General features: G+C 42.2%; 1 long non-coding RNA gene across 1 annotated transcript; it reads left to right on the forward strand.

Moving 5' to 3' along the window:
* Positions 1-8350: 8350 nt before the first annotated feature.
* LOC308065072 lies at positions 8351-42184 on the forward strand. The gene is made up of 2 exons (XR_013928651.1): positions 8351-24089; positions 24128-42184. It is a non-coding gene; the product is annotated as an uncharacterized lncRNA (long non-coding RNA).
* Positions 42185-72089: the final 29905 nt, after the last annotated feature.

Genomic DNA, 72089 nt, shown 5'->3' on the forward strand with positions numbered 1-72089 from the left:
TGCTCAATCCAATGAAGCTTCATCAAGGAGCCAGAAATCCCTCCTCCCAGCCAGTGCAGCCACTGGGCCCTTCTCCGCAGGGAGCACCCTTTCTGCAGGTGGAACAGCCATTGATGTCCCGCGGGTGGCTCCTCCGCTGGCACGTGGAGACCAAGCACTGAGGACTTTTCACTGAGGAACACAGACCAGAGGGAGTGATTTTCTTCAGCTTGTTTAAGGATTTGAAGACTTTTCCCCAGAGCCTAGTTACTGAGAAAAATAGCAAGAAACAAGAGATGCCACAAACACTTTGTCAACTTCAGATCTTTCTGGCTTAAAGATGTTAGGGAGAGCTGTTTCCAGCTATGTCAGGCAGGTGCAATGGTTTTACTGACAGACTGAAGAGGAACAACCTGTTCCAATTAAAATGCATTGTGTTCCACTGAAAGCTGAATTTTGCCCAGAAGAAATCCTACATGAGAACATTTTAACAGCATTAAATAGCACCTAGTAGGTCAGATTTACCAGCACGTGCTGTATTTCCACAGAAGTAGAGACATGTAACGGTTTGGTTTGTTGGTGTGGCTGGTTATTCAGAACAAACCAAAACCATTTCAAGGTGTGCTTAGAAAGCATAGGAAAATCTATCTGCAAACACAGCTTTCTAAAAAACAGAGCTACTGTGGTACAGACATGGGGTAAGTATCTCTGCGCTCTTTGTGGATGCTCTTTGAGATCATGGGCTTTGCGCATCGAAAGCCTCATGAATATTTGCTATAAACCCTAAACCCTTGCCCTGAATGTTGTTCATTGTTTGGGTTTGGTGGGCTTTTTTGTTGTTGGGGTTTTTTGTTGGTTTTGGTTTTGGTTTGGGTTTTTGGGGGTTTTTTTTGTTGTTGAGTGGTGGCTACATCTCTGTCGCAGAATAGATTGCTCAGTCAGGACTATCAGCACCAGCATCGATCTTGACTAGGAGGAACAAAATTATGAAGAAACATCTTTTTCCAAGGGCTTTGACAAACAAAGCAGGGTGAGGGAAAGCAGAAGATGAGGTAAATCTCAGACAGGAGATGGAGATCAGAAGCCCTTTGCTTTTAGTGCAGGGCACCCTTTTTCCTGCAGGAAAGCTAACAGAGCTGATCAGGTGGAACACTGGGCTGCAGATGTTAGGAAAAGAACAACTCCGTGCTTCTGGGATCTCAGCTCAGAAAGCAGTCCTCAAAAGACTCCATGCCACAAAAATGTTCCTAGAAACTCAGACTGGAGACAATCCCTGGACTCTGCCCAGATTAAGACAGCTTGAAGACACATGGCTCCAATTTGGGGGATATACCCAGAGTGTGCTGGTGCGTGTCCAGGAGGGAGAGGCTGAGCAGGCTGTGACAGGGCAGTATTAATGCTGTTGCCTTGTGGCACCTGGTGAGCGCTTTGAAGACACTGGAGACTGAACAGTTCAGAGAGTTTCCACAGTGAAGATCTGGTCCTTTTCCTTAGTATTTTACCCACCAAATAATCTAGTCTTTCCTAGGTAAACATCCCCCGTCTTTGTGATACATGTCAGAAAGCACCCAAGTAAGAAAAAGCAGCACCGTTGGAAAACTCTCACAAGAAAAAAAGATTAAAGCCTCTTGTATACTTTCTCATGCTTTCATAATGTGAATGAATGCTAGCCATGCACCAAACAGAAATTTGTCATAGTTATGCAGATATTTTCCCCCACATATATTTTTTGCCCATCTAACACAGACAGCTTGTCTCAATATTTCCATTACCTGTCAGTTAGGGTGGTTTGTGATCGCTTATTTTCTGTGGGTCAACAAACTTCTCATTGAAAGGCTAACAAAACCAAAACTCAGCCAACCTTATCTAATAAGAATGCATATGGATGGCTTTATGCCAGAGAACCTCAAATTTTGTTTTCTTGCCATTTTTGGCAAATCATTTGAAAGCAACATTTCTGCTTGCTAGTAACACGCCAGAGAACACTGAAGGGGTGGCTACAATGAAATTGGCTGGAAAGAAACAAAAAACTGTTTTTGATGTAGCATCCAAAGAGACAAAATGGCTAAAAATGGAAACAGGGACAGTCACCAGACTATAGATAAGTCTTTTCTCACAGGCTTCCCTGGAGTGGAAGCTGCATAGAATCCAACTGTCCCAGCCTCAGTGCAGCCTAGAGCTGGTCAGAAATAGCCTCCTCATGTCCAAAACCTTTCACTTACTGCTGAACTGGTTACAAGACTAATTTGAAGACCCTGATGATTTTTAAAGTGCTGCTCAATTTAGGCTTCCATATAACTAAATGAGGTTCTGGTTCCCTGTTGCCCAGGTCATGTTCTGTACTTGGTAGATATTGGGCTGCAGCTTATACAGAAACACCGTAGTGCTATAAATCATTAAGTGTCAGAGTCTTTTTCTTATTATGTCCAGCAGCCCTGGAACATACTGCTTGCAGAGATTCAGGAAACATCAATTCTGTATATACTGTCACATCAAGGTTAAAAGCATATTTCAACAATAATTTATTTTCTAATCATTGTAGTAGTAATTATTTTGGACTTCAATCATAATATGACCCATTATTTTCAACACAGAGAGCATAGTTTTAGACGTGTATGTGTTTGCAGTCAAAGTGAGGTTGCATAAAATAAAGGTAAAATTTCCCATAAAGCCTGTCATGTGGATTCCAAGGAGACTATTTCTGAACTGAAAAGATTTCCCTGCGTTTTCCGGATCTGGTTTGCATGGAACTCACAAGCAGCAACACTGACGGTGCTGCAAGTGCAGGAGCTAATATTCACACAGGCAAAAGAACGCTTTGTCACTGTTCATTGCAAATTCAAATACATTTCCTGAGAGATCACATGAGGGCATAAAACCCCACAGCTATTAACTTATAGACAATAATTACTGAAGCCGACCTGAACACAGCATACGAAGTCACAGGACTGCAGATAATTAAATCAGACTTTTCTGTGAATACAGCAGATATTTCCAAAACAAACCAAGGGTCAGGCCCAGAGCACGTGGAAATGATGCAAAACGAAATTAACGGGAACCAAGGAAAAAGGCAGACCACTCCCACTCTCCCTTTAGCGTGCAGATGGCTTTTCCAGACATGGGAGCAGCCTCAGAGCTACTCCAAGCTGTGCCCACTCGCTTCAGCCCCGGGAGCACAGAGGACAGGCTTTGGTCTGAGGGTGCAAGAGGAGCCTACTGTGAGGACTTCTCTGGGTTGGCTGTGGTGCCAACCATTTGAGCTGGCTCAGGCTTTACGCCAAATCCAGGTACCATGGAGCTCAGAGAAGTTTTGACATTTCTCAAACAGGATTTTGGAAGAAAATCTAGACTCCAAATTTTGAAACCCTGCAAACTGCTGCTAGAATGAAGTTTTTTCTCATTAACTGTGGAAAACCAGTGTGCTATATACTGGCCTTGGTCCAGTAATAACATATTGTGGGCCTCTCTTTGCTGGCCCTGGAGAAAACAGATATCAGTGCTGTAAACATATTTCCCACTGAAAACACTGAAGATTCTGCCACGACAAATTTAAAAACAAAATTTTCTTTAAAGAAATTTGCAAAGAGTAACACATATACATAGAAAATTAAGCAAAAAGGTGTAACACCCCTGCTGTATATAGGTTTTTCCAACTGAAACTGGGGAGAAAAAAACAGAAAAGAAACAAACCACCTCCCATTTCTTACCCACTTCTGAGAAATCATTTCCCTCCAATTCAGATTGACCTTCTGATTCATACCTGGATGTGATTATCCCCTCAAGGACTCAGAAGAAATAATATACCATGGGTGTCACACACAAATGACTAGCCTTTACCTGGCCTGTCCCACTCAGCTTTGCCTTTGCTATTGACAAAACATCATTACAAAAAAGGTCAAAATAACAAATTGCTAAAATATTAGAAGAAGATATTTTCTAGTCAAGAGATTCATTTCCCCTGCAACATAAACACTAACATATGCTACAACATATCCACAACAAGAAAGCTAAATGTTAGCTTCTACATAATAAAAATACAAATTTGCCAAAGGTCTGTGCATACTTACATAAACTAACAACACGTGAGCCAGGGAGTCTCACACAAGTAGTAGAGCATATGGTAAATTACAGTAGGAAGGTAGGCAGGCCATTAGACCTTCAGATTAATTGTGATTATTTACATACTTGCCTCCTATTATTTCTTTCTTTCTGCTCTCATGTTCTAGAGCACTGTCCCAGGCTTCTACAATTAAAGCAACACAGTATCAGTTCTCAGTGTTTTCTCAGTGGTGGAGGTGGGCTCTAAAGGGCTAGAAAGGACCCTGCAGACCCAGCTCTGTGAATCTGCACACCAAAGCCAAGCCAGGCCCTTTTCCCTCTGCAGAGATGACATGTCCGCTACAGGGCATTTTACAGGTGTCCCCGTTTATCCCCAGGAGGGAATACAAGCTTTGGTAGGGGGTCACTGCCTCCATTTGGTGTTGGTCTGTCACCTGAAACAGTGCAGAGAGCGCAGCCGGGCCGCAGGGGCAAGCGGCAGCAGCAGAAGGGAGCAGCCCAGTGCAGGTGCCGGCACACCAGCCCAGCCCCAGCTGCCACCAGCGCAGCTCCCGGCCTCTCTCCTCCCAACAAAGATGTTACCAGCATCGCCGTGGGTGGACTAAGAGAAGCAGGCAAATTGCAGCAGAGTCAACCAAGGGGAATTTTGCTGTTCAAAATACGCTGAGAGGATATCTGCAATGCAGCTCTAGCAGGCCAATGTATTTAATGAAGCAGCAGCACAGCTGTTTCCATGTCATTTGTGCTTTCTGTTAGCAAAGCTTTTCCCCCCTTTTAGCTTGTGGTTTTTTTTTTCATTTTAATCCCTCCAGAGGTCTCATGGGGGAGAGGAGACCCTGGCACTCGCAGCTAGCAGGGGCTCGTCAGCTGGCTGCTGCCAGGCAACATTGCGCTGTGGGCTGCTGCCCTGCCTTCTGCAGCAAGGGAAGGGCTCGCCATGGCCACAGGCTGGAAGCAGCATCCGGACTTGAGCAGCCCAAGCCTGACAGATATATTTGGCAGCCACCCCCCCGGCTGCCCTCCTGTATGAACGGGGGCAGCCAGAGCCTGCTCAGCAATGTGCCGGGCAGCTCAGCAGCCGAACTGATGGTCCTGCCACCCTGACAGAGCGGGCCCAGCCGTGCAAATGTGGGAAGCGCCTTTCCCACATCCTGCCAGTCTTCCAGAGCTAGCTCCGCAAGGCTGGCCCGTCGTGGCACCTGTCATCTGACATTAAAGCTGGGGGCATTTGAGTGATGGGGTGAAATCGAAGCTGCAACCTGAGCGGGGCTGAGCCATCCTCCTCGGGTGCTCTTGAACGGTGCCTCCTTTGCATGGGACAGCCTGGGCTGTAGGGAGCAGAACATTGCTTTTCCATGTGTGCATGCATCCTGCCTCCGCAGACCTGATGGCTGGAAAACACCAGCCTCATGGCCACCGCCAGCAGATTTCAGCTCTGGCTGCTTTCATGCTCCATTAAGAGAGTATCAGGTCCAATTTAATGTCAGCCAGCTCGCACATCCCCAGCTTTCCAACTTCTTTCTTCCTCTTTTCCTTCATCCATTTATACAGTGAGATACAGATCTAGATGTATATTTTAAAAGCCCACTGATTTAGATGAGTGCAGACATAAAATCGATTCCTGAGCCTATGGTCTAACCACACCTTTGTATGGCTTATAATGGAAAAGTCAGTAGTAAAATTAAAAGTGTTGTTAACTTCCAAACGGCTCTTTCTGTTGTTTTATGTTTGGCATAACTGACCAAATGGGACATGTTCGCTTTTAATGGTGGTTTTATTTATTTTTCCTACAGTATTTCTTTAGTACTTTTTCCTTTTATATGACATATTAATACATAATTCAGTGGTTTTATGTCTCCCTGCACAGTCTGCATGATTTCTTGTGCTATTGAACAGTACTATTTATGACCAAATGGCCAAAATGTCTTTTTTTATTAATCTTTTCTGGTCATGGGTTTGCTTCTTTGTTCTTTTGTTTTCTTGCCATTTTCTGAGCCTGCCAGAGTGCTCAACTCCCTAGTTTCCCTGTCTGGAAGAGCTCACCCTAAAGGGTCAGAATTTGCATGTTTACCAAGAAAAGTCAGTCATCCAACAGAGGTTGAAAATACAGCAGAGGCATCAATGTTCGCAGAACTGTTATCAGTAAAGGTCCTCTTGCGTTACTGTGACACATGGTGGGACACACATGAACATGTGAGCCAGATGCCCTCTTTAACTGTAAGACCAACAGCTCCATTGCCCATCCCCAAGCCGGCCACCCCCAGGCACCAGCCCCCCTCAGTCTTGTTGTGTCACCTTTCTGGGGCACTGAAACCAATGCAGCACCGTGGGGTGCAAGCCTAGCATGGCAGGCAGGTGGCCAGACTGCATGCAGTAGCCTCAGTGCAAAGCAACCAAGCACTACCTCCTTTGTAAACATTTGTTTCAAGCATGTCCCACTTGGTTATCAGCATCTAGTGTGCACTTTTTAATTGAGTAATTACTTTATCCATAGGTTAAGCACTCACTGAATCCATTTGTTATATCACCACAGAGTCAGTACATGGTGTATATCCTTAAATGCCATTTCTGGGATATTTTCCATCTGTACATCCTCCTCAGGCAATAGCAGAGGACACAGAGACCTTCATTAGCCCTTTGATGGACTACAGACATCCTGCTTGTTAGTCTATTATCTAACTGCTTATCAGTCACATTCTCAAGCTCTCATTATTTTACTTTCACACTGCTGTAATTAGCCTCTGCATTTTTCAGGCACTCATAGCCTTGCTTCAGCCTACACACACAGATTGTGCAGAAAGAAGGTTCAAATACTGATGCCATGAATGCAGACCTTTTAAAGGTGACCTCTAAAGGGCTGCTGATAAAAGAAGCTGGGAAGTTTCTTTTGTGCTTGTTTTCATTTCCTCTGGGTATAGGCTGCTTGTCCTCCAAGCCCTCTGAACACTGCTAGGGAACAAATCCTTCTCACCTACCTGGTGCAAATAATTTAATTGATATAAGGTAGCTGGTCACAGAAGGTGAGCAGGATTCAGCTGGACTGAGGTAAAGAGGATGCTTTCTTCCTTGTTCTTTGCAGATATCTTTTCTCTCTTTTTTTCCCATGTATTTAAGGGATGGACTCAAATGTTCTTCCGAACACACCTTCCAACCTTCCAACAAGGGAAATTATTTGGAAACAGTAAGGAGAAACCTATCCACTGCTTTGCCCGAGGTCTAAGGGACCTTCTCATAACCAAGCTTTTGTGATAATAAGATATGATGCTAGACAGTCCACTGCACCTTGAAAGGCCTGCAATGGTAACAGCAAATGTAAATGTATGAGTAGGACAGTAATTGTTGTCAATGCAGGAGGAGCTGCTGCCTTGCGATCTAACTCGCAATCTGTCCACCTGCCCTGCGATCTGTTCACCAGCAATCCCTCTCAGTTTTCTTGTGGAACAATGGAAAAACTAGCAAGTAAAATATGCTGCTGCTAAGGAACAGACTCATCATAAGCACCACGAACACACAGTAAACAAGAAACCCAGCACATCAAGAGCAGCCATTTCTTCACAGGTATTGCTCCTCTAAGGAGCCTGGATTCTTCTGAGTTCTTAGTGGTCCATTCCTGGTGTCTCGTGCCTTTCTTTTGGCTCTGCTGTCTCCTTTTGAAATAATTTCTGAGTTTTCCCAGAATCTCACCAGATCTCACCAGTTCCCAGGGATCAGTTCTCAATGTAGTCTTCCTCTCTCAGTCCAAACCACCTTCATCTTTCAGTGCATTGCACCTCCTGTTCTCCCCACACTGGAACTCACCCCAGTTTACACAATTCCATGAGCTGGTATTTCAAGTAATTATGTCCTTGTAAAATTGAAGCAACCTCTTGCTCATTTCATCAGCTATGTTTCACCTTACTCAGCAATAAGCATCTGCCAGCACAGAGAACAAGGTGTGGAATATAGATAAAACCATGAGATTAATTCAGTTTTACCTCTCTGTCTTTTGAGAAAACAGATCATATTTATTATGTCATTTATATAATGCATCCTCCCTACCATACTCGCCACTATCTTTCTATTGTTAATACTATCAAAGGTAGCGGCTTATGCTTGGGCATTCCAGCTCCATGTTGCTCAACTTTTAAATGCTTTTATGAAAGCCACTTACATAGCGATAATTGTGGTCTGCCAGGGAAGTCTCCATTAAAAAATACCACTTCCAGGGATTTCATCACTCTGCCATAAAAATTTGCCCCAGGCTGAAGACAGCTAAAAGGTACTCCTTCCCGCACCACCACACACACACACACACACACACCGCCCCAATACTATGCAGAAGCAGAGTACTGGCCTCAGTTTATCACCCTTTCACCTTCAGCATGCTGCCAGAGATCATTAAAAGCAGAGCAGGCAGCAAACCCTGCAGCAGGGTGCCCACTACCACCCAGTCTAAGATCATGCTTTTAGTGTCCCATAACTATGCCCAATTTTACTGTTGAGTTTTAGGACTTTGGAGGTGAGTTCCTGTGTCTTAGAAATTGAAAAGCCATGTGAAATTTTTTGCAAAGGTGATTTCATCTGTTGTCACAAATGACATTAAAAGAAACCAGTATTGTTTTGCTAGTAATGACAATGGTCCCCTCCTCTTGCGTCCCTCCTCCACAAGACGTGGAACTACTCCACTGACAGAGGCCTTAGCAGCACTCTGCTTTGCTGCATGGATCGGTTGGCTTGACAGAGAGAGAAAAGTATCACCCAGGAATAAGAGAGGTGCCTTTTGCTATTACCATGAAAATCCACACACATTTGGCCAATTTATAAACCACAGGTGGTCACTAACTGTGTGTTCCTCATTTTCTGGATGCCTGACTTGAAACCCTGGGGGCTGATTTGCAAAGTGCTGAGTGCTGGAAGCTGTAATTGAAGTCTCTGGGAGCTGTGCTTTGAACATATATTGAGCTATAAAAACACTAAGTACTCAGAAACATCAAACTGGAGCCCCAAAATCAGTGGGTCCTTTGACCTTAATCTCCCTGTGACTCAGCTCTCCATCTGTAAAATGGGAACACTGTCACCCTCTTGTCTCACAGGGGTGCTGTGAATTCAAATCCACCTGTGTCTGTAAAGTACTCCAATGCTCTGCTGAGAGCGCAGCTGAAACACCCAAGAACAAATCAATAATTTTGCATTCAGTACAGTTTGGATGGTGTGAGGTAAATAAGGCCTGGGCCACGCTTTGAATGATATGGCCAGATGTCTCTGAGCATCATGCAGCAGGAGAAAAAAATAAATATATAAGTTCATGTAATTAAAGACTGTCTTGTAATGTGTTTACACAGGGGACCAGAGTTGCGGTTATGTGGGCAACTTTAGCTCTGGCATTTCCAGAGCAAGAAAAATAACATTGCTACTGAGGGATAGTGTACAGTGAATTGCTGACACTCAACACTGTGCAGGAGGTAGGTGAAAAGTGCAATGATAAATATATCTCACAAACCGTGTAAGTTAAAGATCATTATTCAGATGGCAAAGCAGAGCTAGGACACGCTGGAATGAAGGATGCCCGCAGAGCCTTTACTCACTGCCTCCGCATTAGGATACCACTCTTAATTACATAATCGTGAATTTTGCCTTGGGAATCCTTGCCTCAGCACAGACCACATTTCTTCAATATTTTGTTTGTATTCCTCTTTGTACTCGCCTAGCTCTTACTCTGCTGCACATTATTCAGGCCCTGCTATGAAGACAGAACTATTAACTTCTGCACGAGTTCCTTATGGCTCTGGCACTAATTCACAGTTAATTTACTTCCACGGTACATAGAAGCAAGTCATGGGGATATTAAGCCAAAAGGAACCGCTAATTTGGGACTCTATTTGATTTTTCAGAGGGGGTGGAAGGGTTTGCCAATCAATGCAGTGGCTATTTGCTGGTAGCAGACAAATCCTGAAACTCAAGGACCTGAGATGCTATTCAAGGTACTCTGGAGCAGGGAGGGAGGCATTTGCTGCCATCAAAACAGATAACTCTGTATTTACTGACACAACACGTGAACTTCTTGCTTGTTTCTGCTCTAATCTGTCCAGCCTTTCCCTCACAGACCCCCTCTCTAAGGTGCTTCCCTCCTCTGTTCCTCAGGCACTTAAACAGACAATTAATTCTTGCCTGGCAAGAATTGCCCAGGTCCATCCTCCGCGTATTCCTCAAAACGTGACTGATCCCACACACGCGGCCCCAGCTTCCTCTCCAGCAGCACTTCAGCTCCTTCTTTTGAGCTCCTCTCTCAGCCTCCCTCTCCCCTCCAGCTTTATTTCTCCTGTTCTTAGACATCTTTCTGTCACCTAAGAATGTTTACTGGTGTTTAATGTTTACATATTTACATAAATAAATATGTTGCACATTTTTAAAAAGTAAATAATTTAGCTAAATTTGTCAAATCATCAGAGAGAGAGATGGAGAAGATATCCCTCTAAAAAAAACATACATGCTCCCACTCAAAATACTGTCTTTCAGTCCTGACTGGTGATGGTAGGACTCTGCAAAGAAAAGTCACCATAATGTAGCATGCACTTTTCCTTGAACCCTGCTAAATTTGCTTTTCCTGAGAATGATGAGCTTCACTCTGCAGCAAACACCCAGCAGAGAACATTTCAGCCCAAATCAAGGTTTGGGCAATAAAAATAAATATAAAAATAAAAAAAAAAAAAAAGAGAGAAAGAAAAAACCTTCTAACAAGGAGAGCTAGGCAGAGCTTGCTCACCAGTTATTTATGTGGTAGAACCTTTCAAGTCTCAACTGTGCTGTAAAAAGCAGATTTTGGAAGACACTTTTTTGGGGGTCATGTCATAGGCATGTTATCAGAAACATTGCATTGCACCTTATGAACAGATCCAGTTTCTTTACTGAGCTTTAGCACTTTACTACTGCACTGTGTGCCTGGAGCATCCTGAATATAATACATTAAAGGGTGAAAGAAGTTGTTGCCTTTTCCAGTAAGTAGCTGGGAAAAAGAAAAAAAGAAAAAAGTAGAAAAAAAGGAAGATTAAAAAAAAAAAATGATGGGAGGGAAAAGAAAAATGAAACAGAGTTTCATCAGTAACTTTGAAGTAGCCAGCCAGCAGGATTTAAAGCCACTGGAGGGCAACACCAATGTTTCGCCCATGCTAAACTGATCACATATGAAGCCTTTCTGAATGGATCTGTATGCTACAGATGCTGTAAGATACAGTCTGCCTTTCCTGTTAGCTTAATAAATAAATAAATAAATAAATAAATAAATAAATGAACCCCTCATTTGTTAACTTGATTTTTTTCCCCCAGAGGTCATTATGATCCAGCTTTTCTGACAGAGCACTACTACAACACTGGCAAAGTACTTGAGATTAATTGGCAGGGGGAGAAAGTCCAGGATGTTTTCTTTTCCACATGATGGGTAATAAGAGCAGCGTGAAACTCCAGGCTTAAACTTCTCACAAGTGCAAATAAAATTTTCTGTTCTGCTTTGGGTCCATAAGTCAGACATCATCTCATCTTTGTCTAAGTTTGTTTTTTAATTTCGTGTTTGATGTGGAAAAGATGACCTTCAGATCTCAAAGGGAAAACCCATCAAACGGCAGATCCCCAAGGCAGCCAGCCTTGCATGGCCTTTGCACATGGTCTTGGACCCAGCCCGTCTCCAGCCTCAGCCACAAACTGGCCATAAGCAAGTCTGTTTGGCACACCAAAGGGGTAGGAAATTCCACAGATGGGGTCAGGTCCTGACGTTTCCAGCCACACCAGAAATAGTTCATATGATGTCTGTGTAAATACCAATCAATTACACCAGGTCAGAAGCTAGCAGCCAAACAGCTGGGCCAGATGTCCATTAAAGTCCAGCCCTGGATTTCCCCTACCCAAGTTCTGTGATCACCAGTCATGGCCATTTCTGGGGGAAGATTTGGGCTCCTGGTAGTGCCCTGGCTGCCAGTGCATCACCTGCAATGGCTGCTCACAAGCCATAAACATTTCAGGTGTTCAGAGGGGAAATACAGCTCGGAGAAAGGAGGCAAAGAGGGAACAGCTTCACCCTTCTGCATGATGTAATGTGACAAAAAGAAATCATAGAACCATAGAATCATTTAGGTTGGAAAGATCATAAAATCCAACCATTAACTTTGCCCTGCCAAGTCCACCACTAAGCCACGTCACTAAGGGTCACATCTACATGCCTTTTAAACACCTCCAGGGATGGAGACTCAGTTGCTTCCCTGGGAAGCCTGTTCTGATGGTTGAGTGCTCAGTGAAGAAATTTTCCCCAATATCCAATCTAAACCTCCTCCATCACAACTTGAAGCTGTTTCCTCTTGCCCTATTGCTTGTTACTTGGGAGAAGAGACCAACACCTACCTGTCTACAGTCTCCTTTCAGATAGTTGTAGAGAGTGATAAGGTCTCCCTGCGCCTCCTCTTCTCTGACCTAAACAACCCCAGTTCCCTCAGCTGCTCCCCATCAGACTTGTGCTCCAGACCCTTCCCCAGCTCCGTTGCCCATCTCTGGACACGCATCAGCACCTCAGTGTCTGCCTTGCAGTGAGGGGCCCAACCTGAACACAGAATTCAAGGTGTGGCCTCACCAGTGCCCAGTACAGGGGGACAATCACTGCCCTTGTCCTGCTGGCCACACTGTTTCAGATACAATCCAGGATGCTATTGGCATTCTTGGCCACCTGGGCACACTGCTGGCTCATGCTCAGCTGGCTGTTGACCAGCACCCCCAGGCCCTTTCCCACCAGGCCGTTTCCAGCCACTCTTCTCCCAAGCCTGTAGTGCTGCATGGGGTTGGTGTGACCCAAGTGCAGGACCTGGCATTTGTCCTTCTTGAACCTCATACAATTGGCCTTGGCCCATCGGTCCAGCCTGTCCAGATCCCCCTGCAGAGCCCTCCTGCCCTCAGGCAGGTCAACACTCCCCCCCAGCTTGGTGTTGTCTGCAAACTTACTGAGGGTGCACTTGACCCCTCATCCAGATCACTGATACAGACATTAAACAGAACTGGGCCCTGGGGAACACCCCTTGAGACAGGCCCACCAGCCAGATGTAACTCCATTCACCACCACTCTTTGGGCTGGGCCTGTCCGGCCAGCTCTTTACCCAGCAAACAGTAGACCCGCCTAAGCCATGAGAGCCAGTTTCTCCAGGAGAATGCTGTGGGAAATGGTGTCAAAGGCTTTACTAAAGCCTAGGTAGACACCATCCACAGCCTTTCCCTCATCCACTAAGTGGGTCACCTTGCCGTAGAAGATCAGGTTAGTCAAGCAGGACCTGCCTTTCATGAACCCGTGCTGACTGGGCCTGATCACCTGGCTGTCCTGCATGTGTTGCATGATGGCACTCAAGATGATCTGCTGCATAGTTAACCTCACAATGGATCAGTAAATCAAATGTTCTGTCTTTCTGCTATCTCCTTGGTTTTTGCTTTTGTTGACTAGTTACCCCCGTTATTGCTGCTTGCACATTCCTATGGTTCAAAGCAAGTGATGTCTTATCAGCCTTCTGCTACTTATTCATGTCCCACAGCTCTGGGGCTTGATAGATAAGGACAGGAAGGGAAGGAGCCTAAAGACAAGTACAATGCAAAATGGGTGGGTGTTTTCAGTAATCAGTCCCTTGCCTTGCAGAAAACATTCACTCCTTTACCCTCCAACCCCATATCAAAATTTAACCTTGGAAATAAAGATTTCACAGAAGGAAAAGCACTTAAATAGCCAACTGTTTTGAAGCTTCACTTCTCTAGAAAGGAGCTGTTGTTTTTGATATACTTATTATACCACATCTGTCTTCTAAATCACAGAGCAATATTAACATCTAGCTTTTGCCATAAATTATGAACATCTAAGTAATTTTCCTGAATTTTACAAGTGAAAATGTCACCATGTCTTGATATCTGTCTCTAGTAGAGATGTATGCATTTTGTTTTTTTTTTCCTCCAGAAAAAGAAAAAAGAAAGAGCAAGCACTCAGAACCACTGGAACAAAGATGAGCTGCTATTAACATTACTTTCAGACTAAGCAGAAGTTTGTGATATTAGATGCCATTCCCCTTTCCCCATCCCCCGCTCATATGGTATAGAGGTGATATTTGTCTTGAAAAAAAAAAAGAAAAAAAAAAAAGAAGAAAAAAAAAAGGAGGGGAGGGGAGGGAAGAAAACACCGCATCTTTGAGACAGATTTTACAGCACTCTGAATGATATGTGCTCTTTTTATGTTTATGAAACCACCATCTAGCGAAAAATAGCAGCCTAATATTTTGACACGAAGGTCATTTGAAAGTTTTACTGCCTGCAAGCCCGATCCATTTTGTTGACAAAAGGCTCTCTCAGGGCTCTTTAAGGTGCCCCAGCCTGCTCGACTTTCTCTCTGTCTAGCATTTCTATTTCCACTCCTCACCCCCTCCCACCAGACTAATTACTAGCTCATTAAGGCTGTCCTAATGAATTATGTTACAGCATTAAGAAAGGGCTTGGAATAAATGCTCATTTAGGTACAGGAGGAGGGACAGAGAGATTACAACTTTTGTCAACCTTGCCAGTTGATGCTAACTTGATCTGACCACGCTCAACACCCAGACCTCCTGCCTCCCCCACCCAAAATCATAAATATTTCAGCCGAAATGAATTTTAGATTGATATAAACATGCTCTTGGGAGGAATTGGCTTCCTAATGCCACAGAAAGAGGAATGCTTGGGAAGATTATACAATGTGCACATCTGAGCCTGTGATCTGTGATCTGTGCTGCCTGTGCCTGCAAAGGGCTGAGGAGTAACTAGGGATGTTCTCTTGTTCAGGGCAGTCAGACAGCAAGGCAAACGGATGCAGCACTGGCCAGCATTTATTAATTAAAAGCACTTCTGTCATATTTTGGACGACTTACGAAGCTAGGCTGAACAGGCTCTGTTTAACATCGTTCCACAGGGCACAAAGAAATTGTTCCCGTTTCTCAAACAGAAGAGCAGCATTTGTTCCACAAAGAATTCTATGACCCAACCAAACCCAGAAGCTGTGGAGGGGAGTGAGGCTATCCAGTTCACAGGTCAGGGCTGGACTCTTAACATGCTGCTTTCTCAGCCAGAGCTTTATCAAAGAGCCCTTGCCAGCATCTGCACTCAGCTTGGACACTTGAAGAACTGAAGTGTTGTCTCATTTTTTAAAGGCAAACCTTGTATTTTATTAATATCTTGAAATTCTTCTGTTAAGCAGGTATATATTGGTACTTGGGCTTTGGCTCTGGCCCTCCAGAGGGATTTTATGGTCTGCAACACCCCTCACGCATGTTTGCTTTTCTCCTCATCGGGTCTTTCGATATAAGCAGGTGTAACTGACTGCAGAAGAAATGCAAGGACAACAGTGCCAAAAGTCTTTCCCTGAGACAGTGATGGCAAAATAAAAAAAAATATATATATAAAAAAAAAAAAAAGTGGTGCTTAAAATAGGCCTGAATTTCCTCAAAATACACTACCAAGACTAATTTTCACTACATGCCTGTGAGGTTTTCAATTATGGTCAAGGTAGCAAATTGCACATACTTTAAAATCAGGTCTCTAACTGATAAACATATGCTAAATACACAAATTAACATAAAAGAGCTGAACAGGAGACAGATAAGAATTTATTCTATTCTCCTGGAATAATCTATTTTTCGAGAGCTCTAATTACTTTCAGATTTTGATGAAGAATCATTAAAAGCAGATCAGTTAATACAGTGGCCTCCGTATTACTGTGCTCGTGTATTACTTTTTTTTCCAAATGTTTCTTCAGAAGAAGTCACAGACAGCAGAAAATGCTCATTTTAAGGGAAATCTTTTAGCTGTGCCATACCGCATTTTTAATGGCTTCATTAGCACCAAGGAAGAGTAAATATACATGCAAGCCTATGTGCTGACATTTCCATGCAGACCTCAAAACCTTTTTAGCGGCACAGATAATAATTTAAGCTGTCCATTGAAATAAGAGGCTACACCAATCCAGAGCTTTTGTACTTTAACACCTGTCAATAGCTAGCTGCGCTGTAGCAAAAATTAAACAGGCTTTAGGCAGCTTGCACACCCAAGAGCAGTCACTTTCTGGTTGGAACTGGATTGCAACACCTGTTTTGTTTTGTTTTTTTTTTTAAACACCCACCCACCAGGATTTAGGAGATGCTACCTTTACTTTATGCCCATTCATCATCTTCTAGTCATAAAAATTAATAGTAATTGCATGCAAACTTGTGCGCACAGCTCCCTGCGCTACATAGACACAAGTATATATGTTGTATAAACAGACAGAAAATATTAGAAAGGCATTTTCCACACTAAGAGACAACCTAGCAGCCAAGCAGTAGATTATTCTTATCACTCTCTTGCAGTAAAGCAGGAGAGAGAAGGCAAGTGCACAGGAGGCAATTTCTGCCAGAGCAGCAGATCACAGAGCTGTTGCAGGACAAACAAAAAATAAAGTAGATTTGCCTTTCCTCAACACATCCCTCCCTCATCCCAAGTTTCTTGACTTTTTTTTTTTTTTAATTTGTAATTGGCTCTTTTTGTTCTTTTTTTTTTTTTTTCCTTTCTTTTCCTTTAAAAAGACAAAGAAGCAGCTGATAGGGAAGGGGAGGGTCGGTGGGGGCAAAAGCCCTCCCTCTCCCCTTTAGGGGGGTAGGTACAAGCATGCCAGCAGCAGTGGCAGAGGCCATCCAGCCCCTGGCAGCAAGGCAGGTGGGTGAATTGGGTGGTCACTGTATCAGTTGGGGCCATCAGCAGGTCCCGCTGCCTATCAGTGCTGTGCCTGGCAGCTGGCGAGAGATACATTTAGATAAAGCAGCCAGCAATCGTTGATAACAAGTCCCTCAAATGTCAGGCAGCACAAAGGGCAGCATTGATTGCTGCTGTACAGCCCGCCTTTCCTTTTCTTTGGTGCTCTATTTTTCCCCCTCTTTTTAATATAGCAAAGACTCTGGCTGGGATAATCTGCCTGCAGAAAAGGCCATTGTGCTGCTACATGCATTGTGTTATTCACTAAATAGAATTTATCAATGTTTCTCTGATTCCCTTTCCTTTCTCCTCCTCTTCCCCTCCTCCCCCCAGCTGCTACCCAGCCTCTTCTTCACAGAGGTGGGCCTGATCCAGCAAAGGACTTACAGCGAGTCCTAGATCAGACATATGGACTCTTTGAAATCTACGGTATAGATTTCCTCCTCTCTCCCACAGCTTTGGATGGGTGCCTGAAGCTAACACTCATCTCAGCTTTCATTTATTTCTGACATGGAACAGACATAGCTGACATTTTGGGGCCATTTCATCCCAAAAGTTGAACTGATCTGAAAATGCAAAGTATTTTGTGTCTCAGGTATGCAAGATGTTCTCTCATTTGAGCTACCCATCTAGCCCTGGCAACTTAGAAAGCTCAAAGCCAACTCCTTTCGATACACAACCACATTCAGCAGAGGCTGCTGCCTTGGCCAGGGACAAGGCACCTTCCGCCCTGAGGCAGCACCAGGACTTTGTGATGAGAAGCAGCATAAGATGCACAATGCAAAGAGATAAACTGAAGGTGCATTTGACATTAGAGGGCTCCTGTGCTCTAATTGCTGATGCCTCTAGTTGTTTTCCTTGATTTTTCATCCTCAGCTTCTCTTTTGAGAAAACGGGAATAACATGTTGCCCACTTCCACATCCCAGCACTGGGCTGCAGCAGCCATCCAGTTGGTGTTTGCAAAGCAGTAGAGGTTACCGGCAGGCTCCCAGAGGGTAAAGCAGTCACACATTTCCAGTCCATTGTCCAAGATTGTGCCTCACCACAGCTCCCTTCTTCCCCAAGCCTGACAGAGAAAGCGGATCCAGTCTGCCACCTGAGAAGGAGCCTCAGCACTCAGGCGTGCATGCTGCATTCACATCAACATGCTTCCCTTCTCACTGTCTTTTCAACTGATGTGAATTTAAAGCCAAATCTTTGCTTCAATAATGAACAGACTGTTCCCAGCCATAAAAAAAAAAAAATTACAATCCCTGACACTTTATAATCATCATTTTAATTATTATAATTTTAGAACTCATACTTCAGCAATAATAGGGCTCAAACAAAAACTGTGGTGTCCCCAGAGAGATAAATGACAATGGGTTTTGTCTCATATACTTGCTATAATTACGACTATCTGATCTGATGCAGTTTTATACTTTTCCATTTTCAGCATTGATGGTTTGAATGCAAACCTCTCTGAGGGTACTTTTGAGGCCTGGAGAATTGTATCTGGCTCCTTGCACAGAAGCTCTTGCATAAGGACAAGGAGTTTGAAAACATCCACCTCAAGCGGCCATGGCCATGAACGGCATCCCTGGGCAGCTGCTGCTCTGCAGGGAGAGCAGGATGCTCTCAAGGAAGGTGCTCAGCACTAACAACTGTATCAGCTCCTGAAAGCAAAGTGTGCAGGATGAGTCCTTGAGGGGACAGATGACATGGGCAGGACCATGAAATGGTGGATCTATCCCTTCCTTGCAGCAGGGAACAACATCTTGTTCCCTATTTACCAGGGTAAGGCAACATGATGTCCGTCCTCTGTTAAATCAAAGGTCTGCCTTGCCAGTCTCTAAAAACGGCAGGAGCAGCTGCCTGGGGATGAGTGTAGGTATCACCACCTGGTTGAAAGTGCAAGGGCAGGCAAAGTTACACTTCTGTGCTATATCCTCCTGGTGTCTGTCTGGAGACTGCACTTTCTGCTCTGGAGCTGCTTAGCAGTTCCTGATGGATTTTTCTACCCTGAGTTCGTCCTACCCTTTTTGAAGCCAGTTTTGCAGTACAAGTAAAGTTAAGTGTTCCTTTTCTAAAAAATAAATACTATTTTGACATAAGAAAGGAAAGTTGGCAGGGAAAAAGATAAAAAAAAAAAAGGATTTTCTCCATGGAAATGGAGGTTGGCAGTTCCTGTAGCATAATGATCTTTCATAGTTTTTCCTTCAAATCTGGAAGTGAAGGGGACAGGAGACAGAGTTTGTCTTTTCAGCTGCAGCTTCTTTGATCAGCATCATTCACTCTGGAGAATGGAATATTGAATTCCTTTTGCAGTCAGGCTGTGCTTAAGCGTTTTTGAGTCTGGCTGCAGTTTGTGGACTTTGTGAAACCTGAGTATCCCTCCCACCTCCCCTCCGCCTTTCTTCCCTGACATAGGGATTTTCAAAGGGCATCATACTGGTTGACCTGAGAAACGGGATGTTCTAAAATGTCCCAGGCCATTGATTGCATACACGTGGCTATGCCAAGAAACTGAGCAGAGGTACCGCAATTCTTAAACTGGAGGGCTGGGTTCTCACCCCAGGCTCATGGGTAGAAGATGCAGGAGAGGGAAGTCATAGCCATGTATGGCCCAGGCATAAATTCAGGAGCAATCTCTGTTGCTAAAGTGAAAGGACCTGAAGCAAAAAATCTATCAAACTCTTACAATGCAATTTTTGGCAAGGGACAGTATTTCCAATTATCCTGAATGCCTGTTAATGCAGATATAACCAAGTCTTCCAGTTTTTCCCATCGCAAACCACAAATTTCAGGAGTGTGTAAAACTCTACCATGCAAATGCATAGCCTGCAGTGAAACTTGGCGGATAAAGCTTCAGCCAGCTAAAGGTTTTAGAATAATCTTTGTTTAAAACAAAGTTAATTAAATTGAGTTTAAGCAGAGTTTCAACCGTTTTTAAGTTACAGAATAGTGCCAGGACTTAACTGCACCTTTTATCCAAAGATCTTTAAGTACTGAGGCATCGTGGAAACCACAGAGTGAGGCTGAGAGGTTCGTTCCCTCTTACACTTGCCCCAGAGCAGGAATATGAAGGACCTGGCCTGGGTGTCCCTCGAACAGGCTGCCCACAGCTCTCTGCATGGCTCTCTAATATCCAGCTGTTTCAGCAGCCACCACGAACAGCTGGGAGCGCAGAATCAGCTCCATGGGGTCCTAATGACTAGCCCCTCTCCTGCCACCCCAGCCCAACTCAAAGCACCCCATCCATCAAAAAGAGTTGCTGCATATTCACTGCATGCTGATCCCCTGCTCTGTGCAGCTCTATTTTGCCCAGGTGGAACAGAGCACATGATAAATCAGGGACAGGGAGTTTAAATGCTTCAGTTAAATTGCACAGTAAATTAAAGGAAAAAAAAAATTAGGAATATAGTGCTGTTGTGAGTCAACTTTTGTACTAGGGAGGGAGATAACCGCTCCAGAGGCTCTCATTTTAAAATGTGCCTGTTCCCCAAGCTGAAAGTCTAATCAATTCATCCATACTGTGGACTAATTACTTTTGCTATTTTGTATTTCAGTGAGGATAGGGAGGTAACAAAATATATTTGGTGTGCTCAAGAGTGGCTACTCTACTACATACAACATAGAAAAATGACTATATTTTATCAAGGCATGAAATTGCTTTAAGAAACAGAAATAAGAAAAAATAATTTAGTGACAAGAGTGGAAAAAATACTGCCATGACAAGATACTTTCTAATAGTACTTAGCACCAAGTTTTTTAAGGACACATCAATCTCCCCATTTTATAGCCAAGAAACATTGAAAACTTGAAGTGATTTTGGCTTGTCCTAATTCAGAGATTTAACAAGTGCAAATTTCAGTTCAAGCTGACCCTGGCTCCATCTCCTTGCATACACCCAGCCCTTGCTGGTTATCTGACAGTGAGACAAATAGTCTATTGGACCTTTTGCTCTGTATGCAAGACTGCAGCCTCGAGAAAACCACAAGCACGCAGCAGAGTTTTGAATATCTACGTTCGCTTATCAAACAAAGAGAAGATAAACACAACACAGAAATTCTGCTTCTCAGGCAAGATACCAGTGGCCTCCCCGATAGCACGGGACTCCTCTGAAACCCTGCTGGGGCTGCAAGACTTTTGCACACACACCCACCCAATAAGAGCCACAAAAGCACCACTCAGCAAATATTGGATTATCTTGATTTTGTGTGACTCCTTGTTCATATGCTTTACCAATGATTCAGTTTCCCTCACTGACAAAGGCTGAAACAGGCCATTGTGCCCAAGTTTCTTTCACAACACAAGCCTGAGCAAATTTAGGTAGGGCAACCCTTTGAGAGCAGTCATTTTGTCCCTTTAGGAAAAGTATCTGCTCACATTTGATAGGCACGAACAGCGGTACCTCCACCAGGATCCGTCCTGTGAGGAGCTCAAACTACTTCAGAGCTATACAAATACTTTAGCCCTATGTAATTACAATAGGGGAAATTCTTAGAAAAGTCTTTTTACATGGATTAAACCAGGGCAGGGCCTATTCCTCTGTGTATGTGTGGAGATCTGGGAGTGTTGATGCTGGCTTGCACGGTGGTGCACTGGTTTGTTGACTGGGACCACCAGGCATTACTGTAATACCATAACACAAGTAAACTCTGTCCCAAAGATGCTGGTATGACTTAAGAACTTTGGCTCAGTCCTTTCTGACAGCTTTTGCAGGTATCTCAAAATTCCCATTGTATTTACTAATTAGTTGCATTTTAACCTGTGCCCTTTTTGACCATTTTCAAACATTATCAGACAGCATGGAGGAAGGCCTGCTGAAAAGCATGGCCCTGACAACATGGTATGAACAGGACTTGAAACTACTGAGCTACTGGCAGGAGCATGGGAAGTTGTTGAAGACACCAGTCCCAAAGGCCCCATTGATAACATGCAGCAACGACTAGAGGAGATCATGACATTTTCTTGAGTCCCTGTGAAGTCCTGCTACCAAATCCTGCCAAACAGCACCAGCAACGGGAATGGTACAACCCTGAAATATGGCCACAGTCAGTGCCAATAGCAGATCTCCCGGGGTGGTGGTGTTACTTTCCCCAAATCCATTTGCCACTCACTCCTGCTGTAGGGTGCTCCCACCCAAGACCTCCAGCGTGAGGAAGCGCCCAACCACTTCTGCCTCCCATTGCTCTTGCTCCAGTAAAACCTTTTTTAGGCATTTCTTACCCTCAGGTCTGAATTTCACCTTTTTGCCTTGTGCCATCCAGGGCTGGGCAGGAGTAACAGAGGGGACACCGAGGGGTGAGTGGAGCTGTGTGTGGTTTAGTTGAAGCCCTACAAAAGCAGTCCTAGGACAGATCCCAATCACAGATCACCTTACACAAAACAAACCCTGAACTCATCCAGCACAGCTCCTGCAGCTCAAAGACATGAGCCGCAGAACTTCCTTCTATTTGTGGATATTTGAAAGACATCCATAAGCTCTGAAACTGTTTTCAGACTCAAAATGTAATAACAGGTTGAAAATGCCAATACAAAAGGACAGGAAGGTACTCAGAAGCATCTCATTTTGTCTTTGAGCGCATACCATATGGGGCTATAGAGAACGATCATGAGAAAGGAGGTAGTGAAGCAACCAAGAGTACAGTTCTGAAAAGCTGTATGAAAATATTATTTACGGTCTAAAATTATGTTGGGTCTCAGAAGTAAAAACCTAGAGGAAATCCATACCTCTATGGGTTATTAAACAGGACAATTAGGCAAGCAGAAATGTGGAATCATTGAAGAATTAACTGGTCAGTGAAAGTAGAGTGTGAGAAATTAGGAAGGAAGCAAATCCTTTTTTCCTCCCCTAGGAGAGCCAGGAAGGAAGAGGAAGTAGCAAAGGGAGGAAGCAAGGCAGCGAGCTGGCTCCCAAGGAGACCTGGAGTCGCTAGGAGCCTGAGATCAGACTGCTTTCATTTGGATCCACATGCTTATACAGAATTTTTACTTGGATGGAGGAAATTAATGAATTTTTGCCCCTTTTTTCTAGTCCTTTATACTGCTCTGGTGCACAAGGTTTCTACAATTACAGTGTCTTTGCAATGACAGCTGGCTTGGGTTTTCTGTCACGTGTCTGCTCCCTCCCTCACCACCATTTGAGTAGCTGTCATCCTCTTCGTCACTGCAAGGGAACAAATGCCTTCCCAACCAAGCAGGGATCTGATGTTCTATTTCTGTCTCTCTCCTCTGCAGCACAAGCGCTAGGTACCAGAAACAAGGCACTAAGATCAATTGTAACAAGTAAAAAAAAAAAAAAAAAAAGCAAACCAAAAAAAAAAACCCCACAGAAAATAAGGATTCAGAAAAAAAATAAAAATAAAAATAAAAAAAAAACTCAAAACAAACACACAGGCAGGTTTAACACACACACAAAGACAAAGAATGATCCATTTTGACTGGCTTATAAGTTTGTAAAAATGCTAATGTTTGCAGAGAGACAATGCTTTCATAAATATATATTATAAATAAAGAGAAATTAATTTTTCATCTCTAATCAGGGTAGATCTAGAAAGCAGTCAGCATGCTTCTGTGTCTTACAGCCTTTTCTTGAATCTGATACCTAATCCGAGTCTCAAATGCAGAGCGGCAGAATGCCAATGATCCAGGTAAAAATGCAAAAAGCAGCAGCAACTCTTGCCTGTGGCATTGTAAAAGTCGAACCACTGTAGCAGATCCTACCACCCAATAAGCAGGAAGAAGGGGAGCTCTCACCTCCTAGATACAGGCTGCTTTAAAAGATTTGGCATCAAGGCTGCAGCTCGCAGGCAAGAATTCACTCTCAACCCCCCTCAAGCAACTGGATGAAGCCAAGCTTTGAATGTCAGGCCCCATCATTGTAGGCACAGCACAAATGCCCTGCAGTAACGCCACCACCAAGGCAGCACTCAGTTGTCAGAGCACCAGCAGCACAATTCCTAAGAAAACCAGCAAATATGACAGCAGTTGAATATGAATCTGAAGACAAAGCAGAAATTGCAATTGATTGAGAACATGCAAGTCAAGACTGAGAAAAATAGCAGTGTATAGAGGGCTTCTTAGTGCTGTTGCAGTAATTCACTGTTGGATGCCATGAAAACGAAGGACTGCCCAAGCTCCAGCAGGCCTGGCAAGGCTGGGCTTTCAAACAGCAGATCAAAAGCAGCAGCATGCCTGGTACTGAACTCCGATCAGTCCTGCCCAGGCACCCTCCTCAATACAGACTTCTTGCACCCTTTAGGACAAGATTTCTCTTTACTAACTCTGGCTATATAAAGGCTAAGCACATGAGAATAAACAAGTCATCTTGATTGAACAAAGAACAAATCACCTTGAGAGAACAAATCACCTTGAGAGAACAAATCACCTATGGATGACAAATTGCCCTCCTTAGTTCAGAAGTCCTTCTAAAAAGGGCTCAGTAGCCCTAAGGAGATACCCCTCTTTCAGTTATGGAGGGTGCCTAGACAGCTGTTTTAGGCCTGATGACTGTATTTTAGATGGCTAAAGTAATTTTAAAGGAGTCCAAGCCTGATTATTGAGCCTATATTCTGACTGAGCCTTTTCACCAAAATCCAATTCACATACTGGTTTCCTTTATGCAAACATCCAACAGAATGTAAGAAAAAACTATAATCTTATTACAAAATTAAATAGAGATTCGCCTTTCTTCTTTTTAGTGCTCTTTTGCACTGCTAAACTGGGAGATTGGGCTCCTGTGTTCTATGCTGGGTTTAGTGCTCTGTGTGGAGCAAACCAGCTCCACACATCAGACATCTAACATATGTTGTTTACATAACACTTTCAGCTGTGTTGCCACTCTCCCTGAACTCAACAGTTCCCAAAAATTTGGGATCTTGCAAATTGTTCTATCAGGATGAAGCATTTGGCAGTGGAGCATGGTATCTGTTATAGAAACCCTGCTCCCTGACAAGGAACACCAAGTCCTGTTTGCCGGGTGTCACACGACAGGAGATCACTGCTTCATTTGCATCTTCCTATCAGCACACAATCTAAAAACACTCTCTCTCCTGGGCTTTTCAGAGTTACAGGAGGTGTCTGTGCTCAGAGTTTTCCTCTGTGCCTTTCTCCCTGTCATTCCAGAGGCTCAGTGGTTCTTCTGTGCTGTGGGTACCAGCAGGGGTCCAGGATGTTCCTCTGACCTGGGCACTAACATGCACATAGACCATCACCTGAAGAGCATCACAATGTCCCAAAGGGTTTAACCACTCCTACTGTTTGAAGAGGAGGACAGCAGTTGTCCCTAAGCTCAAACTAAAGCTATCATTGGGTCATGCTATAGTCTGAGGCTGTGGTGGCAGGAACTTTTTTAGTGCATGCATGTGTGTGGTCATAGATTGGGCCAAGATGAATTGGGACCTCAGGATCACTGCAATGAATAAAACCATAACTAATAATATTAGCAGGACCTTTCTAATTTCCTCTTTATTAATTCTGATGTATATTCCCAAGAAAGATGTCAGAGTGATGTAAAATAGTTTGGGTCTTATTTAAATCATATTCTTTTGGACTCATGTTCTGTTACCTTCTGTATCTAGAATACTTAATGAGAAAACCATGTACGCTGCTATCTCCAGCTTCTTGTCACCATCACAGCATACTCACAGGGTTACTCATGTCATTGTTATAAAGTTATTAAAACCACATGGTACACAGAGGCAGCCTACTTCTATTTCTGGTACCTGCTCAGCTCTATGGGGAAAGCACCGTCCTTTCCTAAGTGGAGTCAGGCTCCCACAGAAACTATGCTGTTATCTTGGATTTGCCCTCTCCCAGCAGCAAGTCCCCAGTGGCCACTTGTGGGTGCCATAAAGGTGCATTTTCTGTCTTTGTAAGAGCCTGCTTCTGTAAAACAGGCCTTTCTTCTCGGGACTGGAGCTCTGAAAGCAAGACAAAAGCTGGTGTCCTGGATGGATGAAGTCCAAAGAGGTGGAGAGAACTCTGCTGCCCCTGCCTGAACCACTCACATCCAGCACACGCTCCTCTGAAAAGTCCATCTAGAAAAGGCTTTTACCCTGGCCAAAGCAAGAATGTTTCTTATCTGCAAAACCAGACTGAACTGCTAAAGCAACACTGTAAATAAGAGGAGAATGGGAAAAAAAGGGTAAAGATGCAAGATCCTCTCTACATTTCAAAACAAAACAGGACTCTTATTAACATTTAAATGAATAGACTATCTGGATTGTGAAATCCTTGTAGACGGTTGTACTCTGGACAGAAATGAATCTTGACCCTCATTACCCACAGCTGCCCTGCTTGTGACAGGGTGTTTGTGAAGCCAGAGAAGCAGATGCTCTTCAGACCAATGTCTCTTCTTTGTCTGCCTGCAGTCAGGAGAGACTAAACCTGGTGACCCAGGTGATTTTTGCTGGTTTTATTTTCCTTAATAAATAACATTAATATTAATATATTGGCAACAACAACACACAAAAAAAAAACCCCAAACAAACCTGGAGCAAGCCACTGGCACAGCAGTTAGCTGCACAGGTCAGCAACCTGCAGTGAGCAGTAATCTGCCTATTCTGTGTCTGAGGATTTAAGAAATACTCATCCCAGCCTGAATAGCCACCACATGCCTGCAGAGCTCCCACTGCCAAGAAGAGGGTTGTCACGTGCCTGGGGGCAGCCCTGCCAGCAGCAGCACAACTGAGGTCTCTGCTTAATGCCTGCATCCCAGCTCTGCTCCTCCTCACCACAGTGCATCAACACCCAGACCTGCACTCCAGCCTGTCTGCAGCCTGGTGTGTGCACCAGCTGGAAGTAGAGCTTGGGAAGGAGGGAGGAAGACATGGCTCCTCCTGACTTACCAGAAAAACTGCACCAAGCAAGAGAGGCAGCGGGGACCAGTAACTTCAGGGTAAAGAAGGCAACAAGGCAGTCTTGGGAGAGGTAGGGTGTGGGAGGTGAGCTACAACCGTGGTTTCCCAAAGCTCTTGAAACTCTGGAGAGCTTTCTACTCCCTGATATTTCAATCTCCTTCCTCCAGAAGTCCCATTATTCCTCTGGAAGCTCTAGAAACCATCTGTTCAAATTTCTAGCATGGGCTGCATTATACGGGCGATGAGCACAGAGATACCACAGTGGACTTCAAATCCTTGGACTGAGATCTCCAAGTCTTGAGCTGCCTCTTCATAGCACGAGCTGTTGACCCACAGAGACAGCTTCAGAGTCATTCTCTATTAAGGTAATGACGTGCAACATTCTTGTTGGTACCGTTCCCACACTTTCTTCTAATTCCCTGTCTAGGCCTATTGAATGGATGCGGCTGTACTTCTGTGGCATTGCCAGCTCTTAGGGTTATATCATTAATCTAGTACTGTAATCACAGCTGCAGCTGAGGACTCTCATAAGCGTCTTTCATGTTCATTGTTTCTTTTCTAGTAAGTTTTTAAGCTCTTGAGGAGAAGAGCTGAAAACATGAAATGAATACACATCAAACCATGAAGCACAGGGCAAAAAAACCCCTGCAAAAAGTCATGACTTCACAGCTCAGCATGTATGCTGAGGGCACAGCTGAGGCTGGCAATGCTAGAGGCCTTGGTTGCTGTGATGTCAAATACATGCCCAAAATTAAGAAAAATTTGTGTGTGCCGGTGACCGCAGGTGAACTGCAATTAGTCACAGGCAATGACAACGAAACTTCTACTGAAAGAGCAGCATCAGAACTCACAGGTCGGAAAAAAAAAATTAAAAAGAAGAAAAAAAAGGGGAAAAAAAGCAGCTGAGTGGTGATGAGAGAGAACATGCTTGCTCACCCAAACACAAGTCTGAGTCAAGCCGAACCTTGTTTCTGAAGAGGAGTTTCAGGTGTCTCTGCTAATCCTCCTGACCAGCATGAAGGCAGCCTTAGTCTGTATCTTTTAAGCATGCTTTGCTGAGCAGCTTGCCCATGAGGACTTACGTGGGGTCTCAGCTGCTATTAAAAAAAAACAAAAAAAAATCCCTTAGCTTGTGTGTTATAGCACTTTCAACTGACACAGGCCAGCTCAAACAGTACAAATGAGCCATTTGCATAATCACACTTCAGAGTGGAAGGAAATGAGCATCACTGCAAAGCCACCAGCTCAGACTCCTTCCCTAACCCTCCAGTGGGACCAGAGAGAGAAGCCACTAAGGAAGAGCTCAGCTCATTAACAATGGTGGTAGTAAGAGCCCCAGAAGTTTCGGTCTCAGTACATAAGCGAACACAGCACTGACATGGATGCAGCCACCTGAGTGTAATTTCAGTGCATCCTCAATCTCTTGAGCTGTATTGACTTAATGTAAAGATATATTACCTCAACTTTACAGTAAAGGCACAACTTCAGCATTTATCCTCTGCTTTTCCACGACATTTACTTATTTTACACAGTGTAAATTCGGAGACTGGAACATAATCTTAACTCAAAATCATTCACTGAGACACACCTATTGAACGCCAGTGGACAGAGCTTTTGTTCAAAATTCAAAGTCTCAAAATTTCCAGTAATTTTGTGGACAATTAGTGATCAAAACCTCCAATTTCATGAAAATTGATTTTAATTAAAAATAGGTATTCTTCCGAAACTTATCTACAAAGGCTTAGTGTCAGTGTGCCAGCAAACTCGTATCTGAACTCCCGGCATCATATGCTGTACCTTTGAAGCTGAATAATACTGGTCTTAGATCACCACCTGAATGATCTTTTAGACAAAAAAAAAAAATATATCAAAATATAAAGTTACACAAAATGACAAAAAATTCATTTTAAGGACTCACTATCCAATAGAAGACAATCTTCGACATTCACTCTCCTGTAAGAGGCAACAGCCAGAGGGTTTTATCCAACTTGAATCTGAAGGAATCATCTCTGCCTGGGTCTCATGGGATGCTTTCATGCAAGTTCTGATATTGCAAAGCCATTCAGTAGGTGATTATGTGATCAAGAAGTTGAAGAACTATAAATGGTGTGACTTTCACAGCCTACCAAAAACCTGAACTTTCTGTTCTGAAGGAAAGGAACAGAACTGAGAAGCAGTAACTGCTAGGCATACCCAGCTGTAGAGAGCAAACTTGGGGAATATAAAATAATACAGGCAACATATTGGAGTTTCAATAAGGACCAAATGGAGCAATAAAGGATAAGAAACAAACAACCCAGAATTGGATTACCAAGTACAGTCTTACTAGATTCATGCTCTATATCCTACTTTATATTAGATTTCACCAGAGGAGAGAGTTTAGTATGAGCTGGGGAAGGAGGGCTACATGTGTAGGTGTGTGTGTGTTGAGGGGTGGGAGATCTTAATGATAACACAAATGAGAGTTAATTACAAATGTTTCTCGAGTGACTGTTTCTTATTTTAGTCGCAGAAAAATCATTAACTGTAATAGTTTTCTTTAAAAAGTGTAGAGAAATATTTTTCCTTTCAGCTGTTTTGCAGGGAGCAGAAAACAGGCATAAGCTGTGATAACAGAATATAATTATCTACTATCTTCAGAGAATTTCAACATTGCTTTGAAGCTGCTGAGATACACTTGGACATACCCATTAGGACCTCTTTTGGTGAGACAGGTGGAACAATAAGCCTCCTTATTCCAAAGGCTGCCATACAAGACATTTGCATTTCCGAGTCAAGGAGGAATCGTTCTTCTCTTCTTTTATAGGCAGCAGAGATTTCTGTCTCCTCCTGCCTTTTACCAGCAGCCAGCTCAACTGGGGCAGAATAGTAAAACAAGAGCTGGTCATTGCCATCTTTTACAGCATGGTACTATCAAAGCAAGTGACATGATGCCAGGGCTGAGAACTCTCACCTTTTAGTCTACTGCTGGGAGAAGTTGTAAAGTCACAGCCCTGGTTAGTGAAGTCAAGCAATGAATATAATTTAAATGAAACATTTAAAGGGCTATGCTAAGGTCCCACTATTTCAGCCAGCCATATCCAAGGAGATTCTCAACTATCACATGCCACTTCTGCCCCAACCCTGGAAATCCGACAGCAGCATGAGGCCCTGATAGACAACTCTATTAATGGGGAATAAAAATGGTTAATAGAATTAATCTGTTATGCAGATGCTGATGACCACATGCGTCTCCATTTGTCCATGAAGTGAGAAAGCAAGCAACTTGCCTACCAAGGGAGACACCTTCTGAACATGCACCACCTAGTCCCCTTCCAAGAACCGGCAGTCAGCAAATTAAACTCCAAAGAGCCTTTTTGTTGTTGTTTGTTTTTAAAAAACTACTGCTCAACTCCACAAGTCCTGTCAGTTCTAAGCTACAGCCCTTTCCCTTCAAAGGCCCAGAGATGCAATCATGTATTATATCCAGGTTGGTTCATATTATTTTAGGGATTTTTCTAAGAAATATGTTCATTGACCTAAGCAACTAGTGCAACTAGGTTTCCCTTGTGTGCTCTGATAATGACTTTTACCTAGAAGCAGCTGGGAGCCGATAGATCTGATGTCCTTCTGGAGAAGCTTCTGTTCTTAGGAAGGCCAATCATCAAATAGGACTCATTTTTCACCTGAGACAAGAGAGATGTTGAGGTCTTATAGATCTGTATGGTGGTAAAGTTTTGCAAATAGCAGAGAACCAGCTTTCAGTGATTACCTCCCTTTTCAGAAAGAACTGGAAAAGACATCTTTGAGAAGACTATTTATTACAGTGGTAAAAAGAAAAGGGAGTAGGACACAACGAGACAATTAGTACTAGAAGTTCCCTTTGTTTCCTGAAATATAACAGCAGTTCAGATATATGTCTTCCATTTCTGTGGTACAAGACATCACAATTACAGGTGGAAGACTTATTTCAATGAAATATTTTGTTGTTGCTGAAAACCAGCAATTTCCATTAAATCAAAACATCTGTAGGCACACAGCAGTTTCAGACACCTACCAATGGAAGAGTAGGAACTTGCCAGATTTATTGTCAAATTTCCAACACAGGACCCCTGCAGACAAAATGCTTCTGAAGCAAGGCAAGATGTCTTCCAGGCTTCCTGAGATCCCAGACGAAGCAAGTAGTCCTTAGTGGGGAGATAGGAGTCCCAGGAGCTTTGGACTCCTGTCCTGCCCATCATAAGGCTGGCAGCCCAGAAACCTTGGCTGAACCAAACCCCAGAGTTGGATTTGAATGCTATGCTAAAATTATTTTCCCAAGTTTTCAGACCTGGTTTTTCATATTTTTCTTTCCACAAATATTTCAAAAAGTCTACTTAAATCCAGAAAAGATTGTTTTCCTCTCCCAAGTATCCCAAAGGATAGGAAAGTAATGGTTTCCTTTCAGCTCTAAACATAATGCAGTCTTTTGCTTTACTAATTTTCATAGAATGGTTTGGGTTGGAAGGGACTTTAAAGATCATCTGGTTCCAACCCCTTGCCATGTGCAGGGACACCTTCTGCTAGACCAGGTCGCCCAGAGCTCCACCCTACTTGACCTTGAACACTTCCAGGGTTGGGGCACCCACAACTTCTGTGAGCAACTTGTTCCGGTGCCTCACCACCCTCAATTTTGACTATTTCGTAAGTCATCCCTAAGGAGCTTGCTCTGGATGACTGTTGCCAGACCAGAATCCTGCATCATATTAGTAGTGCCCCTAAGATCTTCTTGATAGTGCTGGACAATAAAAGTCTAATGGCAAAGGGATAAAACATAAAGGCAATCTCTCCTTGTTTATGAGTGACTTCTGGGTTGCCTGAGTACTGGCATCCTACTCTTCAGAGAAGTCCAGCATAACAAAGGAGCTGTTTGGTAGTTTTTCCCCAAGGAAATTGCGTAAATATGAGAAAGGTAGAGGTAGAACAAATTGAATCACAACATTTAGGCCTTGAGCTGTAGGGCATGATCGGAAAGGGAAAGGAAACCTGATGTCCTGCTTCCTATCAGGTACTGCTGCCAGAAGAAGGAAGCAGGAAAAGAAACCATGCCAGGACTTTTCTGGCTTGCTTACTGCAAGGGGAAGAACAAAGTTACGTGAAGGGCCATGAAAGCCATTCATCTTCTTTACACTTTAGACTTGTCTGGCAGGACAAAAATGAGAATAAAGACAAGACCACACCATGAAACTGCCAAAGCAAAATCCTAAAGCAAGATGAACACAGCTATTTCAAGTTTTATTGTTAAATGGATCACACTTGCGAAGCTTTCAAGAACCCAGGCCAGACAGTATGCAATCTCAGATCAGGATTTCTGATGAATCTGAAGGCTAAGATAGGATTTTTCGTCAGACCCGTGTAGTACTGACTTGGTACTTGGTCATAGTTTCCCATCCACAACCAAAGGTTAGTATATTACCTAGATTTGCCTTAATTAAAAAAAAAAAAAAAAACAAACAACAAACCAAAACCACAACCAAACCACCTTATGAATACTTCTGAACACTGAAGCATGACATGAATGAGAGGAGGAAACAGGCTGTAGTCCCACATCCACCCACCCAGTTAGCCCTGCTCCTTGGGGCACTCGTGGTACCTACATGATCCTATTCGAGGCCCACAGTCATGCAGTCCGCTGTCTCAGGCTTTTGCTCTGCTATACTCAATATCTAAGAAGATGTAGCCAGACTAAAATCATTGCATGAATATCCTTTTTTATTACATTTTATTGTAATAAATATGTATTTATATGAATATATATTATATATGTACATATAAATACATATATGTAATATTAATCTCTACTTAGTCATGTGCACTTTCCAGTTTCATATTAGGCCCACAAAGAGCTGAGCTGCCCAAAAGATTTCATCAAAGGTAAAAGCAGGAGAGAATAAGTAGACAACTTTAAAATATAGTTATAGAATATATATGTCCTGCTACAATGTAATTAAAGCTTAAGAAGTTCATAAGCCCTTGTTAAGTTATTAGAAATTGCATTAGCATGACAATGGTGACTCACTTCTTCCCATGTCATCCAAGCATTATAAACTGTGGGTGGAGGTGAGATTTTATTAAAAATTTTTTTTACAAATAACTATTAGGACATAATTATTACCCAGAATAACTGTAAAGAGCCAAGGAGTTCTTATTATTCAATCGATTGAAGAGTCACAAGATGAAGGAATTAACAATGCTAAATGACCTCTTCTTCATTAATAGGAGAATCAAACTGTACAAGATATATTAACGAGACAGTGGAATCTGCTGAAAGGAATTTTATTGAATTCAAAACTTGTAAGAATCTAAGCACATTAAGTGGAAGAGCATTACAGTACTTCCAGAGGTCAGCTGAAGCACAGGTATACACACAGGAGCTGTTTATTTAAAGAGACATTTTTCATCAAATGAACATTGGTATTTTATCCTTGCACTGACATCACTAGTTAGCCCAGCTCAACAACCCCCTGGTTCAGCTAGGAAATTGTCATACCATTGCTCCTCAGTAGGCATCTATGGTAGGTTGACCTTGGCTGGACACCAGGTGCCCACCAAGCCTCTCTATCACACCCCTCCTGATCAGAACATCAGGGTAGAAAAGATGAAAACAACCTTGTGGATCAAGATAAAGGCAGTTTAATGAAGCAATAGCAACAGTCAAATGCTCAAAAGCAAGGGAAAACAAGAGATGTTATCCTCTACTTCCCATCAGCAGGTGATGTTTAGCTGCTTGCTGGGAAACAGGGCTTCAGTACATGTAGCAATCGCTTTGGAAGACAAACTCCAAATAACTAATGCCCCCACTTCCTTCTCCTTTCTCTTAGCTTTTATATCTGAGCATACATCATATGGTATGGAATATTCCATTGGTCACTTCAGGTCAGCTGTCCTGGCTGCGTCCCCTCCCAAGATCTTGCCCACCCCCAGCCAGCTGAGGCGGGAGGGGGGGAGGCTGGAGAGGCAGCCTGGATGCTGTGCGAGCGCTGCTCAGCAGCGGTCACCACACTGGTGTGCTGCCACCACCTTTCTAGCTACCAGTGCAAGCACAGTGCTATGAGCGCTGCTATGGGACTCAGCCAGACCCAATACAGCACCATGAAAACAGATGAACAGAGCCCACCGAACAGGCAGCCAAAAAGCAGCCACTAAAATTAGCACTTCTGTAACTGTTACCTGTAAGGAGCTAAAGCTTCCTTTTTTCCACCAACATTATTTTGAAAGAATAAAATGGAGACAGTAATCAGTAGATGGAATCCTGGCAGCAGCACCTACTAAATTCAAACCCTTGTTCTGGCCTCCTCCATATAATTGTTCCTTGCTCAAACTATCTGCTCCCATAAACATTTATGATTTCCATGATAGGAAAAAAATCTCCTAATAAGATCTAACAGAGCATAAACAACTTCCTGCTAACTCTTCTCATTGATCCTTCAACTCAGAGGTAAGATCAAGTGCTGGCATCCATTTATGCTGCAGAGCAGCAGCATCAGAAAAAAGGGAAACAGCCCTTCAGAGCTTGAGGAAAGGAAAGCCATATTTTAGGTTTCATTATGAGTAAAGCTAATGGAAGATCAGTTAAATATTTGTCCATCACATCCTATATGTTATTATATCTGATGCAATATTCTAGAGCAACACATTCAAAGTAATGTGGGTACTGATTCCTTTTTTAATCCTATCGTGTTTATCCACACACAAAACACCAAACATATTCCTCCTGCTAAGATAACTATGTTAGATGATAGAAAAGGAAGCTGTGCAAAAGACCACATGGTTTTATCTCTCCTTTCCTATCTGTATTGGACCTTATACAAAATGATCTCTTGTCTTTTCAGAAAGACAGTTGGTAGGCATGTATAGGTATACAGCAGAGAAAGCAAGGAGTATAATCACTATGTACAACACTGGTGTGTGTTATTTGGTGCCTAGCAGTGGGCATATAAAGGGGATTTGATGGGCAGGTTTACAGGCAAGGAAGCAGCAATCCAGGAAGCTTCTTCAAATGCACTATATAACATACATAATTGAAGTGAAGTTTTCAGAAGTTTTTGTTTCTGTACCCAGCTTAGTGCCAGAGTTTTTGGAAACCAGCTTCATAAACCAATCACAATGATTTTAATTAGAAGTGAAAGCAGCTTACAGTATGCAAACACACAGTAGGTAGAAAGTATACCTCCAAGCTGATTAGTACTTCTTCCTCAGAATTCTGCAAAGAAGAGTCAAAATCCTACTTTTATAAAAATAAAAAAGCCCAGGAGACAGACATAAAATGAAACTATTCATTCAGACATAACACAGAAGATTTTGGGGGGAAATAACCCATTATTTTGCAGCTCTGGAAGCTCCACATATACACACAAAGCACATTAAAATACTATTATTTCCAGCTAACCACACTTTCTGCCAGAAGTTGCCCCCTCTGCAGGAGTCTGTTGAGAGGGCCATGTGCCCTTGCTTAGTCACACCTGCTCCCAAACCCGCTTTTTGTTTTGTTTTGTTCCACACAGCTTGCACAGGAGCAGCTGAGGCAAGTGTAAGTCCTCCCAGTTCACAAGCACGGGAAGAGCAGCAAGGGACAGTATGTCTGCAGACAACAAGACCCATCTTACTGGTTCAGACTAGGTTTCCAGCTCAAGTACTTCCCTAAGCTGCTATAGGAAGATCTACCCATACATCTCTGAAAATCCTAATCTCTGTGCCACGTTCTGTCCTTAATCACACTCAGTGCCAACCCATAGATAGATTTATCAATATTTTTCATTGCTACTCTTCGCTGACATGTTCCTCCAATCCTAGGCTCTTCCTCTAGGAAAAAAGAAAACCTATGCAGAGGGGATCCCAGTAAGTCAAGTGGGTATCCAGCTTCACAGTACACCTGGAGGAAAAAAAGCCACCATGAAACCTGTTGGACTGTTCTCTCAACTCTGCCTGAGATTTATTGGGGGATAGATACTAAGGAAATCACAGTCAGTGCCTCAGTTTCCACTCCCGTGATTCAAGGATATTGCTACTGCACAACGCCATGAGGGTACGTGAGGTTTAGTTCAGTATTCATATGATACTCCAGGTTCTAAAACGGGAAGCTGTATATAAGTGCAACCTATTAGAGTATTACCAAAACTGAACTCAAACATCAAGGGAATGTTTTAGTGGAAAAGAAATGAAAATAATTTCCCTTTGTTCTCTAGATTCCAAGATATGAGTAACACTGTCAAATACCTCTAGAAAATAACATTCAGTGAAGAAATGAAGGCTCCCTTTTGTGAAGACTGTTTCATTATGAATTCATTTCATTCTGAGTCAGAAGATTCATAAGCCTTTCCTGGTTTTTGTTTGCGTGCTTTTAGAAATGTTTCCCTTGTTGTCATATTCCCCCTTGCCAACACAGTAAGAATAGAAGTCCTAATGCACTGTATTACGAACTACCAGCTTTATTAGGTTGCATAGACATTATCAGAGATTTAATCTGTTAAAGCCATTAGTATTTGCAAAGTATGGAGCAATTATCATTTTCTAGAGCTAAAGAACAAACAGAAAACAATGTTAAGATGTATAAATAAGACAAAGTAGAAACTGGAATACTTCAGGGCTTTCCAGGGTGATTTTATATTAATCAGGGTTCCTCTCTTCCATCCCTTTGTTATTCCCCTCTCTTTTTCCAGTCTCATGCAGTCTTTCTTCCCTCACTTCTCCTGTCCCAGAGATAAGATTCAATTACAGAGAATATAATGAGAAATTTTTTTATTGAGGCCAGACAACGAACAGGTCTCTCAGGACTGAGGGTACTGCCTTCTCTACCACAAAGGTATTGGGTGGGGAAAGAATGTTTGCTTTTTATTTAAACTGAGATAAACTTGGCATGGTTATCTTGCTGTAAGATGCAAAGGGCCACAGGTGCTTGCGGGCTTTACTAATAACAGCTAGGCAAGGTCAGCACTATTCTAGACCCTCATGACTTGACCTCAGGTAATTCACCTCGCAGTAAAACCAAAATGCCTTGGTGCATCCACTGCCTTTTCATTGTATAACAGCCGTGGTATGAGTTGTTCTATGTTAAAAACTGCTTTCTTATCACTGAAGACAAAGTAAATTGTTCTGCCTAGCAATAGCTTTAAGGAGCTTCTATCTAACCATGCTCTGTAAGCACAGGGTTTGCCTACAGCATCCCCTCAGTTGAAACCAGCATAAATACTTAGGTGGATTGGCACTCAAGCTTTCCCAAGGTGCATGTCTGATCATAGAAATTCTCTCTCTTTGGCTTTGCAGCCTTTTTCAGTATTAAAAAAAACTCCAACAACCAGGTCTCCACCAAGAAGCAGGACAGATGTGCTTCATTTTTAGTAACAGAAAAACCTCAACAGGTTCAGACAAGCACATGGGCTACTCATGGTCCATAAAGAGGGAGCTCCTTGGGTAATGGACTCTCTCAGAAATACTGGCCCTGCTGAAATAAATGTCAGGGCTCACATTAAATTCAACAGAGTGGCAATTTTACCCTCCCTAAATTGCCAAAAACTACAAAATTGCAGTGCATATCCTTGAGAATAGACAGTCCAGAGATTTCAAATACTTTTGTTTAGTCAAGCTATCAGCACCTCACAGAGAAGTTTGGCCACAGGGTGTAAATATTTTTGCTTTAGGTAAAAAGGAGCACACAATAAGAGGCATATAGTCATTAACTTCACTGTAAAAGAAAAATGTTTTAGTCTGAATGTAAACAGTGCTCAAGTAACTTACTTTGGTCATGGTCATCCTCCCCAGATTTTTAGGTGGTGCCTGTGCGGACAAATACATTTTCTTCATCTGCTTTCTTCTTCTTCTTCCTCCTTCTAGCAAACTTTTGGATAAATTTGAAGTGGGACTTGGCTTAGGCCAGTTTTAAGCAAACTGGACTTAAAAACTCACTACCATACAAGATCACTTTAGAAGTAATCTTTTGAAGATGTTGTTCACCAGTTACCTCCATTTTTTCAAGACAAAGGGTTAGCTCACTTACCTTACCACATGAAGTAGAAAAGAGGGTTTTTTTGGTCAAACCCTAGGAAGAAATACTGTTGTTATAGGCAACACTTAATAATGATAGCCTTAAATGCATCTTCTTTAAAAGCAAGCTGGGAAGCTACACCAGAAGGCAGGTTTGCTCCAGCTCAGAAGTCCTCCTCCCCTGTGGCATAGCCCTCAGGATGGCAGAGATTACTCTTTCTGTGATCTGATTTGATGTTGTTGGAAAAAAAATTTTTACTTTAGTTTAAGAAAGGTAGGGGAGTGGGCAGGAAATATATCCATGTCCTGCAATTTATATTTCACTGACATTTCCTCAGGTGAGGAAAACTTTTAACTACCAATGACCTTACTAGCAGCTGTTGACAGTTACTAATGGATGACAGCAGTAAGAAATAAAATAAATTTTAAAAATAATAAACAAGCCTTTATCATAAGGGCAACTTTTCATTTTAAATGCAGTGCCTTTTGGAATTACAGGTGACTTGGCCGGGTTTCAGGATTAATGATTACTCACTTGTCAGGTTCAGTATGTCTATATATCGTGCAGTTTACTGAGACGATGCAATCAAAGCTTCCCCCCTTGAGTTTGGAATGACCCTTTAAGGACTTAAGAGAAGTTTTAGAGAGAGAATTAAATTCACAGGTGTGCCTATAAAATTAAACTGCTGCTTTTTGATAGACCCATAACTTTTCTGAGACACTGAGTTTCTTCAGAAAGATTACAGCCTGACCCAAACAAAACAGTGACTGTAAAAATTGTGAAAGCTACTACAAAACAGATGAGTGCTCTTATCAAAAATTGCATAATATTTCAAGAAGCTTGCATTTAATTGTACACACAACCAGAATAATGTTACTAGAACATTATAGTCAGAAATGCACACACACACACCAAAACACAAGCTTTCTCCTCCTAGCTATCTAAACCCCAAAGCACCTGGTAGACTGTGGTCATAATCTGACTAGTTATGTTTTTCAGGTTAACTTTATTTTCTGAAATATTATTTAAAGAAAGGCAGAAATACCTACTCAGCTATTGGGGCCAAGCTGCCTGCCCGCAGGACTACAGTGATGTACTATGTGGCTGAAGGACCAGCCCTCAGGACAGAAAATCCTGTTGTCCTCCAGCCCTGGTGATCATTAAGCAATTACACAAGCTCGTGCAGCTTGAAGCTATCCATGTCTTCAACCAGCATGAACAGAGGGCTCAGGTGCCTGGTTTAGCTGGAGCCAAATGGGGATCTTTCACTGAGCAACCTTCAGGGATGGTTATTCTGGCTGATGGGCAGTTGGGAGCGCTTCTGATATCTTCTGCTGGCTTAAATGTGAGTTTCTTTTTACAGCACTATCTCCCCTGTGCTGTTAACCTAGCTGCCAACTCTGGGTGCACAGCAGGGCTGTGGGGGAGAATGACCGTGACAGCAGCACTAGCTGCCACCTGTGCCAGCTGCCTCCTCTCTCAGGAGATACCAGTGACACAGGAGTAATGGCTGAACAGAACACACATGCTTTACCAAGCTGTCCAAGTTTATAGTCTAATCCGCCAGAGTCAACTGAAACTGGTACCAGTGTATGTCACCCTTGGCCTGGGTGGTACGTGGTGGTACAGAACTAACTGTATGCTGAGTCTGCTCCTGAGTATAAGCCAACTTGTCCAAATATTAAAGGACTCCAGGTGCCAGAAAATCAAAAGCAAGGTTAAATAGCAACATGGGTGTAGTCAGAGAAAACTGAAATAACATGTGAATCAAATTCCTTCCTTTCTTAGCTCATGGTCCACTTATTGCAGAAACGACTGTACAAGGTTAAAACATCATTTCCACGCTCACCATCAGTTACTGTGCCCCTGCTGAAAGTCCAAACTGACCCAATAGAGGTGGCAAAATAGGCTATAGGGACAATTCGCCTGCCACCCCAGACAATGTTAGCTTCACTCAGCACAGAAAAGCAACAGAAGTACCCAGGGACCCAACACAGGATCATTGAGGGGCTTTCCTGGGCCATCCATCAGCCTCCATCAGCTCAGCTGCAGGCTTGACAGCCACCTGCTGAGGAACAGTAACAAATAGCCTAAGGATGGGAAGACCACAAGTGGGCCCAGCTGTTTCTATCATTAATAGCAGAGTTACTTTAGGTGAGAGACCTATTGCCACCTGCTGCCACCACTCCCTATACAGAAGGCAATGGGCTTATCTGTTACAGTTGAAGAGCTGAACCCAGATGAAGCTGCCTCCTGTGGGGGGAGCGGTGGTGGTGGGCAGGCAGTACCTACATACAGCATCTTTGCATTGGCATGAAGAAGTCTGTAAAATGGGTTTTGTCAGCTTATGAAGACTGATGAAAAAAACATTGTTGGCCAAAACTGCCAGGCTGTTACAAACAGGGCTGTGTCTGAAGCCAGCATGCAGACATGACTCCATCTTCTTCCTGTCACTACTGTGAGATTTCCTATGTGGTAGTTTTCGAAGAGGAAAAGCTGGGTAAATGCTATAGACTGAGGCAGACATTCATCCTTCAATAAGAAGCAAGCCTACAGAGAGCAAACCTACAAAAACCAAAGGTGACAGATGTTTTGACACAGCAGTGATGTGGACAGCTGCAAGGCTGTTCCAGGCTGGTCTGTCTCAGCTGTCATGCAAACTGGTGAATGTCTCCTCTCCTCTTCAAAGCAAAGCAAACCAGCCCATGCTGTGGTCCTCCAGCACAGCCCCCAGCCCCGGCACAGATCAGCTTTCCTCCAGGAGACCTCTGCTCATCCATCAGGCATCTGTCACCCACAGCCCCACCAGTGCTGTGTTTCCGGCAGGGCTCTGCCCAGCTGCCTCCTTCCACCAGAGGAAGGAAGGAGGTTCCCCAGACTCTCAGTACTCTGTGAGATTAACGGCCAGCATGGGGCAGATGTTGTGCTCTTTGGCTGGCTGGGCTATTGACCCTTTGCTGTGGTATTCACTCAGCTGCTTTTCCTCCCACCTTTGGAGATAGCAGTGTTGTCTGGGCTTTCCTGGACAAGGCTGGTGCCTGCTTAGAATAGATTGGGTCTGTCTTACACAGGTGGAGAGGTGTCCTTTTAGAAATCAAATGTGTAAGTGCAAGTTGTACCAGCAAGAAGTCAACCGTGCTGGTTATTAAGCTACTCTTCCTACTGCCAGGGGATGCTGTGCTGGGGCTGCTGCATTCTGCCACCACCAAGTAAGCATTAGTGCCGTTAGTTGCCCTCCTGTTCCAGCCAAGCAAAGTCTAGGCAAACTTTTTCCTCTCCAGTAATTTCAAAGCTTGTTCAGGCTTGTAGAGGTATTTCCCTGAAAGTACAGGCTTGGGGCTGCCACATCTTTCTCACGCAGACTTCTCACAAGGTGAATTGGGAAGGGTGTAATGGGTCTTTGGGCCATGGCATCAGCACCATAGTGAGGTTCCCAGTGTCCTCACATCTCTCTGTTGTACACAAAAACAGACACCACAGTGTCAACTGTGTGCTTTTTAAGCAGCAAGGACTGGTTAGGATTTTGTATCTGCTGGTTCATTTATAATAAAAAAATTAAATTCTGGAAAAAAACACATGATGCAGGAGCTTTGATCTGGGACTGAATCCAGCTCAGACTTTAGAGGACACAAGTTGTGAGGGATGTGTCATATTAGCAGCTTGCAGCTAATGGGCTGGCAGAGGCTGGAAGCTGCGCTGGCTCATTGCCCAGGGCCCGTGGAACTGCTCAGGTAACAGCCTCCAACGTCTCAGCCAGTGGACCTTGACAGTTTCTTCATCCAGAGGTAATTAGCTAAGGTTTTCACAGTGCACCAGCTTCATTCATAGATACGGTCATCCCCCCTCCTACCTCAGCTGTTTAATGTCTTCCTTGGATCACAAAAATCCCCCGCGCCAGTGCCAGAGGTTAATGCCTATTGCAAATTTCTAAAGGGTAGTAACGGCCTTTCTGTATCAGGCACAAACAAAGCAATAAGCACTGGAAGGAAACAGAGCAGGCAAGAGAAGACTGTCTGACTGTCCTTTGGGCAAAAGGACACCATAGAACCCATTCACAAGGAAAACATCATAAGAGTGGCATGCAAGAGCTTGTCCCACCAGCTTGTGTCGGAACCAAACCCAGCAGAAAGGCTGCAACATAGTTTAAGACATGCATTCATTACAGCCTGGCATTAACAGGCAAGGTGACTCCCCACCCAACTCAAGCTAGAAGGGGATAGTGAAAAAGTTAAAAATTATGAAAGAGGAAGGGGAAAATAGCAAGCAATTGCAGTAGATTCTGCTTGCATTGCCTTGGACAAAAAAAAAAAAAAAAAAAAAAAAAAAAAAAAAAAAAAGTAGCTCATGAAGCTAAGAAAAAAACCCAAAAAACCAAGTATTTAGCTTCATTATGAGACCCTTCTGCAGCAGACAAGAAAGCCATACCATCTGATGAAGCTGAGGTCAAATATGCAGCCAAGCCAGGCTGCATTACACAACATCTGACAGACAAAAAAAAAAAAACACACACACAAAAAAAAAAAAAAAAAACAAAAAAAAAACACAAAAAAAACCAAACCAACCAACCAAACAACAGCAGAGTAGAAGAGGAGGTACTGTAGCCTCTAGCTTTCTGGAGCCCTAACTCACACAGCCATTTATAGCTGAGCCAGCAGCTCTTTTTCCACAGTATCTAACACTGTCATCAAACACCTGGATCCCTCAAGAAACCATAGCACCTGTCATCACAGCCCTATGTAATTTCTAGAAAAACAGCACACTTCAGGCATAGAAAAGAGACAGTCTTAAGCATAAATCTTATTCTGAAGTAGGTTCCTGGTAATTAGATAGTTTCTATCTCTTAAAAGAAACCTAGGTGCCTAGATGAGACTGTTCAAATGAGGGAAAATTTACAAGTCACAGAACAGAGGTGGCTTGTAGGGTAGAAATGCATAACCTCTCTTTCCCTGCACAGTTTACCTGGTCTGGAAGGAACACCATATCTTTTCATTAGCTTAGCTTTCACTGCCTCCAGTGCAAGTATTTTGTACACCCTAAGCTGGTTACAATTCTTTTCAAGATACAGTCCTAAATGTTTCTTTCTAATTTCTTCATTAAAGTGCCTGGCATATGACAGCCATTCTTGGTATGCAGTGAAAAAGTAAGTTTCTAATTTTCCCATTTTTCTGTTCTTAAAGCTGTTTTAGTTTGCAGAGTTTGTCTGCATTTTCCATTCCAAGCTCAATGAAAACAAGCTGTTGCCTTGTACAGAGAATGGGGTTTGGTTGTTCCAGTAGGGAGAACCTGTAATTCACCTGTTAACAGGAGATGATTTGCTGCATTTATCTTCTTAGCTGCAAGAAGCTTTTGACAATAATATGGGAAGCTTTCAAAGTTTAACTAGGGTGAAAAAGGCAAGAAAAACCAGCATGGGTCACAAACTGCCTCACAAATTATTATGCCTACGGATTTAATGGTTCTACTCAAACAAATACAATATACCAGTAGAAAAACAAAATTCGTTTTTCCAAGGTGCTCAAAACTGATATGATCATCCAAAAATCCAGCAAGAATTACCCCTGTGTTCTCTTGGAGACTTTCTGGCTTGTGCTCTCTACTCTCTTTCCATTTCTTCCACAGCTTCTGGCTTGCCTGCAGAGGGAAACTGCAACACCTCTGCATCAAAAACATGATCGGCTTCTGCTCTCTCTTCTTAAGCTACAGGAGCTGGCTAGGCACCTAAGAAGCAAAAGTCACCCAAGAATCCCCTGTTTTGACTTGGCTGGGAGAAACAGTGTCCCCCTCCGAAGTCCAGACTTGCGTACAGACATCTTAAAACATCCAGAGGATAATAAGATCTTCAGAGCATGAATTTTTCTTAGGGATCATTTCTAAAAGGCAGAAAACTGCACATTACAAATAACAGAGGTTTGCTGGGTTTTTTATAAATCAGTTTCCTGTCACAGGTTTTCCTATTTTTGTTAGTATTTTTAAACTACCAGATGTGAAACTGGCAGATCCTAGTTTGCAGTTATTTTTTGGACCTAAGCTTTTTGCTGTCAGCAGACAGCTGATCTGCTCACATTGCCTTCATATATGTCACTGGCATGAATAAACCAAAACAAATGATTCCTTACTACAGGAATTGGTTTTCTTCCTAGCACCAGCAGCTTTCCTCTTCCTTGAGATTTTGGAGATGTCTTCTTGTGATTGGAAACCTGGTGCTGACTATGGATTGCATAAAACGTCATGCAGTCAAATCAATCAACAATGTTGTTATCTTTTAGTATTTCTTGTTTGTTTAAGCAGATAAATGAGAACAGACATGATTAAGTCAATACATCAGTACTTTGGTTAAACAAACAATTAAAAGATAATCTCTGGTATTTGGGATCCCCAAATAACATACTTGGAAAGAGATGTGAGTCTGTGGGGTCTGAATGTCTCAGGAGCTGCAAAGTACATGCCAAATCAATGGAATTTATGGATCCCCTTGTTTGGTGTCTGGGACAATAAACGAAGGAATGCAGAAATTGCTTAAAAAAAGATGGAGCCAGTTTCGCACACCCAATGTTATGAAAAATGTGAATAATGAAAATTAAATCTGTTTATTTGTCAGTTTTTAAAGAACGCACTCTACAAGAGTAAAAGAAAGCCAGGGAGGTAGTTTTGGAAGCTCTCAGCGTGCTGGGAGTGATGTGCTTTCAAATGCATTGAATGTTGTACATAAACTGATTGAGACCAGACATAGTCTGTGCTTTTGATGTGGTATTACTGATTTGTTTTTGTATACTGGGTTTAAATTGAATTCAGTGTTGATTTCCTCAATCTAAAAGTATAAGATAGCAGGCTGCCTACATAAGCAGCTTCTAGCAGTTATGAAGAAGAGTGGTTTTGTGCTAGCAAGAGAAAGACATTGACATACCTTGTTATCCATGTTGCGTTTTTTAAGGGTGAAAGCTTACTGGAAAATAATTTCAAGGCAGCTGCAACATTACTTCTATAAACTCTCACCTTATTTTTAAGAAATTGTTTCTTACATTCTTACATTGAAGACTTTTTTCTTTTAATAAAACTAAAATTGAAAACACTTCCTTAAGTGTTGTTTGAGGCACAAGTCTCAGAAAAATTCAGGTAGAGTTCAGCTTCCTGCTAATGAGCTGATATTGAGCTGACTGTGAACTGGCGATGTATCAACTGCTCATCACTAAATCATTTCCAAAATGAACATTAATGAACTTCACCTACTCCAGCAATGCAAGGTAGCTCATACTTCTGCTGATTTCCAATTCACTGCAAAGTAACTTGAATTCAGACTACACTGCTGACTTCATTGAATTGCTGCATAACGAGGTGCCATAAAAACAATGAGGTTTTGCATGCACATATTGAATGTTCTCATACATATTAATTTGGTCCCACAATATATTACAGCTACTCCAGTGAACTTCTGCATGGAATTGAACAGTCCTAATATCCTGCTTTAAACTACCAGCTCCTTGTTGGAAGAAAGTACTGCTCTTGAAAAATCATATAAAAATGTGTTTTCAGTGCTAAAGTTTTGTATTCTGTTAACTTTTTCCACTAAAGCAGTTGAAAAACAAAGAAAAAAATGTAATCCAAATGACCCTAATTTTGCCATTTGCTTTTTGTTTCTTAGAGGTATTTAAATGCAGGGTTAAAATACCAAAGCTTCATTACCCACATCTTTCTGGAGGAGTCTGACATGAGGTCACTCTTGCAGTGCTGGGAACTTTATTTGGAAAGAAACCTCTGTGTGAAAGTCTCACCTGTTTTCACTAAGGAGAGGTCTGTGAAGGTTAGCACAGCTTGCAGAATGGTTGTCCAGGAATGGTTATCCAAGTCTCATGTCCACATGTTGAAATTCAGCTTAGAAAAGAGTTACAAAATTTACTTGTCTCAAATGCACATTTTACAGTGAAAGATTCAGAGGTTAGTCTATTCAAAGAGAAAGTTAGGAAGATGTTTGATCATAACTGAATCCATGGAGATAAGAGGTACCTCAGTCTAGTACATTAAAATATTAATATGCATGCAGCAGCAGATCAGACTGTATGGCTGCAGAAAGAACCAGTTTGGTCTTCATTTCTTGCAAGTTGCTGCCCAGGATCAGTTTATCATCATAAACTATGTCTTTTCAGAAGACATTTAGCCATTCCTGAGCTGGTAGGCAGCATCCTCTGGGAAGGGGGTGGATGAGAGGCTGGGGCAACAGCTGCTTCAGTGTTCTTATCTAAGACTAATGTCAAATGCATGTGAACACCTTTGGATGATGAGATAAGAAACACCAGGGAGCTGAAATTAGAAATGTTCTAACACAACACAAAGTGCATGCTTTTGAGAGACAACTATTTGAACAGCTTCCTGTACGATACAGTAGATTTCTCATTATCTGATGTGTTTAAAACAAAACCGGATGTCTACTAAAGCCTATGCTCAAATAGAAGCTAAGGACTTTATGCAGGCATCAGTGGGCTGAATTACATTGCTTGCTTTATTTAGGAGGTCACCATAGGCCTTTCTGGCCTCTAAATCCAAGAACCTGGGAGGCTTTGACAGAACAGCCAGATGGAATTGATACTCAAACTATAACTTCCCTTCTTAGGACAAGGGAGAGATTCAAACCATTGCCTTGCTACAGCAGCATCTGGTCAGAAGAAGCATCAAGCTAAAATGTCTTCTATTTGCTGGTGACAAAGAATTTGTCATAGTCCTTTCTGAAAAGCATTTCAGACTTCAGAAGTCACTCCCTGCTTCTCCTCTCACATTTGATTAATATTAACTTGAACTACCTTTTCTCTCCTTCATGTTACAAGTACCTTTCTTTCCTCAGGCATCCAATGGGAAAGGAAAATAATAGGCCTGGGAACATGATACAGCTGAGATTTGTGCCTGCAATGGAAGGATTTTTCTCCGTATTCTAATTCAGAGAAAATTGCTGGGTTTGCTTTTGTTGCTGTAGTTGTTTTGAACTTTTATAGCATGTCAAATGACTCTTGAGCTTTATGGAAAGGCACTTTTAAAAGTTGGTTGGGTTTTTTTTTTAAGTATAAAAGAAGAATGTTTCCTTTTAAAAAAAGAGCAAACAAAATAAATGTGGCATAACAGAGATTTAAAAGGCACCCTATACTCTCTGAAGAAGCAACAGAGTCAACCAGATCAGTTCTAGAAAGAGCTCAATGTGTGTGCAGGCCCACAGACATACCACACACAGAATTTCCTTAATGACTGCAGATGATTAAGCACACTGTAACATTTAAATGCAAAAGCTGGTATACCTTTCAAATACCACCTCCACTTACTGTGTTTCCTAATTTTAGGACACATAACTATATTTAATAATAATAAAAAACAACAATGCCATTATCTAGGACCCATATACCTGAAGAAGTTTACAGATGTGTTTGCACTGCCCACCCACCCAGCTCAGCCATTTGTGGTAGCTGGCTACTCTCTCTGGGCTCCAAGTGAGCTCTTTATCATTCCTTTGAACTGGTTTTGGAATAAGCAGTGTCTCCAGTCCTTACAAAAGGATCCTAGAGGAATTTCGTGGTTCATTTGACCAGCTGACTTAATGTATATAAACAAAGGAAATACACATACCTCTCCTCAAAAGCCTATGGTCTATTTTTTCATGAAAGGCTGGCAAATTCACAGAGTATCCTCTGAGATTCTCCTAGCTGTCCAGTTTCAAAAACATGCCCTGTACCTCTGTTCTGAAAATTATACCTCTCTAAAAGGTTTTAATTTGAGCACCAACATTTTCTAGTCACATTTCACAACCTTGGATTAAAACCACTACAAAAAAAGCCACCTTGCCAGCTGAACCCAGGAGAGATCCTTTTATTTAACCCCCCTCCTGACGCAACAAATACACTTAAGTGGAAATCAGTACTCCATTTATAAAATGTTCCTCTGCAACCAAATTTTATTTTAATTTGCTTTTCACAGAACATTTTAGCACCAAGAGTCATGTCTGGTAATGACATGACTCAATCCAGGAAGCAGCGAGGCACTGCAACAGCCTTTTGGCATCTCTGTGCAGACCCTGCCTTGGAGCATTTTAGTATGGAGTGAAAACAGAGGTGGCAAACTCCTAGGTCACAGGAGAAACCCAAACATGCATTAACAGGATTCACCATGCACTGCTAAACTTGCCCAGCTGCAACATGTGTTGTTGTGGATGTCTGGGTGACAATCTTGGCACAGGTTGTAGCTGAAGAGGTGGGTACATGCAGCAGGCTGATCCTCAGAGGCCAACATGTCCAGGTGGTATCAACGTGATACAAGGCTGAAACAAAAGATAAAGATCTAAATGGGGACATACACAGTTGCACTCACATCTGCATTGTACAGTGGCATTCGAGACACCCAGTGCCCTAGCAGCAAAGGGAAGGAGGGCTAGAGGACTATCAGCTGCTTGCTTTCTTCCTCGCACATTCAGTATGGGTAGAAAAATACCATAACTTCTAGGGTTTGTGACCAAAGTAACTGCATTCTTGCATCAACAAAGGGCAGGTTTTGGCTGTACGACAGCGATTTTTTTCCTGAACAGGAATGTTTCTCATTATTAAGTCAACTGGTTTGTCTTCCCTCCAAAGAAGAAATAGATACAAAAATCCTCTCATGAAGAATGTTTGCAGATTTTCTTGCAATTTTCAAAAGTCTTGGGAATTTTCCCCAAGTTTCCACCTATGCTAGCAGCTTTAAAAATTGGGCCCTCTGTGTTAGTAGCCAGCTTTAAACATCTGAAGCTGCTCTGTTTGTACTTTAGTTTTAAATCAGAAGAAGTTACAGTTGCTCAGAGCTTTGGGTTGAAAGCCTCTGACAGCTCACTTTTTCTTCAGACTTGGAGCAATCACTGTTTAGAGGTGCACATTGCCCTCCATGTGACGAGGTCAGGTCCTTGCAAAGATGGTCCTCCCTAAGAGCAGGCTGGGCCAGTAGAAACAAGCTGTGATACTGCCACTGAAGGTCACTAATCATGGAATAACCTAAAAATTGGAAGGTTAGAGGTAACTCATTCACACAAGAGGCAACTTCTCTGAGAGAAAAATGTTACTTCTTTCTCAGTTTCCTGGGACATAGTCTTGGATCAATTTTTATATTTATAGACTAAAGTATTAAGTATATCTTTCTTGTCAGCCTGCAGTGGGTCGTTTAAAATAAGTTTAACGTTTATGGTACCTCAAATTTTGTCTTTACTGCAGTACTTCTTGTTCTCGCTATAGAAGATACTACAAATACCACAGTAAAGCTCAAATATCAGAGGGCACTAAAATGCTGCTTTTTTAATGGCAGTCTCTAAACACAGAGCTCATAAAACTGCAGTTATCTTAGTACTAGTGGTACTCAGAAGTGAAAGTCAATAAGATATTCATGTTCCAGTGGTAAATTCACTAAACTCGGTGTGGTAAGAGCTGGAATTAACTTGCCCTTTGGAGAAAAAAATTAGCAGGAGGGTCCTGGATGGGAGTTTAGGACAGGGATTTCTGATTAAGAAAGAAAACCTGGAGAAATGAAGGAGTGGTGGGCTGCCTGAAGGGCTCCCTGAAGATATCATTTGGGATGCTGTAAACGCTGTTCTTAGCAAACAGTTCATTAGCGTGCCTGCGGAGCCAGAGAAAGGAGAAGGAGATGTGGGGGAGCTGCTAAGAGAGGTGGAAGTCATAGCTCAGCTGGCAGAAATGAGATGGGAGAGGAGAAAAACCTTGAGAGTGGGATCTGAATGTCCCTTTCACTGGCAGCAAACAGCCAAAAGCAAGGAAGAAGTTTCTTCAAAATGTTTTAATTTTTTAAAGAAAAAAGTCCCAGAGGAATAACTGTAACACAGTAGAGAGTTTGTCAGCGTACACCTCGGCTTACCTGGCTTGTCCTTGCTTTCACTAAGATGTAAACCCAGAGAAACTCCTCACAGCTGATTAATCTCTGCACTGCTGCCCAGGAGAGACCAGGAAATGAAAAGGAATGGAGCTGAGCCACCAGTGTCCTTCCTAGGCCCTGGCCAAGCTGACCAAAGAGCTACATTAAAAATATGTACAAATCACATTTCCAGCAGTGCCAGAGGGAGTTCAGCTCCCATCCTGATGATTTATAAGCATGTCTTCCTGAACATCAATCTTCATCAAGCAATGACAGCATCCCAGCTGCCCTTCTGTATTTATAAATGATTACCAGGGCCTCCATCTTCATCTAACATTGCCTGTAATAATTTTTTTGAATTAGACTTGGAAAACCAGCAACTAATAATGGTAAGATCTGAGGATAATTAATCTTGGAAAGGACCCCAGAAGGTCTCTGGTCTAGCTTCCTTCTCCAAGCAGGGCCAGCTATAACATCAGACCAGGGTCCTCAAGGCCTGCTCCAGCTTCGTCTTGAAAATCTTCAAGGATGGAGACTACACAGCCTTTCTGGACAACCTGCTCCATTGCTTGACTATATGTCATCTGAAACTCTCATTTCAACTAATACCTGTTTTCCCTTCTCCACCCTGCAGGAAATGCTGTGTGGAACCTAGCTCCATCTTGTTGATAACCTCCCTGTGGTTACTGGAACATGAAAAGTAAGAACTGTGTTTACATATACAAAGCATTGTATGTCCATGTTTAATGCTTAGATAGATCCAAATCAAAGAGTATGAAGTCTAAAAGTTCATCACATTTTAGAAATCTTAATCTGGGTATGTTTCACAAATGCCTTGTGCTGCAACATGTCATCAAAAACAGGTACAAAATGCACTTCCACTTGGCTTGTTATGTGTAATTAAGAACCTGATATAAAACTATGGTTTCCATTAGAAATATCTTTGATTTCACGTGCAAAGCATCTCATGCACTTAAGAGTAAACCAGGAGTAGTCCTATTAAAAACTTGCCAAGTCACATGATTTCAGACTAAGCTGGCACATCAGTTGATGGCAAACTCTCAGAGCAGTAAAACATCTTTCTAGGGGAAAAAAAACAAAAACCAAAAACACCAAAAAAACCCACCTAACAATCAAACACCTGGAAAAAATTTGCTTATTCCTGAAGGTTTCATTTGTTTCTTTTATCTGGAATCCTCTACCTCTTCCCGTATTCATGTTCCTCTTATCAGCCTATATGGCACCACTTTTTTGCTGGCAAAGCAGCAACGCGGCTGTGATGCCAATATGCCTGAAGCTTGCCTCAAGCATATCTCTGCCTGTTTAAAACCTTACCACCTTTCTGAGTTAGACTAGCTCAGCAAAGAAGTAGTGATCCAAAAATTACAACTTAAGGACAGATGCCCTTGACAGAGATAACTGTTTCAAAAGCCTGAAATCCCCAAGTCTTGCCTTCAAGAGGAGTACATATATATTGTGCATACTAATGTATATATATATACACACATTAAAAGCCTTAAATGAAAATTGCTTTATACTTTAGTCAATAATTTAAAGTCTTCCACACAAAATGGATTCCCTTTGCTATTCTTCTCAAATTAGCTTTCCAATAGATGTTTTAAACAATTTGTCCTCTAAAATCCACTTTTCCTCACTTAGGGAATCATGCAGTGTCACCAGGTTTGCCCAACAAAGGCATGCTAAATCAGGCTGTGGGGCAGCATTTATTAACTAGACCTATGTAACATTTGCAGGATAGATCTGAGTCCAAGAACCATGAAAGGCTTTCAGCCACAGAATTTGTGCTGCAGCAACAGAGAAACAGGAAAATCACATGGGTACTGGTTACACAGTAATGTCTTATCAAGTACATCTCAGGCATAGCTAAATAAATCCAGTGGCATAGGCACCTTGGTTGATGGGTTCTCCATCAATGAATAGACAAAGCACCGTGTTAAATGCTACCTTCATGATTGAGAAGTCTGATGGTTCTTACGCCTGTGAGAAAAGAGGCAACAAGATGACTTTTGACTTGAAAGGTCTAGGAAAAGAATAGTTACAATCTCCATGTTGAAAGAAGGTCACAAATATCTTCTTTCTCACTCCCCTGTGGGTAGGTGATGTCCCACATGCCAGTCAAGAGCAAGTGGACCAACATCTACACTCCTTAGATCAAGTTAGCAGCCCAGAAGATGTTGCAGAGGATGCATTATGCTGAATGATCTTTCTCTATATGTAAAGAAACCTCAAGCACATCCCTCGCACTGCTAGGTGGATGTTCCCCAAGCTTTGTGAGGGTTACATTGCCCTGCACCTGCCACAAGGTGAATCCACCCCCTTTTTTTACTGTTTGTTCCACCAGCTGCCTCTCCATGGGTCTGGGCCTGAAGGTGGAGGCAGCAGGAGGAAGGCTCTCAATCCCCATCCCAGTGCCCTTTATTTTTCAAATTTTCCAGCCTTGAAGTTGCAGGGAATACCACAGATGACTATGCGTATAGTCAAACACAGTTGTCTCCAGCACTTGCTCAAAGAATAAACAAGGTAGAAGAACTAACTCAAAATTGCCAGATAGCACCTGACTTACAAGGTGCTGGGGAGGTAGTGCCAGTGCCGAGTGATTGCAAAAGAATCTCTTGGAGCCAGAGAGAATTTACTGCACTTTTTATGCAAGACTTAATCACCTTGATGGACATTTCTGTAAAAGGAGCACATTTAAGCCCAATCAATATGGAAAACTCTAAGGGAATAAATAAGACATCTCACTCACTCAAACCACTGGTAACACAGTATTATTAGGCAAGATCCTCCTCTCGCAGTTTATTGTATACCCGCTCCAACCACTCCATTTCCTACTCCTAAAAGTTTTCACACTGACACCAGAGGCAAGAGGACAAATTCAAACCCATACCTAAGCTATTTCAAGTCACTTTTCTTGCTTTAAGTAACTTAAGCCAATGGTTTAAATCAAAACTTGTCTTCAAGCATCTTAAGGGTCTATGGAAGATATTACAGGGTTTTAATTTCTGCTGTAATGTGATAAATACTACTACAATTACAGACACCCTTCTCAGCAGCCTCAAAGGCACTGGCCTTGCCTGTTGGGGCTGCCTTTGAACTTCCCCTTCTAAACTCTTTCCCTACAGAAAACATGATCTAGGGAAAGGAAGCCTGACTGGTCGTCAGAGCACTAGTAGCTGCCACATTTTAGCTTGGCTGGCTTAAGCAAAAGCTGAAGATCATACTCTGCAATTTCAGTGCTGTTGACACCTGAGCCACTTTGGTGGAAGCCAGCTCAGCTAGAATGTTGGTACTGCAGTCAGCCCTGCAACTCTGCCATTGTGCAGGCATATCCAAAGGCTGCTGAGGCCTTACACAGGCATTAAAATTCCTTAAAACTGGTTTTGACAGAAATATACCTCCTGTCCAGAGGGTTCCAGCTGAGAAACACTTGTCCACCCACAAGACCAAAAACTTGCTGTCTTCCAGAGGCCCACCCATGCAGGGGATTTTCTGTCTTCCCTGTCCGCCTCCTTCATCCCAGGAAAGAGCAGCGTGTCCTCAGTGCATGGTCAGGGGGTCCTTGCCAGGGTAGAAATGGAATTAAAAGAACTAGAGAAATTTTCCTGCAAAAATCAGCACAGCATCATATTGTATCCTTTGTGTGACACTTTTCCATGGGTGGCTCTGGCCTTATTCTCCACAGGATGGTGGTGAGTGCACCCTGTAAATATACAGCACCCAAAGAATAAAGTCGTGTTTGGTTCAGCAGCAGCCTGTCCCTGCTCTGCCAATCTTTTCTGGTCCTTTTTGTATCATTTCATGATCCTCAGTATTTATCTGCTTCCTCTTTTCATCATTAATAAAATTGTTTTATTTGCAGTTCTATCATCTACAAGCAGTTTAAGAACCATTCAGTATTCCCAACACCCAGAATAAGAGAAAAGCCAGTAGCCTTCATATATAAGAATAGATATATAGTGTCTGAAAGGAATAAAACACAGATCTAAATACAAGCCTAGGAAATAAATTTCCTATCAGGGAGAATTTATTCCCACTTTTAGTTGGACTATACTAAATTATACCAGTTCAGAGTGCCCAGCAAGTGATGAAGTGATTAGTCCATCCTCTGCTACACCTCCCCAGTTAGTCCCTGTGGAACATAATTAATGTGCAGTTTACACTTCTCTTGCAAAACATTAATAAACACCATAAACAAAATCTAACATCACACTGCCCAGCACCACCTCACTTGGGCACCTCCCAGGATTCAATATGTTGATGCAAATCACCACCATTTATTTAGACTCTGTCCATGCATGAGACAATGCTTATACCCAAGTTGCTAAGAAATAATTGATCAGGGATGGAGGTATCGTACCAAATTCTTAATAATATTGAGAAATAGCTGCATTTTAGTTGTGCCATCATTACCATTGGCTATAAGTTCAGTGCTTTTTTTAAAAAATAGGTACCAATTTGGTATGTCAGAGATTATTTTATATATGCATAAAGGTGTTATTGCTCATCAGCTGTCATCCCTTAACATTTGCTTCATTACTTCTTTAATGAAAAAGGGACTTAGCAGGTGCAGCTCCCATTACAGCTTCCCCAGGTTCTCCCATTTGTACTTTTCATAATTTTCAAAAATTACAAAATATCACATTTTCTTTACAGTCTCCATCTCAGATTTCTACACAGTAGTTATTTTCAGTTATGTGAAAGGAGTTTACAAATTCATATGTTAATTTCAGGCACATCACAGAAAATCTATTACGGTGATTTACCATGTACTGCAGTTTCAAACAATAATGATTCAGTATTGAAGTCTTACAGCCAAAACCTTAAGAATGAAATCTAGGAAGTACTATATATAATATAGTGTCTATTCAGTTTCAATGTGAAATCCAATTCATATTAAAAGAACTATTAGCTACAACAACAAAAAAAAAATCATGATGAAAACAAATGATGTCTTAAAGTAGAGCCCTGCAAAGGTAAACCTAACTTTAATCTTTCAGGTTCAGCCTTCTATTTCATTACTGTTTCATTTTGATTTCTCAGACCTAGAATTGTATTAAGACTCAAAATTCAGGTACACAGGCAGTCTGTTTGGTTTATTTGGGGTTCATTTCTTTTGAGCGTTGCAACTGGGTTGTTTTTTTCTTTTTAACCTAAGATTAGGGACACTTGTGGAGTGAAGTAAGCTTTTATTTCAGCACAGAAAAATGTGGATCCTGGAATTATTTGTGTTTGATTCTATCTACAAGGATCTACTCTTCTTGATAAAATTTATATGTTTAAATACATTGGAAACTTCAGAAAAGAAACAAAAAATGGAAGTTTTGCTCATTTATTACTCTATCAACAGTGCTAGTGTACCTTTTAGGGCCTTTTTGGGCCTTTTTGGATCTTTCATACCTGCCAGCACTTAGCTGACCCACATCCCTTTAATCTTTAGTAATTGTCATTCTTTCCTCCTAGCAGAAATCAGTCCTACTACATATGAATGACTGTTCAAGATCCTTTTTCTCCCATCAAGTTTTGCCCCCTGTTTGGCAGTGTGCTTGCATTGTGCCTTCTGTCCTGAAAATACTGTCAGGTCCTATGCTTACAGTTTTTCGGGCTCAAATGCTCTAAGTTTACAAGGAAAACCTTCCAATTCCTGGTCCTTCGAGTCCTACCTGGACTTTGGCAATGAAGCTTTGTCTTTTCCATTTCAAATACCATGAGAAATAAAACTACAATCTGTCAGATCAACCAGGCCTTTGCCTATACCTGTCCATGTCCCCTGTATTCATTGAACTTGTGTAGATGCAATTGATCAGAAATTACTACTCCCTTGTTGTAAGGAGCAATCAATAGCCTGCTGAAGTCTCAGCTGCTGAGGCTTCGATGCTTACCACTGAAAAATCTGGTCGTTAGCTCTTACCTTTATTTGATGCTTAGCTATGTAGTCTCTGCCGGGCTAAGAGGAGTGAAAAGCAGTCAAGACTTATTTCTGTCATAAAGTCGAAGATCTGACTGAATGCACACAAGTGGCAGTCACGCTGAGGAAGAAGACACCATCATTACCCAGCTGCTTGAGTAGAGCCGTACTATAAAATGCATCTATCTATCTATCAGCCTTCACGTTTAAGAGTTTAGTGAAATGGCTGAGCTTGTTTTTCTTGTCTTTTGTTAAGAAAGCAAAGAGTGAAAATTTAACATTTAATGTTTGTAAATGAAACAGGGAAAAATCTCCAGAAAAAAAACAAACAACTAAAACCCAAGAAGCTTATTCCAGTTTTCCCAAAACCCCCCACATAATTTCCCATGAAAATCAGCCTAAATATCAAGCAGCTAGAAACAAATCAACTACAAGTATTTTTTTGACCATTTTAACAACTGTGCTTGCAAGCAGTCATAGCACCTGAGAAGGCCCCGTAGAGGAACCAGATCAAAAACTGACAATGACAGCTTTTTAATCACAGCAGTACTTGATTTGTCATGATGGTGAAAACTGTTCCACGACCCATCGGCAACAGTGAGAAGAAGGCAGTTGTTTCCCTTGAGGAGGCTGATGGACACAGAGCAGCTCCCTCTCATTTCTGTTCCTGATGCCTCTTCCAGTCTTCCTTTCCACAGAGGGAAAGCCAGGGAGGGAAGACCACAGGAGACAGTTTTCAATATGAACTGCTTGAAAGCTCCAGCAGTTTAGCACAGTAAATATTTTTTTCTCCCACTTTCCTTAGTGGCAGAAATCAATACAGTTGACTAATAGCAAGTCTCTTCTTCCAAATGTTCTAACACAGGAATTTCAAGGAATTAAAACAACCTTCTAAATGCCTCTTCTTTGCATTTCTTGTGTTTTATTTATCTTTACAAGAAATGAACACAGTTCATGTCACTGTTCTTGTTTTTGTAAGAGATTGGCAGCCTCCCCTTTTCTGCCTGCAGGCCTTGGAAAAAATGCAATCTGCAGTTGTTGTAAGACCATTAATAAATGTTTGTGTATTAGAAGAGCTCCCAAAAGAAACCCTAAAAAAATGCAGATGTGCACACACAGAAATAAGGGGCTTGAAAGGCCCTCAGACTCCCACAAAGCTGTTTAAAGTTGCTCAAAGTGGGCAAGTCTCAAAACATACAGGTTTTGACTTTTGAATCCCCCTCCTCATAAAAGTTGCAGACCAAATACAAAGTTCTTTTTTCTAAGCAGGCAGAGAGCCCAGCTTTAGCTGCCTTCTTTCTGAAATTCCTGTTAGTGTATAAAATGTAGGTGGTATATATTATCCTTTTTGTTAAAATGAAAAGAAAAACTTCCCTGACTGTTGGCCGAAGTTAATGGGAATTGATAAATTACTTTCCATCCCAGTGGACATGAAATCTCCAAAGTTTTAGATTTCAATTGAATGAGAAATTACTTCTGCAACTCAGTCAGCAGGATCGAATATAACTGTGTTTTTTTAATCTTATCAGAGTGTGACAAAAATCAGAAAATTCATAGCTTTGCAACTGCAATATGTGAATGCACAAGTTGCAAGTACCCTGTTTAGAGAATGGTAATTTATGAATGCTGCCTTCACATTGACAATGCTCATTTAAAATTTAGGAATCCTTGAGATTCTGGGAGGCAGCACCCCAAGTCTTGCCAGTGTTGTCACTTGGAGAGCCTGCAGGAAGGGACGATGATGAAAGGGTTACTTCTTCAGCCAGACAAGCCCTGTTTTCATACTTCCCCATGCACATCTTGCTCTCAAAGGCATGTTGAGTGCACAGACTCAACAGTTAGTTAAAATACCATGCTAAGCATAAATCCACTGGCTAGAGCTGGGACTTTTCTCCTTTTTATGTCTCTGTTGGGCATCTTCAGCAATAAACACTTCCAAATGGTCCTTTAGAGGAAGTCATGGCTGATGTGTTTGCTCTGCCCCAGGAGGCGGGGTGGAGGACCACTGGGGCTGGCAGTTGCTCCTGCAGCGCTGCGCTCTCACACAAGCCCCAGTTTGAGCAGATGGATACAAACAAGTTCTCGTTAGAAAAGGCAGTTTCCAAGTGGCGCCTTGGAAAGAGCTAAGAGAGAAACTGCCTTCTTCACTGGAGGCATTTGCCCTTCATACAGTTAGGGTGAGTGTCACAGAGGCTGCATGTGCTGTCAGACTGTCTCCCCCAGATATAAATAGCAGCCTCAGTGAGACGTGCCCTCAGCCAGGCGAGAGATTGCACCCATCCCTCCTAGCTGGGGCGGGCGCTGCCACGCTCTGGGCTTTTCTCACCTCCAGGCTGCACACTGCAGCACTGGTGGGCCATGGGACACGTGACAATTCCCAACAAATACAGCAAACCATGCACTTAGGCCAGTGCTCTGCCCCTTGCCCTCTCCCCCCACCTTCCCCTCTGCCCCCTCCCCTGCTGCAAGGTCCTGGTGCTCCCCACGCCCCCTGCTTTGCCCCACAGTCCAAAGCCTTTGCCCCACGGGAGCCTCCTCCAGCATAGCCCAGTGGTGTAGCCTGGCGGGGTTTCTGCTGGAGCAAGGCTCATGATGGGAATGATCTAATTTAGGAATGTGGCACAGAGTTCAGATGCTTATCCAGAGTTTAAAGAGCAGATGAACTTTTTATTCTGCAAAATCTGGCTAGATCTTGCGGTCCTTATTCAGGCAAAACTACAGCTGGCTTTAATGGGAGTTTTGGCTGAGGAGGGGAGGGAAAAACAAAACACCTTAACCCTAAACTGAAAAATCTAACTTTTCCCTGAAATTATCATGAGATTTCTGGTCGGTTTTGCTCAGACTACAAGAATACTTTCAACATGCATTTACCCTTCTGCTTCCAGTCACAACCTGGAGCCTTGAATGTTGAACCGAGTGTCAATGAAAAATATCTGAGAAAAACTGGAAAGAGAAAGAAAACAGGAAAAGATCTCAAACACTGGGCAAAGATGACAAAACCTCATTTTATTCCTGGATTTGCAAGGAACAACAAAAGCCTGCTGTCTCATCCTTCACTAAGGGATGTGTATTTTGACTATGTATGTTATGTAAACATGAAAACTACATGTAATGACACATGCACAAAAAGTTCTCTTTTGACTGCATAAGGACCCTGCTTGGTCTGAAATACGTACAGCCAGCAAAGGCTGCCAGTGATGTACATCTCCCTATGCACAACACAGAGAGAGAGGGCCGCTGCAGCACACGTACTCTGTTATTTGTGGAGGCTCTGTATGAGAAAGCCAGTCATTTTCTCACTGACAATAACAAGCTCGATAGCCATCTAATCGTGTATGGTAGGAGTGTAACTGCCTACTTCCCACTATAGCCACAAGATACCATTTTATTTCTGGCTCATCTAGCTGTTCACTCTGTTGTGTCCCTGAGGATAATTAGTCCTGAACTCAGGGAAACTATTTCTCTTACACCGGGGATATTCTATCAAATACCTCTTCACACAAAAACTCATTTAAAAGGATAAAAAACTCTCCCTGAGGAATTGAATACATTTCCAGTCTTCTAGTCATTTCCAGCAGGTGACATCTGAAATCACAGAGCCTCCCTTTGGTGCTAGGTGGGAGCCAATTAACATCATTTTGAACTGGGGAAGCTGCATCACGACAGCCTCTGAGGAGCAAGTCCTATTTGTTGCGAACAAACCTGATTTGCTCAGTTTTCCCTCCCTACAAATATTACACAACAGCCATAGAGAAAGTTGTTTTACAGGGCAAGCCCCCATCATCACTGCAAACAGGCATTGTTTTTTTCTCCCCAGAAGAGAAAAATAAACATGACAGTTTGCAGCTACCACAGGTAAGTCTCTCACCAGAAGTTCCCCCCAAGGCTCCTTTAAATATTCCATGACTAGCTACATTCAAGTGTATCTCCCAAAGGATCAAAGTACATTTTTCTATCACTTGACAGAAGGCACTGTGTGGTTGCTATCAGTTTGCTTTTACAGTTCTTTTGCATCACCTGCTCGTGGAAAGAAATATTCTGAGGTTTTTCCTGGTGCAGTAACTGTCCATGCCACCAGGGCTTAATTTTGGCCAGAGATGCCCACAGTGTTTTTCTGGGAGGTCAAGCGCCTTGTTCATACCCCATTAAAACAGGGAGCCCAGCTCTTACAGCAGTTTGGCAAGTCTCTGACCCTGCAGCTAGAGGTTTGCTCGTCCAGTAAAAAGGAATAAACCTCAATCAATAGGACCAGAGATATAAAGTGCATGAACCCATACAGAGGTAAGCCCTGGGTATGTACTACAGCCCAAATAGTAACGCAGGCATGCCCTGATTTCCATACTTGGAGAAATAAAGTACCTCTAACACATTTTAAAATTTTAGGAGTTGAAGGACTAGAGCAACTATATCTGTCTGGGTCTCCTGCATGCAGACACAGCCCTTGTGCACTAAAGTCTGCTGAATGAGAAAGTCAAGCAAAGCCCTTCACAGATGTTCGTGGAAGACTGTCTCCTCAGGAGTGTGCACAAGAGGCACTTGCTCCTTATGAGCAATGTGAGGTAAATCTGAAAGCCTTGCATGGTGTCACAGTTCAGCCCTTACTAAAGAAAAAATTCCTAATTAAGGGCTGAATAATGGTATGGAGCTGAGACATGTTCTTACCAACCCATCTCAGGTTAACTGGCCATGATACGCTGTCTGGATAATAAATGCCATTCAGTCCTCATTAGCATGTCCTTTATTAAAACCTATACAGAGAGGGCAGAAACAAAATTGACAAGAAACAGTGCATAAAGCTGACACCACACATGGACCCATGGTATAGGCAGTGTGACATGCTGACTCCATGGGAGTTTGCCCTTGCTTTGCTGGGGGAACTGGGATTTGCAATCTTAAGCAGCAAGTCAAGGGCAGGACCCCGTATCCCATCTTGCTAAGTTGTTAAGCAGAGAACTGCAACCAGCTAGAGAACAAAGTGATTTTAGTATTCATGTTGACCTGATATGGACAGAGCTGCATGCACATTGTCTAGGTTGAGAGTCCTGTAGTTTTTCTGTACTAAGCTCCCATATATCTCCATGGAAATTATTACAAAATATGCATTCTTTATTGCAAATGCTGGTTAATAAAGTTCTTGTCCTCCCTCCAATCTCAGGCACTAATTCCTACGTTTCCCTGTCTCTGTTTGTGAAGTCATGGCTTAAAGAGGTCATTGAACAAATGCAGATTTTAAAAAAAGAAACAAACCCCCCCAGAAAACAACAAAACCAAATCAAACCACAAAACCACACAGAAATATGGAAAAGGCTGTTTGTATTGGTTTACCCTTACAAAACATTTCTTCACCTTAGGCAGAGTGAAAAGTTGTCTCCCTCTTTGCATGTACAGCAAGGAGCACATGCTTCTTTTCTAAGGGACCATCACCCTGTCATCATGAGCAAAATCTGAAGTCCTGGTTTGATTTTGCTTCCATCTTTAACAAGCAAAAACTCCCGTTGGTGTCAGTCCTCTATTAGAGATGGGGCTAGGATATACTTTTACCAACAAGTTGCTACTGATCTGCTTTCCAGAAGGTCCCCCCAGATAACAGAACTGGTGTGGCTGAGGGGAAGGACAAACTGCCCACAGAGCTGTGAAAGGGGACAGAAAAAAATTTAAGTGGCTTTTCCACTGGAGAGACTGCAAGTAAAACCCAGCTCCTAGGTACCCAAGTGCATTGGAATTGTCCCTGTCTCTCAATTTCACCATTTTTCCTGTATTGTAAAAGACCTTTCCCACCTAAACCCACATTGACAGGGCTTCATTAACTGAGGTCTGTGAAGCACTTTAATGAAGACAAATGTTGTGTTAAGTTGCCAAGTAGTATACTTACATGCATGTTAAGCTATTAACAACAAAGACAGGGAGCTAGGAAGATCTGGCAGAAGTGTGCTGAACTTATCATGCTGTGGTAGACCAAAGTGAAGTAGACACACTCAACAAGGCATGTCTCCATAGCAGCAGGAATAGGATTGCATTAAATGTCATATTTATCTAGACTTCACCATGAACTTAATCACAGTGAGGGAAAAACAGACCCACAAGGAAACAGCAAAGTCTTGAACAATTATGATATATTAAATCCCTTAACAACATTGAAAGCTCTGATGCTGAAGTTTTTATACATTGCATTTAATTCTCTTTAACCTTCTGGGATCCTAACCCAAGAAAACAAAAGGATAAAGCATTTGCCTTCTGCAGCCTTCTGCAGCATGCATGTGAATACAAAGACAAATATTGTCAGATGCACTTGACAGCTGTAAAAGCAACAGATTCCCTTCAGTCAGTTCCTAGATAAGGAAAAGGAGTCAGCTGTCCCTGGGTCACAGGCACGGAAGAAGTGATACTACCAGAAATTACCCCCAGATGAATCTTGGCAAAATTTTTCCGTTTTCCAGTGGAAACTAAGGATGTGACAAAGCAAATGAACAGAACTTCTTAAAATGTGTGGGCACAGTCATTAGCATCCTGCTAGTGAAACAGGGCAGGTGGGGAATGGGGCTGGGTGAGGTCTGGGGCTGGGTTTTGCAGAAATGAGGAGTGTGTTTGGAGGTTGTCAGAGGTAGAAGACATGGTCTCAGATAGAGGTTTAGGAGTGAGTGGAGAATAATTCTTTAAATTTACTCCAGAATGCTTGTCTGAGACCCTTTATCATCTAAGGCCATCTACTTCTGAGAGACACATAGTATATAGTTACATAAAGAAATTACAGAGCACACTAAATACCTGAGGACTTGCTTTTAAACTTGTATATTATAGTCATCCTACTGCTAAAATCTCTCTACTGACCTATGCTGACCCATGTACACACAGTTTTTGAAATACGTGTCACCCTCTTCAGATCACAGCAATTTTAAAATTTCTTACCACAATTCCTCCAGGCTCACATATCATTATCAGCAATGACGACTTTGCAAAGATGAACAAGGTGAAAGCTCTGCTGATTGCACACAGAGATAAAGAGTCTGTAACATATTTAATAATAGTTTTTCAAAGCAAACAAATGCTCCACTGTATCCTTGAGTGTGTGCCCTAAAGCAAAGTACATTCAAGGAAAAGGTGTTGAATAAGAAAATTATGCTTTTCAATTTTTTTTTCTGACTTAATTAAAGCTTAAATTTCCCCTTCAGTTTTTATGAGGAGAATATATTTTTAATTACTGTATGTGACCTTTTTATATTTTAGCCTGAGTGTGAAACAGCCTGAGGCTGAAATATACTGAATATGAAATATCGGGATCAATGAAGAGCAATTTAAAGCAACCTGAACAAATACATGCTTACCTGAAGGAGGAAAAATGTCAGACTTGCACCGAAATTTCAGCAGCTCTTGTGGATCTCATGTGGATGGTGCAGAGCATTCACAAGACCTCAGGGGAGGACCTGCACTTGCACGAAGAGCAGAGCTCTTCCCTCTAACTGGTAGTACAGAGGGTCACACACATGCATTTTCCTGAAGGTCTTTAGCCCTTTTGTAGTCCCCCTTCCCATATCTTAAATTAAATTAGTGATTTTTGTTGTTCTGGGGAGCCAAAACCCAGCACATGTAGGAATTCAAAGATTTTGTGCACCACAGGACCTTCTCCACTACAGGAATTTCCACCAGCTTTGGTAGGAGTTTTCCTTCTCCCTGTCCTAATCTATACTCACTGCAATAAAAAATAATAACTAAATAAATAAATAAATAAACAAACAAATAAGCCTATTCATCCACTCAGTAAGGGCTGGTGTGGAGTCTGAGAGCTGCTGCTGAGATAAATAAAATTACATTTAACAAAAGCAAGAGAACAGACATTTGACAGTCTCCAAATGTCTTGGTTCAAGCAAACGCAAAAAGGTAGAGTAGGTTATTAGGAACGTACCTCACCCCCCAGCCATAGTGCAGCCTTTCCTCTCCTTTCATTCTGTGCTCAAGTATAACCACCTGGTTAGTGTTATTTCACCTCAGGTAATGAAAGTTTAACATGAAAGTGAAAAACATGGTTTAGATTAGTATTGTGAAAACATACTTTTACTGGAGAATGGTGCATTTTTATCACAAATAATAACAAATCAGAGCTGGATGAACATTTCCCACCAAGAGTGGAAAATACGAAACTGCTGAATGGCAACTGAATAAACAGCATATAAGCATCCAGGTAAAATACAGTCAAAAAATCTTCCACTTTAAAGAATAAGTCCTTAAAAAATTCATTTAGCATCATTATGAAGAATAATGCAGTTTTCATGGCATGATGGAGCACAGGGTGGGGAAGGACATGATCACACCAAATCATGCAACTTTCATTTGTTAGGCATTGCAGAATTTTTCAGAATTGACTCATCAGACAAATTAACTCTTGTATTCAACGCTGCACTGCGAATTTATTCCTTCTTTGCAGATTGAAAATTTAGTTAGAATTTTAATTAAAAAAGGAAAAAGTGTTTCTGTCTGCCATGCTTAACTCATTAGTCTTATCTAGGACTTAAATTGTGACTTTGTAATCTATAAATGATAAAGCCTGAGTCACACAAGCCATATGGAAGCATAAAGGTGACTTAAAACACAAAGAAAAAAGAAAAAAAACCCACAATTTCCCAGATCTTGCTAGAGGAATTTCATTAAATAGAAGGCGGAATTAGGTAATCCTAGATCAGATACTATTTAATTAGATATGAACATGGCTGCATGCTATGTTGGTTTACATGGCTCAGGTACCATGGCAGTCTCCCAGGCTGCACTGCTACTGGTGACTAAAGGCACCCATGGTCTCCAGTGACTGACATCACTTAAATATTGAAACAAAACAGGAGGCAGCTGCTCTAATGTATGTGTTCACAAGGTGCCAGTATGGGAAATCTTTAATCATTGTCGTGAGCATGGAAATCTTTTCCCCCATGCCATCCCTCTCTGTTGCTCCTTCTGGTTCTTCTTGGTCCTCCCTCTCCCGTAGCCCCTCCCCGTTGCTTGCCTAACTGCCCAGCCGCCCAGCGGCCATGTGCCGATCCAACAAAAATAATTTTCTCTGTGTGCTAAATAAACAGCAGTACACAAGAAAAACTGATTTTTAGCCTGAGTAGTCCCTGGGTTGCACTGGCTGGCACCTGCACAGAGGTGAGGAAGAGAGTTATTTAACAAAATGCTCCCATTAAAATAAAGGTTTGTGAAACTGTGCTGTTATGCACATAGGAATGCATCTTCTAAGACTCCAGTAGACCACAGCTGCACATACAGGTGTGAGTAACTTTTGTATCGTGGCAACTAGACAAGTGAGGACACAGTACTCACTGATAACTTTTCACCATGATCAATAAAAAGATTAAAAATAAAATCCCTAGGTTGCTATCAGAAATTCTGAAACCGCCATAGTACACAAATTCCTTGGCTATCTATAACAAGATCTACTGGACTGATGTGAGTTTAGCATGTAAAAACTACCTCCAGAGAAATTGAACCCAGTCAAAAATAATGTCCACTAAAATACCCTTAATCTCCAAATAGCCTACCTGCAGGGAAAGGCTTCTACTGCACTCTGCGCCAAGGACAGAAAGGATTGTGACTCTGAAGAATGTTCCTTTTGACTCTGAAGGAAAGGTTGGTGTCTGGTAATACACCTGTTCTGTTTCTACACCTACGAGAGAGCTACAGTTCTGCTGAATTAAAACATTTTGACAATTAACATGTGGTCCATGCACACGGAAACATGGCAACTGAGGTGTGCTGGCAGGGGGAAGGTATAAATAGGGTGGAATATTTAAAATGATATATCAATATTCCCAGTTAGACCAAATCTGAAAATTCAGTGTGATGGGTTTAGAGAAGCTGGGATTATTTATTTTTAGTGAATAAATCTTGGTATTGGGATTCAGGTAATAGATTCTAATCCCAGCTCTGTCACTGCTTCAGATTCAGAGTTTGGACAAGTCACTTTATTCATTCTATTTTGCATCAGAAATGATAAACACTGTTCCTTTCAGCAGAACACTTAATGATGTCCCCAAGGAAACACACCAATATTTTTACTTACATGTCTTATTTATGTGACATAGACCGTGATACAATGGAAGACCAAAGGGATTTTCCAAAGTTGCCTTTATGGATCAGAGGTAGCTCAGTGGGAAGAGAACAAATTATTTCAGAGGAAGTCTATTCTAGGTGGCCTCACAAGGGTATTAGTCAAGCCGAGGACTCAGAAAAGGTAACTGATTAAAGCTATTGGCAACCATACAAAATATGAGTAAGGTCAGTTTCTGAGCACTTTAGCACATTGCATTGCTAATGGCTTTTGTTTTATATTAAAAGGTACTACTCAGCAGTAAGCGAGGCACTGGAAGCAGCATCAGAAAGTTTTCTAGTGATCGGCAACCCAACAGCAATGTTATGTTATATATAAATCATTTGATATAGTTTTAACCACCTTTTTTAATAGTTGAGATAGCTCTCCAGATATCAAGCTAATAAAAATGACATGTTGTAATTTGACAGGCCTGAGCAATTGACAGGCCTGCAAACACAACTGTCAATGAGATGGGTTTAGTTCAAGCTAATACAGCTGCTGTCTCAGCCAGCTCAGTCTCAATCACAGCAGAAAATCATGAATCTTGTAACCTGTATATCCAGGCAGTCTTATCCAAAACCAAACATCTCCCTCCACCCTCCGTTCTCCCCCTGTTTTGGCCTGTTATCCATGTGCTAGGTCTACGCTTTTCCTGGCAATAAACAAAACAAGCAAAGAAAAAATCACAATGATCGACATACCTGACATTGGTGGATCTTTGTAATGCTCCTTTCATGAAGGGCAGATTTATCTGCTTAACTGAATAAAGTTTATCAGGTGCCTTGCAAAAAGCCATTTCAATCACTTGGTCTGATCTTCCCCATCTATGTCCTGCCTTCTTTGGTGAAGGAGTGGCTAAGGAGAGAGGGCTGGAATGAGTAAGAAGGAGGAAATGGCAAGACAGCAGTAATACACAAATTTTCCAGGATCTCCTTTAATCCTGGATCTTAAGTTGCAGGCTCTGTACTTGTGTAGGAATGAGATCATGTCAGTTTGATGATGTCCTGGCAATGGACAGTAATAACAGGTCAACACTTAATTCTTTCAGATTTGTCAGAAATGCCAAATATCATTCTACCAGGAGGCTCTTCTGACAACTGGAGGCTGTGGCAGTGTGGAGAAGTACTACCAAAGTGACTCAATAACTGCCAGAGATATCTGGATTGTACAGTAGCAAGGAGTACTGAGTATGGCATATGCTCCATGGTGCAAGACCAGCATGGAGCAGTTACTCATGAAACACTAGTCAGACAGAGGCAAAAAAACATTAACTGCCAGAACCAGCTTGTTTCATTTAAAGGAGCTGTAGATAAATCTTTTTAATGTCTTAATTTTATAAGCTGAAAAGTGTGTCAGACATCGGTGGGCTGGGCAGATCTGACCAGCACAGGAAAGAAGCAAATACAGGTTCATGATATTGCCAACACTATCATTAAGATCATTTAAATGCTGTTTCAATGCATTTTTAAAGCCACTGTGCATGAAGTGAAAAATTGACAAGCATATTGAAGTTACTGTGAAGAGTGAAATATGTTGGTACCCATCAGTGAACTCCAGCCCTTACGGTATATTGGACACATGTCCAGGATGTGTGAGGACAATGATTATAGTGCACTCCAGACAGGCTGGCCCAGAAAAAATTCCTGAGCACACTGGAGGATTTTCCCTAAAAGGTGGCAAGTAGTCAGTCCAGAGACAGTGCTCTTAACTATCAGATGAGTTCAAATGAAGAGGTGGAACAAGCTTGGCTGAAATGGGAGCTGTAACCTCACGGCTGAACGTATGGCCAACAAGTCCAAAGTACAGGTAGTTGTGAGAAAAGCAAGTGACCAACCATTACTTGGAAACATGGCCTGTGGGAGAGAAGCACGAAATTTTATCCTGTAGCACTGTCCAGGTGCAAGACAGATAAGGTACAGGGAGAGGTCAGGGCCTCCTGTATTTTTCAGTTGCATTTAGTAATATGTGATTGTGGTCAGACATCTCTGCTACCCCTGTGTACTGCGTTGCATTGTCCCCGGCCAGTCAAGCTGAAGCCTGAAGGTCTCCCAGTCGAGGTGTGAGACAGCTCTGTCCCCAGGTGTGGGGCTCCAATCCACACAAAGGCCTAATTCAGTAGGGGTAAGTGCAAAATGCTGCCCTCAGGTAGGAGTTGGTGGGAGGGCCTGGCTGGCAGGGCAGCAGCTCTGCACCAGGGGCTGGACACAGAGGTAGCACAGCTGTCAGGCACAGCTTGGGCACACAACATGGTGCTGCTGTGGGTAAAAGGAAAACATTGTCATGGGATAAGCAGAGAGGTTGTGTTAGTAGGAAGTGAGAAATAGTCCACCTCCTCCCCCCCAGCACCGCCCCAAGCATTATGTTCTCTCCAAAGAAACAGCGGGTCCACTTTCCACTTTCGTGCCTCAATAAAGACACATCCCAAGCCAAGGGAGCTTTAATCCTTGTGTGTGTGTGCTCAGAGAGTCTAGAAATGGCAGCCTGTGAGAAGAGATAGGAGAGTAGTGGTTGTTTAGTGTAGGGAAGAGAGGACCAAGGAAGAACATGATAATGTTGTTCTAAAAGACTGCAAAGATTTTTCACCTCTACAAAGGGTAGGATAACAAATAACAAGCTTAGGCTGCAGCAAGAGAGACTTCGTTTAGACATTAGGAAAACTTTCTAGTGATAAGGATACTCAACTAACCTTACTGGAAGAGGTTATCTAGCAAAGCCACTGATCCTCTGTCATGGGAGGAAATTTAAGGCCAGATGGGACAAGCAAATGACACAGGAATCCTGTCTCAGAAAGGGGGATGATCCAGATGATATTAACAGGCCCTTTCCAGACCTACATTTTGCTGATTCTCTCTCCTAAACATAAAATCCAGCTGTGACTTTCTGGATCAGCCTGTGTTAAGTACAGCATGGTTTAGATGTTTCCTGAATGAGTTTTATGAAAACAAAACAACTATGACAACAAAAAAATCCTCATGCTGCAAGCTCTTACGGCTTCGTCTTCAGTCTCACCGTACTTGACCCATTTCTTAAAGCTCTGGCTCCTGGAGTCAAGCAGATTTCATGAACAGTAAGCTTAAATAAGCAAAGAGCAGTCTAAATTTATGGTGCAGGAAAAAATAAAATAAAACAGATTAAAAGCATGACAGAGAAATACTTCCAGCAGTTATAAATCCACAAGAGAAATACGTGATTTAGCTTAAAAAATTACAAAGCAGTTGATTAAACAAAACCCTTATGATTGGGACTCACTCAATTTTTTAGTGTTCATTAATGTTTAATGTTTTTAATGGTCATCATCTAAGTTGGCAAAAAAAAGGAAATTGTGTTGCTGAAGGGAAGATTTACACACCAAATGTCCCCCCACGGTGAGTGACAAAGAGATAGGGACATAGGTATTCCTTTTCCAGTCCAAAACTGGGGAGTACCCAATGAAAGCAGCAGGTGACCAAAAAAGCCCCAAAACAAACAAACAAAAAACCAAAAAGAAAACAAAAAAATGTCTTGTCACAAAAAAAATTTAATTAGGAAAGTGGTACATCTTGCCACAGGATGCTGTGGATGCTCTGTGTGTGTGTGTGGCAATGCTGTGAGTGTGCCTTCATGTGCTAGCCTCCAGCACGGGAACTCTCCGAGCCACAAATTGTTGGTTGCTGGTAGAATATTTGGGAGAAAGTATCACCCTACGTGTCCTCTTCTTTCATGGTTCCCCCCAGGCATTGCTTAAGAGTCACTGTGGAAGGCATGATACCAGGCCAGACTTTTAATCTGACCACAGAAAGATGTTCTTATGTTCTTTTACTCTTGTTGTGGTCCTGACAAGTAGAGGCACACTGGCAGAGCTGCATAAGGAAATGTTATATGCATTCTCCGAATAGCAGACTTCTTTTTCCAAGGTTGCCAATCACACCCTGCCAATAAATTCCCTAAACAAAAACTTTTAAAATAAATAAAACCCACAAATAAAACTGATAGCGAAGAATTAGCTGAGTGCATGAATGTAGTGATACTTATCATAAAAATCGGTGCAGTGTGAGTTTTCATCTGACCCATCATCACTCTGCAATCTTTTTCATTATCATAAATCAAAAAGCATTGTTTGGTTTAAATCACTTGCTGCTTAAAGATGAATCACCTTTGATTTCCTGGGTTTTGCTTATAGCAAAAAGGAAAAAAAAAGCTTTCAAAACTGTACAACAGTAAAAATGTCTAGTCTCACTTTGCATTAAAAAAAAAACAAAAACCAACCTCAGAGAGCTCTAAAACTTAATCTAGCAAGGAACATAAAATGAAACAGAACTGTGAATTAGGAAAAAAAATATTTCTCCATCTGTGGAGCTATTAATCTACAGTTTGGTCCAGAGAGTTCATATACAGCAGCCTGTGAAGAGGGACCCCAAGCTCTAATGGCATGAAGAAGATAGGGCCTCGAACGTTTAATCTAACTACAGGTGCATATCTAAGCTTCTCTGTAACATCTGTCTCTGTGGATAAGAAACTACTAAGCATCTGCACCGGATTGTGCAGACACCAGCTATGTGGCTTAAAATGTATCCTGTATACTGATGACTGATGTGCAAATCACCCAAGCCACCCCAACAGGCTTGTCCAGCAAGCTCTTCCCCTCCTGCGAAGCAGAGCCCTCCCCTCCCTTCATCACGCTGCCTTGACATCATACCCTGTGCTCAGAAGTGCAATTAGATTCTCGCCACTTTTTCCAAAGTCAAGAAAAATAGGGTCATTTAAAAAGTCAGTTGAATAAACTGATGAGCCCAATGGGCTGGAACAACAAAACAGATCACAACTTGGTGTAAGTCATCCCCAGGGGGGAGACAGAAGAAATACGCTGCATGCAGTTGTATCTAGGTTTGTTCTGTGAAGAAACCTCTCATAAGAAAAGAAACAAGCAAAAATAAAACAGGCTTCATTCTTTATGTCTCCCATTAGCCAGAACCCTCATGGCAATTTCTATCAATTTAACTTTTGGATGTCTGGATACTAGCCAGGGAGCACTCAGCTTCCATATGCTCAGCAAAGACAGCAACGGCAATGATGCAATGCTGTCTCAGGCGAGGCAGGTAAATCACTGCATATTTCTTCACAAGTCAAATTTTCTGAAACTTGCCACCCAGCTTCAGGAAACTGGAATGAGCAATTTGGTAATGAGCCCTGTATGTCCCACAAGCAACCCTAAATCTCGGAACATGCCTGATGGAGCTGGTTGGTGGTCCACTCAGCCATATTTTTTGACCCTCCTTTATGTCCATAAGGAGAAGTGGAAATGGTTTCCTGCACAGAGACTATTTTTTGTTGTCCTAGGCAGGCAGTATAATCTGAAAGAAGGGGGTAGCGGGGAAGGTAGGAGAAGGGGGCTGGAATCAGATGCACGTGTGTTCGAATAGCAGTTCTGTTGCTGACTGTCTTTGGGGAAGTCAGTTCATCTCAGCCTCACTTCTCTCTCTCCACGTAAAACAGAGACCTTATACACAATTGCAGGGAAAGTGTGCAATTTGTTAAACATATGAAGTAGTAAAAGGGCAATTCATCTTGCTAATTTTAGCTGTCTCCAAGTTAGTATCTGGTCTAACTAGGTTCCCTCTACAGCCCAGGGACAGAGAGAGGTTGGATAAATCACCTTTTCCTCCACTGATTGCAGGAGGAGGCCAGACACCTGGCCACATTTAGGCACAATTAATCCTATCTTCAATGTCCAGAGTCACAGTAAATGCTGGGAATCTTCTGCTGTTAGTATACCCCAGCCTCCTCTATTAGAAAGCTGAAGGATGCATTCATAGTGAGCAAGCTTCTGAATTTTTATTTCCAGAAAGTATGTATATTCAGAAGTTCTTTTTTCTTTTACTTAGCCCTTGATTATTTGAGACATTAGGAAAACATCACTCTCTGGCTTTGATCTATCACTGCTACTAAATTGCCAGCTTGCTCCCTTCTGGCAGCACGTCAGTGCCTATGAAGCACACAGGTAGGGTGTTTTGTATGTGAGCATCCTTTGTCTCAAATACAAATAAGATTATTGTGGTAACATGTCCACATGCATTAATGAATATTCCTGACACTGTACAGACAACCAACAGAGACCCCACTCCTCACATTCTTTAACCAAAAGTTAGGTGCATCTTTTGGAAGAGGAATGAAGGAGGGGGGGAAGAGTGTCTCCTTAGAAGACCTCCAAATCCTATGCATCTACAGAGATATTGCAGAACACCCCCAAATTTAATACAAGCTGAGCAGACATCAAAGAAGAAGGGCTTGTGGTCATTGCTGCCTGACATTGAATTCACATGCAAGTCACAAGGAACTTGTATTGAGTTTTGAAGTCTGATCCATGCAGTCACAGGATTGTATTCTTTGTTTCACTCTTGGGTGGCGTCTTTCTCTTAAAGCTGAAAGTTCTCCTTCATCATATGGAATAATAGCTGGTACTTTGAAAATCAGCTACTGGTGAATCTGTGGTGCCTTTTGCCCCCCAAGTCCCTTGGCTGAGCTAAAATTTTCTAATGTATTTTACTTCCATTAATGGTAATAAACAAGCATTTCCATAGCAATTTCCATAATCAAAGTTCTGCACTCAAGAGCTCCTCTGG

Source organism: Falco punctatus (assembly GCF_963210335.1).
Source record: "Falco punctatus genome assembly, chromosome: 5".
Taxonomy (NCBI): Eukaryota; Metazoa; Chordata; class Aves; order Falconiformes; family Falconidae; genus Falco; species Falco punctatus.